Source organism: Mesoplodon bidens (assembly GCF_964165515.1).
Source record: "Mesoplodon bidens genome assembly, chromosome: 19".
NCBI lineage: Eukaryota > Metazoa > Chordata > Mammalia > Artiodactyla > Ziphiidae > Mesoplodon > Mesoplodon bidens.
In genome coordinates this window covers 22,168,068-22,223,385 of record NC_138179.1, presented here as the reverse complement: position 1 = coordinate 22,223,385, position 55,318 = coordinate 22,168,068, and the positions used below count along the sequence as shown (strand labels likewise).

Here is a 55,318-nt window from a genome sequence, read left to right as displayed (position 1 = left end):
GAGGGTTGGCCATGGTCAGGGTGTGCTGAGGAGCGTGGACCCCTCACTTCTGACAGCCAGCATCAGACTTCTCTCGGAGCCTCATTTCCTCAACTCTGAAACATTGTTAGGAGTAAAGGAAGTACGGATGTAGTTGAATTGAATCTGTTTCGGGGCAAAGAGAGTGGACTAAGTTTGATCCATGAGCAATTAGAAAGAAGAGGGGTGTGTTACAGACCCCCAAGGGAGAGAAGGCACCTGGACATGGGGAACCAAGGGAGCCAGGTCACAGGGGTCAACCCCATGCTGCCTCCCTCACGTAGGGGGTGATGTACCTCTCTATCCCTCCCTCCCCATTTCTGCTGGCTTGCCTTCTGCTCCCACCTGGCCCCCATTGGCAATACTGGCTCTGGCTGCTTGGTGAGCGGTCAAGCAGGTAGGGAGCCCCTGGAAAGGGACCTGCAAGGACATAGAAATTAACAGGGCCCTGGCACCAGGCACAAGGGGTGGGGGCCTATTCATGGGCCAGGAGGAGGTCAGACTAGATTCGGGACACTGAGGAGAATCCCCCCAGCTTCCTCACTTTTGGTCTCTGGCACGTTAGGCGTCACGCTCTGCTGTGAGCCTCTTGTGCATCTCGGGATGCCTGGCCCTCCACCATTCTGGAGCCCTTGGGGCACAGGTTAGCTGGGCTCTTCCAGATGGTAGGAAGCAGACCTCCAGGAAGTGACAGAGGTGCAGGGCGGGACCTCCTCTGGGAGAGTAGGGTGGAAGGAAACCTTAACTTGGCAAGTTCCTGCTCTTGACTCCACTTTCCTCTCCCTCACCTTTCACCTTTTCCTCTGTGTCTGTCACTTCTTCTGGCCTTCCCAACCGCTGACTCCTCCTGCGTGTTCAAGTTCAAACTTCCCAAGAGACAGGATCAAATTGGGTCAGTTAGTCACCATCCAATCTGAAAGTACCCATTTGGCCAGCTCTCTTGCCTGGCCACGAGCCAGACACGGATGAGATCCCTTCCTTGTCCAGCTGGCTGTGGCTAGGATGACCAGTATCATGGGAGAGATCTCAGAAGGCTGAGATGGCCCGAAGCTACTTTTCTCAAGAGGGTGTGAGGGTGTGTCCAGCTCTCAGCTCACTGGTGTGAAGTGGAACTGCAACTGATTGATTCTGTACCCCTGGGACTTCCCCTCTTCCAATGCCCTGCATGCAGTTGATGCAGTTTTTTTGCTTTGGGGACAGTTGTCTCAGAGCCCCCCCCCATCACCTTTGAGGGCACCAAGCGGTGGAAGTGATGGACTCGGACCAGAGAGGTAACTCAGTGCACAAAGTCAAGCATCCCTTTGGGAAGAGTAAGGACAATATATATTTCTTCCAAGCAGGGTTTTTAACATTTTTGTTTCCATGCACCCCCTTGGCAGTATGGTGAAGCCCATGGACCCCTCCTACTCAGAATAATGTTCTTAAATTCATAAGATAAAATATATAGGGGACCTCCCTGGCGGTCCAGTAGTTAAGACTACGCGCTTCCACTGCAGGGGGTGTGGGTTCAATTCCTGGTCTTGGAATTAAGATCCCACATGCTGCGTGGCCAAACATAAATAAATTAATTTAATTTAATGGATAAGCAACAAGGATAATATGTACAGGAAAATATAACCATTATAAAAAAATAAAATATATAGGAATACAAAGAAAATTAAACTACTTAAATACAGTTATCAAAATTAAAAAACAAAATTGTAAATGGAGTGTAACCTTTAAAAACTGTGTGTGTGTGTGTGTAAATTGGTATATATATATATATATATATACACATATATTGGACTAAACGTAGATGTCTTCAATATACTTTGTACGTTTTTGATATTTGAAGAGAATTTTTTGAATCTGTGCGTTTTATTTTTTCAATCTTATTTTACAAATTCCTGTTCTATAAATAATAGGGTATTTCAGATAGAGAAACTTAAGGCACTTTGCCATTTGGTGATGAAATGAAGGGCAGAAGATTTAGAAAAGTACATGTGCCCAAACCCACAACAAACCAAAATTATAAACTCATGGCTAATGTGTCCAGTGGTCAAAGACTTTATACTGCTGCCAGAACTGCCAAATAATTTTAATAAAAGTGGATCTGAACATAAAAAATTTGGTATATGTATATACATATATTGGTGTGTATATATATATATATATGTATGTGTGTGTGTTGTGTGTGTATATATATATATATATATATACACACACACACATATACACAGTTGGTAATTGTGTGTGTGTGTGTGTGTGTGTGTATATACCAGAATTGTATTATAGTACATCCAGTTGGTGTTAGACCAGTTAGGGGTGAAATAGAAGAGGTCATTGTAATATCCCAAGTTTGGGGTGATGAGGGTCTGCACTAAGCTGGTAGAGGTGGGAGAGGAGGAGATGAAGCCAGATAAGCAAAAAGCAAGGGCAGTAATGATATGGATGATCCATAAAGTATGGAGCAGAAAGAGCAGGTTCAAAGATGGAGACTTTGCCAAGAAGAATGGAGACACCAGTGACAGAAACAGGGCTTCTGATGAAGGGTTTGATTGTGGATAGGGCAAAGAGGAGAGAGGGCTTCTGTTCTTGCCCCCAGGTCACAATTGGGGCACTTTACCCTTTGTCCCCCACTCGCCAACAGTGGAATTCTGCTATGCATCGCTTTTCACTGTGGGATTCTCATTGGCCAGCAAAGCAGGGATGACTGAGCCGTATGTCAGAGCTCTGTACCATTTCTTCATGAGGCCCCTGTGTCTGGAGCCAGTGAGCTACACACGTCCCCACCACCCTCAGAACGAGTTACGTATTCTTCTGACAAAGTTCTGGCAACTCCCAGTGTTGCCTCCTTAACCTGCCCTCCTGCATCTCACACCTGTTTCTCAGCATTTATTCCAGAAGTGGGAGCAGGACGCAACTTGGACGTGGTCAGATGGGAGAGGAGGTGTGTGGTGGTGGACATCCCCCTGGTGACCTGCTTAGAGTCTGAGGGAGGTGGGGGTGAGGGGCTTGGGGGTTGGTCCCATCACTGCGTTTCATAATCTGATGGGTCCTCATGGAGAGGGGCGTGCCCATCACATCCTCAAGGGTAACGAGAAGTTTCCTCGGGCTGTGACCCAGGCCAGGATCTTTGTGTCCTTAACCCAGTGGGGATGCCCCCTGTTCCTTCCCTTGGAACCTCCTATAAGGAGCCATTGGGAGTCCACGGGGCCGCAGCCTCCAAAGTGCCACATAATTTAGCTCTTTTCACCTGCTTTGTTTAGCCAAGCCATTTCCTTGTAACCTTCTGCAGGTGAGGTGTTTGGGAGTGGGGAGGGCTGTCTGTACTACGTTGGGAAAGGATCTAGGGGAGAGAAGGGTTTGCCTCGCTGTGAAGGTGGGGTCAGCAGAGCTAGGACTCAGTGGTGAGGAGAACAGGCTGACTCCCTAGTCCCTTCTGTTGCCCTGGATACCTTCCCAGGGGCATCCCAGGATGCTCCAGTGACTTGGGCAGTGGGAAGCCACTCAGCTGGTTAGACTGTAAGGTTAGTGGTGCCCTTTCTTCTCAGCCTCCTCTTTTGCTGCCAACCCTTCAATGTTGGGTTACCAGGCTCTACACACTCCTCCCAGATCACCTTCCCCACGCACAGACCAGTGCCTCCCAAACCTTCATCTCCATCCCAGATCTCTTCTGACTACCTGGGGGACACCTCCATTTTTGTGTCCCACCGACATCTCAAACTCAACACGTCCTAAGCAGAGCACATCATCTTCCTCCCATACATGTGCCATCTCCCGTGTTCCTATCACAGTTATGAAATTATCACCTACCCAGTGGTCCAAGCAAAAAGTCTGGGCTTCATCATCAGCTCCTCTCTCTCCTCCTCCCTTCACATCCAATGCCTGGTGATTCTACCTCCTGACATCTTTTTTTTTTAATACATTTATTTATTTTTGGCTGCATTGGGTCTTCGTCGCTGCACGTGGGCTTTCTCTAGTTGCGGCGAGCGGGGGCTACTCTTTGTTGCGGTGCGCAGGCTTCTCATTGCTGTGGCTTCTCTTGTTGTGGAGCATGGGCTCTAGGCGCGTGGGCTTCAGGAGTTGTGGCTCAAGGGCTCTAGAGCACCGGCTCAGCAGTTGCGGCGCACGGGCTCAGTTTCTCTGCGGCATGTGGGATCTTCCTGGACCAGGGCTCGAACCCGTGTCCCCTGCATTGGCAAGCAGATTCTGAACCACTGCGCCACCAGGGAAGTCCCTCCTGACATCTCTTGAGTCCTTTCATCCCTCTCCATCTCCACGGCCGCCACCCTAGTCCTGGCCAGCACTATTTCTGTCTGGAGCGTCCAAAGTCCTCTTATGGGACTCCCCACATCCTCTCCTGTCTTCTTCCTCTGCAGCTGGAGTGATCATGTCTCTCCCTAATATAAACCCATTTGGGTGGTTTCCCATTGCTCCTAGGATAAAATCCGGATTCCTTGACATGCTCTGTTAGGCCCTTAACTGTGCCTGTTCTGTTTCCCATTGTACTTAATGTTCCAGACAGACTCATCTTTGTTCAGTTCCTTAACTCGCTTTATTGCTCGCCTCTGAGGCTTTGCAAATATCTTCGGCTTTCCCTCCCTCCCCTCTCCCGTGACCAGCCGCTAGTCATCCCTCAGGTGTCAGCTAATCCTGGGAACCCTTCCCTGATCCAGAGAGTCTGGGCTGCATCCCCTGCTGTGAGCTCCCACCTGTACCCTGAGCTTCCTCTCAAAGATGTTTCATTGAAATTGTCTGCTTCACGGCCCTCTCCCACTGTGTGTGCCCCTGCCCAGGGAGGAGGCCCTTGACAGTTTTCTTACCTGAGTGACAGATGGGGTGGGGCTCCCTGTTTCACACCCTTTGTCCCATTCTCTAGCCACGGCCTTCTCCTCCAGCCTGAGCAGACAGATGAAGCTGCACAAAGCCACCCGTCCTGGGAGAAAATGGCCCACAGTCGCTGCACTCCTAGTGGACTGCTCACATAGGAAGGTCTTTCCTGAAGCCCAAGACAGGCCTCTAACCCAGGCCCCACCGCAGCAGTGCCCGAGGTTCCACCATCTGGCTGTTTACTGCTCCCAAATGTCTAATGACAGGCTGAGGATTTCTTTGATTGCCGCCCCAGGGTCTTGAATGCAGCAGGTGCTGGGGAAGTAAATACAGCTTGTGGGACCCTGGGGCCTCTGAAGGCTCAGCTGCTTTGGGGGACACCCTCCTCCCACAGGCTCGCAACTGTCTGGCGTCCACCTCCTTTTTTCCTTTCTACCCCTGTTGTCCACACCTGGGTTTGGGCGGGGTGTCCCAGGTGCTATTTGGAGGGCCGCCCAGGGGTGCGCTGGCCTGTTAGAGAGGCTGGGAGCCGCTCTGGAGAAAGTGGCCTTCTCCAGGGGTCCCATCCGGACCCCTGCACACACGTACCCATCTCTGTGCCCGGCCCTCCTGGAGCCCTTCTTCCAGCACATATCAGGCTGAAAGGGATGAACGCATGCTCAGTTCAGTGCCGTGTCTTTTTCTGTGAAATTGAAGGCCCTGTTGGCTGCCAGGCAGGTGTTGAGACAGAGACAAGACTTACTGGTTCTCCCTGTCTCTCCACGCCCCACCCCGCCCCGCTCCAGCACATGCATACACTGTCCTTCATTTGACATGAGGACAGAGCTTGTAACTTTGAATGACTGGAGGAATGAAGTGAAAAAAGGGAAATGCTTGAGGACTTGCAAAGCAAAGCCACCCATAAGCCCAGTTCACTAAGTTCACTCTTCTATTAAGGAAAAAAATGTGTATCAACCTTTACTAACTTTAACATTCACATTTATTCATTTGTTCAACATATATTTATTGAGCACCTTGTAGGTGACAGGCACCATGCTAGGTGGTAGGATACAGTGGAGGGCAGAAATGGAGTTCCTGCCCTCATGGAGTTTACACTCTACTGAGGAGTGGACTCATTGAGCAAAGAAACACATCGTTCAATGTTAAGATTGCAATGGTAAAAAAAAAACACAACACCAAAACAAAACAACAACAAAAGATTGCAATGCTGAAAAAGAAATTACAACAGTGACTTGGGCTAGAAAAGGAGGTGTGTGATGCTACCGTAGGGGCCTCCAGTGTCTAAAAAAGAATTTGGTCAGAGAGCTGTTGACTGATGAGACCCCCAAAAAAGACAAGACTTAGGTTTGGACATTGTTAATGGTCTTGTTTCAGACCTCGGATGTAGTGAGCTGAGGTCACCATACTCCTTCTGTTCATGGTACATTATTATCATTGCTCCACTTGGGTGCCCTCTCTTATTACCTTTGGTCTCTGTTTCTCATTCCGATTCCCCGCTTCCCCCATAGGTGGGTAATGCTGAATTTCTAATGGGACAATCTGCCCTGTTGTCTGGCTTTCTCTGGGAAAGCTGATGGGTTGGGATTTTGTCAAATGGGAATGATGAAAAGATACTGGGTCAAGTTGAAGGGCACTGGAAAAGCTGTTACTGGAAGTTGGATAAGGAGGGAAAAAGAAGAAATGGATTGGGGCAAAGATGTGATTGAGCTGGAGGTCCTGATGACTTTGAGATCCGAGTACTGAAGAGGAAGATGCATGATGGAAGGAAGGGGGGTTATGGTCAGAGGTAGGGTGCTTGAGTGAGTGTGGAAATGAAGCCCATCTGGGTGATGACAAAATTCCATGGCCGAGGTAGAATGGAGGAAGTCATTGGAAAAAGGTTCAGGTTGCACCCCTTCCTTTAAGAACACGTAGAAGTTGTATACATCATTTTCTCTCCTACCAATCAGAATTTAGTCACAGGGAATTCCCTGGTAGTCCAGTGGTTAGGACTCCATGCTTCTACTGCAGGGGTCACAGGTTCAATCCCTGGTCAGGGAACTAAGATCTCACATGCCATGTGGCACGGCCAAAAACAAAACAGAATTTAGTCACAGCTGTAAGGGACACTGAGAGATGTCATCTTTATTTTGAGCAGCCACAACCCCTGCTAAAATACTGGAGGGTCCTATTTCTAGAAAAGGGAATCAGATATCGGGGAACAACTGGCATCCCCTTCCACAGGGAGTGATGGGGAAGTCAGCAGAACACAAAGTAGGGGGTGAAGGTGATATAGAATGGCATGAACTTAAAATGGGCAAGATTTTCTTCGAAGGGGGTGGAGAATAATCTGGGAGTGGTCCAGAGAGGACCCAAACCCCAACTCCCTGGCCGGAGGAAGGTGAGATGAGGTTTGAGAATAAACGCCACCACCTGGAGGGGCTGTGGAGTGGCTTTCAGAGCAGTTGGTTTCCCGGGAAGGCAAAGAGAGGCAGAAAAGAGCTAGCCGGTAGTTTGCTAGACGGCCTTTGGGAGAGGTGGGGAGATAGAAGCTGGGTCGGGACCAGCAAGGACAGGGTTGTGAGGCTTCTGGATAAAAACAGAAGCTGAGCTGACTTGGTTTTGGTAGTGTCCGAGGGTGGGTCTTGCTTAGCCAGGGTAATCTAAACCAGAAACCGCTCCAAATCCAAAATGCATGAATTTACCTATCACAGCCAATCAGCAGGGTACCTCACATACCATCCTTCTAGAAGCTTTTGCGTCAAGCGCTTGTAAACCTGACATCCAAGACTTGGTATCAGCCCTCAGAATTGTGCATTTGAGATTACCTATATTTTACACACACACACACACACACACACACACACACACACACACACACACACACACACACACACACACACACACACACACACACACACACACACACACACACACACACACACACACACACACACACACACACACACACACACACACACACACACACACACACACACACACACACACACACACACACGGCTTCCCAGCATCAGGGAGGAATACTGAAATGCCAAAAATGACCCCTGCTCCCGCAAACAGCTCAGGGGAGGTCCGTTTGCAAAGCAGTGAGAAAAAGACCTGAAACAGTTATTTTCTCCATAACCGTGATTCAACACTGTTTCATCAGTCTCTCCTTAGGCTACTGTACGAGGAGTGCACCACTCAGCCTCCCCATTCCCCCACAGGTTCAACGCCCTCAGGGATCTGAGAGTCCAGTCTCCATTCTCAGAGAAATTTCTTTAACCAAGATGTTGAGCTCTTCAGGGAGCAAACTGACTTGAGCTGTACGACAGGACAGTCACAGAGGTCACGAGGAAGTGGCCTTTACACACACTCCTGTGAGCAAAGGGAGCAAGGACAGCTGTCAGCAAGAAGTCCTGACAATGCTGCCTCCGGAAATGTGATTGCAGAGCAGTAGGAAGCAAATGCTGCAATTTATTTAACCTTAATTCTTCCTTTGTTTTAAAAAGTGAGGGGGGCTATCAAGTACTTTGCTGAACTCTTATGAAAAATAATTTAGTTACATATAAAATGCCTAGCATATGCTTGGTTCATGGTAGGTGCCGTATACAGAAACTATTTTTTTTCAGCTTTATTGAGATATAGTTGACATATAACATGTGAGTTTAAGGTGTACAAAGTGTTGATCTGATACACTAGCAAGTGATTACCACCATACCGTACACCTGCATCACACCTTACACCTGCCTCACATCGCATAATTCCTACTTCTTTTTCCTGGTAAGAACATTGCAGATCTACTCTGGTAGCAACTTTCAAGTATACGATACAGTATCCTTAGCTATAATCACCATGCTGTACCTTAGATCCCCAGAGCTTGTTCATCTAATATCTGGAAGTTTGTACCCTTTGACCAACATCCCCCTTTCCCCCGTCCACCATTCTAGTCTCTGAGTTCAGCTTTTTTTAGATTCGACATATAAGTGAGATCATATAGTACTTGTCTTTCTCTGACTTATTTCACTGAGCATAATGCCTTCAAGGTCCATCCATGTTGTCGCACACAGGATTTCCTTCTTTCTTGTGGCTGAATACTATTCCGTTGTGTATATACATATATACATCGCATACAGATTTTATTTATTTATTTATTTATTTATTTATTTATGGCTGCGTTGGGTCGTCGTTGTTGCGCACGGGTTTTCTCTAGTTGTGGAGAGCAGGGGCTACTCTTCACTGCAGTGTGTGGGCTTCTCATTGTGGTGGCTTCTCTTGTTGCGAAGCACAGGCTCTAGGCACATGGGCTTCAGTAGTTGTGGCTCATGGGCTCTAGAGCGCAGGCTCAGTAGTTATAGCGCATGGTCTTAGTTGCTCCGCGGCATGTGGGATCTTCCTGGACCAGGGCTCGAACCTGTGTCCTCTGCACTGGCAGGCGGATTTTTTTTTTTAATTTATTTATTTTTGGCTGTGTTGGGTCTTCGTTGTGGTGCACGGGCTTCTCACTGCAGTGGCTTCTCTTGTTGCGGAGCACGGGCTCTAGGCGCGTGGGCTTCAGTAGTTGTGGCACGCAGGCTCAGTAATTGTGGCTCATGGGCTCTAGAGCACAGGCTCAGTAGTTGTGGCACACAGGCTTAGTTGTTCCGCGGCATATGGGATCTTCCCAGACTAGGGCTCGAACCCGTGTCCCCTGCATTGGCAGGCGGATTCTTAACCACTGCACCACCAGGAAGTCCCACAGATATTATTTTAAAGCCTATTAGACCATAAACTCCCTGGTGGCAGCGACAGTGTTTGGCACTGTAGCAAACCATCGAAAATTAATGGAATGAATGAGTGAATGAATGAAAGAATAAATGCATACTAAAGGCTCAGTGCTAGGGATAAGGAAGGGAGCTGCTAAACTAGGAGAAGCAAAGATCAGGAATACTGAGTTCAGAGGCCAGCAGCAGGGCAGTCCTATGACTCAGCTGGAGACACTGTCACAGAAGCTGCCAACAACTGCTTACTTAGCACAGCGCTGCATTTAAAAAGAAGAATCGAGGGCTTCCCTGGTGGCTCAGTGGTTGAGAGTCTGCCTGCTGATGCAGGGGACACAGGTTCGTGCCCCAGTCTGGGAGGTCCCACATGCCGTGGAGCGGCTGGGCCCGTGAGCCATGGCCGCTGAGCCTGCGCGTCCGGAGCCTGTTCTCCGCAACGGGAGAGGCCGCAACGGTGAGAGGCCCGCGTACCGCAAAAAAAAAAAAAAAAAAAAAGAATCGAGAGAGCAGGACGTTCGGCTTGTGAGTGGGAACCCCTTAGTCGTGCACGTCGAAAGAATGATTTAAAAATGGATGATGTTGAGAAGGGCAAGATTTTTGTTCAGAAGTGTGCCCAGTGCCATACTGTGGAAAAGGGAGGCAAGCACAAGACTGGGCCAAATCTCCATGGTCTGTTTGGATGAAAGACAGGTCAGCCTGTGGGATTCTCTTACACAGATGCCAACAAGAACAGAGGCATCACCTGGGGAGAGGAGATGCTGATGGTGTATTTGGAGAATCCTAAGAAGTACATCCCTGAAAGAAAAGTGATCTTCACTGGCATTAAGAAGAAGGGAGAAAGGGCAGACTTGACAGCTTATCTCAAAAAAGCTACTAATGAGTAATAGTTGGCCGCTGCCTTATTTATTATGAAACAAATGTCTCATGACTTTTTATGTGTACCATATTTAAATTGATCTCATATACTAGAATTCAGATCATGAATGGATGATGTAGTATTTCTGTCCTGATTTGAATAAGATTGGCTTGTGGCTAAACGAATATGGTCAGCTTTTTGAGTTTTGATAGTAATTCTGGTTCAACAAGTCCTATCACTGTTTTCCCCTTCTAAAGAGATGATTAAACTTGAATAAGGAATGTTAAACTTTTCAGGGATATGGTGAATGCCTTCTCAAACCCTATAGGAGATTGGTTTTATATTTAGATTTCTATAACTGGTTATATTAATATATTTAAATACTGAGAAGCTCCCTTCACTGTCTCATAGACGAGCAAAATTCACCTGTGTTTCAAGTTGTGTTCATTTGCCTGTTAAAGCAAGGGCTGAAGATACACTGATGATGTCCACTTTATCTTTTTGGTCTTAACTATGCCAATTTAATTAAAATTCTCTATCTAAAATTTAAAAAATAAAATAAAAATAGAAAGAATCCAGGAAGCTTCTGCTGTTTTCCAGATGAGCACACTGAAGTCCTGACTTGCTTGCTTTTGTCCGCCCCCATCCCCTTAAACCCCGACGAGGAAGCGGGGCATAGGACATCCCTCCGAGCTCAGATAAGTGACATGAGTGATGTGGTGCAGGGAAGCGGGGCAGTGGAACCCCCTCCCCCCATGCATCCTAACTTCCCACCGCAGGCTCTTTTCTCTGAACCGCATGTTGCTTCCCGGGCCCACAAAGGACAAAACGTGTTAGAACAGAACTGAAAACAGATCCAACAGCGTAAGGCATAGACAGATTCATAAAATTAGCCAAGGTTTTTTTGGGCATTTTGGTCTTTGTCTGTCCAAGACATACAGAAATAATATGAGGTACTTCTAAAGACACCGTGGGTGAAAACCACGGGGCCCAGGGGAGTCTCCCCGGCCTGCTCAGCAGCCTCCTTCCCGGGTCCAGTTTCGGGCATTGATGAAGAGCTGGAGCCAGGGCGAGGTGGTCAGAGTGTCAAATGGAGGGGGTCGCCACGCCCACTGCCAAGGCCTCACAGATCGCTCAGGGTGAGGCATGAGAGCCAGGTGGCGGCCATCGGGGGAGCAGATGCCAGCCACACCCCCTGGGGACCCGTTGGGATTCAGGGGGTACTGTTCCGTGGGGTTGCCGTCATCGTCTGCCCAGTGCAGCGGAGCCAAGCCCCTGGCCTCAATCTGGGCTTGGAGTTCCGGGGAAGAAAATGCCATGTAACCTGGGGCAGAAGAGGGACATGAGAGCAGAGCTCCCTGGCGTCCTCCCCCACCCTTGCCCTCAGGCCCTCCCCGCCTCCCCGGAGCCTGACCTTCCCCGTGGGCGCTCCACACGGGCAGCACCGCACCCTCCATCCCTCGCAGCATCAGGGCCGGCCCGGGCCCCACTCGCACGCTGGCCCAGCGCGACTCGAAGCGCCCTGACCGGTTGTGGCGCAGCAGGAGACCGGGCCGGGCCGGCCAGGACCCGTGGCCCATCTCCGCCGCCTCGTCACCAGGACTGCCTCCCACCCAGCCCAGCAGGGCCAGCAGCTGGCAGCCGTTACACACGCCCAGGCTGAAGGTGTCTGGCCGCTGCCGGAAGCGCCTCAGCTCAGCCCCGGCCTGGGGGTTAAAGGTCACCGCGGCTGCCCACCCTAGGAGGGAACAGGAGGCTGGGGTGAGCGCCGGAATGAGGGGGGACCATCGCCTTTCCATCCCAGCATGCCCCATTACACTCGCCCAGGACCTCCCCCCTTTGCAGAGCTCAGGGCAAACGCCAGGGAAAAAAAGCAGGTTTAACTGATTGAAACATGTTGCCAACTCCTGGGCCTGAGACGGCCCATGACGAGTTTTCTGCTTAGGCAGCAGAGCATTTTCAAAAATTTTTATTCAGTTGCCTAACATTTAATCAGGATTTCTGGCTTGTCTTGAAAAACAGAAAGATCTGGCTGTGCCGAGCCTGCTTTCGGACAGGATAGCCTGCTGGAGCTGAGTAGCAGCTGCCGCTTCTGACAGGGCACATGCCCCCGGGGCTGGCACGGCGCCACCCAGCCCACCTGCCTCACAAGCTACCTGCAGGGGGCTTCCCTGGTGGCGCAGTGGTTAAGAATCCGCCTGCCAACGCAGGGGACACGGGTTTGAGCCCTGGTCCGGGAAGATCCCACATGCCACGGAGCAACTAAGCCCGTGCGCCACAACTACTGACCCTGTGCTCTAGAGCCCGCGAGCCACAATTACTGAGCCCGTGTGCCTAGAGCCCGTGCTCCACATCAAGAGAAGCCACCACAACGAGAAGCCTGCGCAATGCAATGAAGAGTAGCCCCCGTTCGCTTCAACTAGAGAAAGCCCGCGCGCAGCAACAAAAACTCAATGCAGTCAATGAATGAATGAATGAATGAATGAATGAAAAAAAAAAGCTACCTGCAGGCCTGCTGGCAGCTGGCCCAGAATGAACGCGCTCACTCCCCTGGCCAGCCTCGTGGAGGCGAGAGGCCAGTTCTCAGTCAAGGGAGAAGGGGGCTAAGGCAGGTCTTTAGGAACGTGCGGGGAGCGAGCGGGCAGGGCCGCACACCCACCTTTGGCAGAGCCCAGGACATCGGCGTAGCTGAAGCCGCCCACGAAGGCCATGCCTTGGAACGTGTCCAGCCTGACTGCTCCAGAGCAGAGGTCCTGCATGGTCACGTCCCACACCTGGCAGGAGGGGGAGGGCAAGTGTCAGAGGGCCCATGGCCCAAAGCCCAGCCCCGGCTCTGCCAGGCAACCTGCTCACCTCAAACCCAGCCAAGTGGAAGGCATCGGCCATCTCCCGGTCTCCGTTACTGCCTTCTTCTCGAAAGATGGCAACACGGGGGGTGGGACCACCTGGGGGGAGAAGGAGTGTCCATGTGCCAGAGGGTTACTCCCCCACCCCAGCCCCCCAGACGCCTTGTCCAGGGCAGGCCCCCGCGTCCAAGCCTTGGGCTCCTCCCCGAAGTGCCCGGGCAGTCAAGCCCGGAAACACATTCCCTCACCAGGCTCATGAGGCACAGAAGCTTTGGGAAAGGTGGGGGGCAGGCAGTAGGTGGGCCCCGTCCGCTCCCTCAGCCCCCCTTCTTCCTGGGCCACACAGTTGGGCTCTGCCTGCAGCCGATCCAGCTGGAAACTGGTCTCCTCCCAGAGGGCTCGTAGCTGTCCAACGGGCTCTTCCAGAACGACAGCCCCGTTCACTGATACCCGGACCTAGAGAGGGGGGCAGATCTTTCAGGGGCTGAGAGCAAAGATGTCCACGTTGGGCCCCCTCCAAGGCTGGCAGAGGCAAACCACGACCTTCCCTCTGCAGGCCTGCCATTCCTCACTTCCTCACCATGGCGTGGGGCCCGGCGTTGCCCGTGCGGCCCAGCTCCAGGCAGTGGAGGCCAGCCTCCCGGTAACGTGTCAGCACTTGGGCCAGGTCTGGCTCTTGCACCTCCAGCACCAAGCCTGGCTCCTCAGCGAACAGTACAGGCAGCTCTGGGAGAGTAACAGAGGGGTCAAGGTGACTAGGGTATTGCCAGGGACTCAGAGGTGGAGTCAGGTGGCTATGGCTAAAGGAACGAAGGCAGGGGTCAGGGATGGGGTGAGGCCTGGGAAAGCAGGACCAAGGATGTGGCCGCAGGGTCTGCAGGAGGTTTCAGAGGTGCCACCTGGCTCAGTGGTCAGAAAAGACAGCCAGGGACTCAGGGGAAAAGGAGTTGGGGACACTCTACTCTTTAATAGGACGTGGGGTCCGCAGGATGGGGCAGGCAGCCCAGGCTGGAATCTAGACCTCAGGCTCCTCACCATTGACCCCAGGGGCAGGGACGGCCACCTCTATCCCACAATTCCCAGCAAAGGCCATCTCCAGCAGGCAGGTGATGAGACCTCCGTCACTGACATCGTGGCCTGAGCAGAGGAGGCGGTCTGGAGGAAGGAATAAAATGCTCGGCAGCCTTGGGACCCAGACCTGGCGGCCCCGCCCCCCTTCTGGGCAGTCGGGAGAGGGCGGGGGCAAGAGTGTGGGCTCACTCAGAGAACCAGAGAGAAGGGCGTCAGATCCCTCTTGGCCCACCCTCACACGCTCAGCTGGTCAGTGCCTGCCCCATGTCAGCCACAGGCACCGTCTCCTCCAGGGCCTCACTCACCTTTCAGCAGCCCCTGGGTGATGCCGAAGGCTCGCACCAAGTTCTCGGGAAGGTCCAGATCGGGAGGCTGCTCGCCGAGCTGGGAGAAACACTGGGCCAGAGCTGTGCCCCCGAGCCGATGGTGCCCAGGACTCAGAGGCACGTAGAGCAGGTGGCCTGGGGAGACAGGGGCGGGGTGAGGGGAGATGGGTGGCTCAGGAAAACCCCTCCCGCCATGCTCGCTGAAGTTCCCAGGATGTGGTGAGGCACCCAGACCACCAGCCCCAGAAGGCACCACGGCCCCAGTGCTGAACGAGGGGGCCCAGCACTCACGAAGCAGACCCCAAAAAAAGGACCAGGCTGTGAATCCACAGTGCACCGAGGAGAGGGAAGAACGCATACCTCTCCCTCCGGGACACTTGAGGTCTGGGGTCACAGTGGCTGTAATGTCTGGACAGACAGCATAGGCTGAGATGACCAGCGACCCTGCAGAGCAAGGAGTGGAGAGTGAAGCGCAGCCCGGCCCACAGACCCGCCCCTCGCCCTTGGGCGCCCAGAGCTCACCAGGAGCCCGCACGGTCTCAGCGCCAACCCGGGCGGCCATGCTGAGGGAGTCCTTGCCACCGTCCACTGCCACACCCAGGGCCGCCATCACAGCCGCCACAGCCCCACAGGCGTCGGCCAGAGCCGCGCCCTCCCCCTGGAGCTTGGCCGCCCACATCCAGTTCCCGCTGCATTTCACGTCCTGGGAAGCGGCAGATACTTGCGTTAGGGAGGGAGGGCGGTGTGGAGAGGCTGCGGGCGGAGGGGTGAGCAGGCGGTGGTTGTGTCTGCGTCCCAGAGGCCTGGGGCTCGAGGGCAGAAGCTGCAGGGGACTCACCCGGAGGTCGGTGACCAGAGCAAACACCAGGTTGGTGAGGGCTTCGGCCACGGCCAGCCGGGCAGCAACCTTGGGGTCCAGCAGACTCTTGACTGGCTGCTCTCCCAGGGCTGTGGCAGCCCCTACAAGCTCCTGGTGACTCAGTGCCACCACTGCCACGTCTGCCAGAGGGGCCTGCAGGGGTCCCACACACTGCTGCTGTGCCACCAGGCCGCCCACGGAGCGGTCCACCTGCGGAACCAGGTAGAGTTGGCAAGAGGCCAAGGGACAGGGACAAGGGGGTGGACGGAGGCCTGGCTCACCCTGGACACAACAAGACTCGGGGTGGACAGCAGGGGCTCAGGCCATCGGGGTAGCTGCCCTGCCCCTGCCACGTCCCCCTCGGGCCGGGTGGGCTCCCACAGCCATCCCCTGGGCTGGGCGAGCAGAGGGAAGGGCGCAGAGGGCTGAGGGGGCGGAGCAAGGGGCGGGGCGGACCTTGCTGGTGAGGTAGCGCTTGCTGGCCACCGCAGGCAGCCTGAGGACCCGTGCCAGGGCCTGGCGCACGCTCAGCCCTGGGGGCAAGGCCAGGGGCCGAAGCACGGGGAGACTCCTCTGGAGGAAGAACTCCTGCAACACAGGTGGCAACAGTGGTGTGAGCACCTGGGGAGGCGCTGGGCACACAGGTGACAAAGCACGTGTAGGGCAGACGATGGTCTGAAGGGCCGGGCCAGAGAAGGAGAAACCTCCCGCTCCCCATATACCTTCTGGGGCATCTTGCCCAGCACCCAGTCCAGATCCAGGTCCACAGGGGTTGGGGGAGGTGTTGGGGGGGCATCCCCCTGGCCATCTCTTCCCACAGGACACTCCCGATCATCCACCAGCACTATCTGTAGACCACAGGGACACCGCCCAGAGAGAACGAGACTGTGACCACCAGCGGGGAACAAACACCTTCTGGAAAGCCGGGCAGAGGTGCTCTATCCACCCGACTTGGCTTCTCCTGTTGAGCCCCCTGGCCCCACGCTGGTCCCCACGGCGCCCATGCTCTCATCTCTTTCCTGAGACACGCTCCCTCCTGGGCAGCTCAAGCCCACGCACAGCATCTGTTACCGACTCCCTGAGCCAACTCACCCTCCTGTCTCCCGTGATGGTGCCCACAAAGCAAACTGGGCAGCGTTCCCGGGCGCTGACACGACTCAGGAAGTCCCGGTCGGGGGGCCTCAGCAGAAGTGCATTTGACTCCTGGTACTCGGCCCCCCAGATTTCCAGGGCGTTCAGGGTCGGGTCCCCGAGCTGCACATCCATGGGGGAGGACGAAAGGGAAGAGTCAGCGGGCGCTCCCAAGTCTCATGTTTTTGCTGGGAGTGGGGGACAGATGGGTGGGGCCGGCTGGGACCGGCAGGGGCAGGGAGACAATCAGACTTCAGGGAGGAGACCCACCTGGAAGCGGCTGGTATAAATGACAGCTCCGGCTGGGTCACTCAGCTCCTTCAGGACGTTGCCTGGTGAGAGGGTTTCCGGGAGAGGCTCTCATCTGGCCCTGGTCAGTACCGGGCAAACAAAAGGCCGTTCCCAGCCTCCAAAGGAGCCCCTAATTCTGTGCAACCCTGTTTGAACCGCTACTGCACCCTCTCCAGCAACTAACCCTGAGCCTGTCCAGAACGTGTAGTGGGTGCAGAGTGGGGCCCAGAGCTAGCTGGTTGGTTGCAGATCCGCGATACCTCTCCCCAAACTGAACCTGGCAGGAGACCAGGTAGGCCTGGTCCTCCGTCCCAACCCCTCCTCTCACCATTGCCACCGGCGCCCTGGTCATGAAGGCTGCAGATGGGGTTTCCTCTGGGGGCCTCCACACAAGCCCGGATCACACGGTTCATCTTCTGTTCCATCTCCGGGTCTCCCCGCTGCACAGCCCCAAAGTCCAGGTCGCTGGCGTTGTCTCCCTGCACCTGGGAGGACAGATGGCACATCTCAGCTCAGGGGGGCTGGGAGCTCACACCCCACCCATGCATGGGGCCCAGAGATGTCATGGAGTTGGCACCTGAGCTATTTGCACTTGCCTGCACGGACGAAGCAGCTCCGCCCCCAACTCCAATCCTGTAGACAGGACCCCCAACCTTCACAACGTCCATGCCTGCGAGGAAGGAGGGCAGAATCGGAACACCCGGGAAGTGACCAGACGTGTGAGAACGAAGCAGTGTGAGGATAAAGGGAAGCCGGTATTAGAGGAGAGCAATCAAAATTCTTTGATTGGGTAAATACACTTTGAGGAATTTACCCTCCAGATTTATTCACACAGGTAGAAAGCACCTACGTACAAAATTAAATACGACAGCATTATTTGTATTACCAAAGACAAGAAATAAGCTAAATGCTAGCAACAGAGAACTGGTTAAATAAATTATGGTATAAGCCATATAATGAAAAACTAAGCCACCGAAACAGAGAATTTTTTTTTTTGGCTATGCCGTGCAGCTTGTAGGATCTTAGTTCCCCAGCCAGAGATTGAATCCAAGCCCTCAGCAGTGAAAGCATGGAGCCCTAACCGCTGGACCACCAGGGACTGCCCCCGAAAAAGAGAGTTACATATGAATATAATGAAGTAATCTGATCTCATCAATATGAAATGATCTCCAAGTATATTGCTAAGCTGAAAAAAAGCAAGGTGCAGAAGTATGCCTACCCACTTAGAACAGCATCAACAAGAATAAAATACTTAAGACTTACACACTGAAAATTATGAAATATCTTAGGAGGCCTAAATAAATTGAAAGAGATCTCATGCTTATAGATTGGAAGACTTAATATTGTTACAATGGCAATACTCCCCAAAGCGAACTGCAGAGTCAACACAATCAGCCACCTTTTTCAAAGAAACTGACCAGCTGATCCTAAAATTTATATAGAAATTCGAGGGACCTAGAACAAAGCCAAAACAATCTTGAAAAAGAAGAACAAAATTGAAGGACTCATACTTTCTGCTTTTAAACTTACTGCGAAGCTATAGTAATCAAGACAGTGTGTTACTAGCAGGAGACAGGTAGATAGATAGGTCATTGGAATAGAACTGTGCGTCCATAAATGAGCCCAAACATTTATAGCCAACTGATTTTTGGCAAGAGTCCCAAGACAATTCAATGGGGGTAAGAACAGTTTTTTTCAAAAAGGATTGTTAGAACAACTGGATATCCACATGTGAAAGAAGGAAGTTGGATCCCTGCTTCATACCATATACAAAAATTCAAAATGTATCAGAGACCTAAATGTAAAAGCTAAAAGCTATAAAAGTATTACAAGAGAATATATGAGTCAATCTTGGTGACCCTGGCTTAGGCAGTGGTTTCTTAGTCATGACAATATAAGCCAGAAGCCACAAAGAAAAAATATACAGATAAATTATACTTTACCAAAATTAAAAACATTTGTGCTTCAGGGGACACCATGAAGAAAGTAAAAAGACAACCCACAGGATGGAAGAAAATATTTGCAAATCATTTACCTATCAGATAAGGGGCTAGTATCCAGAATATGCAAAGAACTCTAACTTAAACTCCAAAAAAAAAAAAGACAACCCAATTTAAAAATGGGCAAAGGACATGAATAGATATTTCTCCAAGGAAGGTATACAGATAGCCAAGAAACATAGGAAAAGATGCTTAACATCCTGAGTCATTAGGGAAATGCAAATCCAAACCACCATAAGATACTACTTCACATCCACTATGATGGCTATAATCAAAGAGACAGATGTGTTGGCAAGGATCCGGAGAAATCAGAACCTTCACACACTGCTGAGGGGAATGTAAAATGGTGCAGCTGCTTTGGAAAACAGTCTGGTAGTTTTTTCAAAGACTGAGTACAGTTATCATGTGACCTAGCAAGTCCACTCCTAGTTACCTACCCAAGAGAATTCAGAACGTAAGTACATAGGAAAACTTGTACACAAATGTTTATAGCAGGATTTCCCTGGTGGCGCAGTGGTTAAGAATCTGCCTGCCAATGCAGGAGCCCTGGTCCGGGAAGATCCCACATGCCTCGGAGCAACCAAGCCCGTGCATCGCAACTACTGAGCCTGGGCTCTAGAGCCAGTGAGCCACAACTACTGAAGTCCATGTGCTTAGAGCCCGTGCTCCGCAACAAGAGAAGCCACTGCGATGAGAAGCCCGCGCACCGCAACGAAGAGTAGCCCCCGCTCACCACAACTAAAGAAAAGCCCGCACGCAGCAATGAAGACCCAATGCAGCCAAAAATAAATAAATAAATAAAATGTTTATAGCAGCATGATTCATAATAGCCGAAAAGCAGAAACAACCCAAATGTCTACCAACTGATGGAGAGACAAAATGATATAGCAACATGACGGAATATTATTCAGCCATAAAAAGGAATGAAGTACTGATACATACTATAATATGAATGAACCTTTAAGACATCATGCAAAGTGAAAGAAGCCAGACACAACATTTATAACAGGGAAATTCATCGAGACAGAAAGTAGATTATTGGCTTCCAGAGGCCGAGGAAAGGGGCATGGGGAGTGACTGCTCATGCGTGCAGGGTTTCTTTCTGGGATGATGAAAATGTTCTGGAATTAGTGGTGATTGATGCACAACTTTGTGAATAGACTAAAACCACTGACCTGTACACTTTACAAGGGTAAACTTTATGTTACATGAATTACATCTTAATAAAATGGTTATTAAAAAAATAGGTGGGGAATTCCCTGGCGGTCCAGTGGTTAGGACTCGGTGCTCTCACTGCTGGGGCCCTGGGTTCGATCCCTGGTCGGGGAACTAAAATCCCATAAGCTGCGCAGCGAGGCCAAAAAGAAAAAAAAGGTGTGCACACATGCTATTTGTTTAAAAAAGGGGGGCAAATATACACATGGGTCTGTTTATGTATGCAGGAAAAACCTCTGGTAGGGTACAAAAGTAACCAATTAACATTGGTTATCTCTAGGGAGGGAAACTGGGTGGCTGAAGGTCAGGGGAAGGAGAGTTTCCACTGTATAACCTTTCTTTGCTTTTTAAATTCTGAGCCATGTGACGGGTCACCCATTCAATAAATGGTACCTGGCCTTTATCTAATAGATTCCACCACAGGTCCTAGCATGGTGCCCAGCACCCGATGGGCACTCAGTAAATGTCGACCGATTGAAATGAGCTTGCAGATAAAAACAGGCCCTGGATAAACACTGGCTGCCTTGACTTAGCAGGGTGGGCCCCTGCCATGCAGAAGTCAACCCGGGAAGAAACAGAGGCCACACAGACTGAGCCTGCCCCACTGGCATAAAGCCCTGCCCTGCCTTAAAAGCCTGTACTGGGGAGAGGAAACATGAGCTGGGAGGTAAAAAACAAACCACTGAAGTTCCTCTAAATTCCACTCCTGCGGCTGCCACGTGCTGGGGAGAAAGCTGGTTGGACCTGGTAGCGAGGTGGCGGGCTCTTACCTGGCTCTGGGGGCTCCTTGCTCACATGCTCAGCTTCCATGGACCCAATGCCTCCACTAAACATGATGGGCTTGATCCACTCACGCCGCTGGCCATCTGGGAGCTGGAGGCCGAAGGAACGGGCAAAGCCTGGAGCGTAGACGGCACAGGGACAGGGGACAGGGTCTAGTCAGCCAGGCTCCTCAGCGCTCACTGGGTCACACACCTCACCCCACCCCGCCTCTGGGACTGTCATCCCCCATGCCCCTGCAAGCCTCACCAGCCAGAACTGGTTCCCCAAACTTGTTGCCGTAGTCAGAAGCCCCATTACTGGCCTCGATGGCAATCTCCAGGGGTCGGGCAAAGTTCCCAGGATACTGGAAGCTTGGATCCTCCCAGGGCATACTGTAACCTGGGCAGGAAGGAGAAAGATGGGTGGACTGTAAAGATGGAAGATGGAGGAGTCAGGGCCCTTCAGGAAGAGTCTGACTCTTGGGATCAGAGTTCTTAACACTTTCCAAGAAATTGGATTTGGGGACTTCCCTGGCTGTCCAGTGGTTAAGACTTCCCCTTCCAGTTCGGGGGTTGGGGGGAGGGTGTGGGTTCGATCCCTGATTGGGGAGCTAGGATCCCACGTGCCTCGCAGTCAGAAAACCAAAGAATAAAAGAAGAAGCAATAAACAAATTCAATAGAGACTTTAAAAATAGTCCACATCAAAACAAAACAAAAAAATTGGATTTTGGGGGCAGTTGATGGCCGTAAGTCCAATCCAGTACCTCAATTCTTTTTGGCTAAGTAGATACTAGTTTATAAAGAAAATTGTGGTTCTGCAAAGCCAGATCTGGGTCTTCCTTGGCCTACTGTCCTCACAACCATGGTTGGCGAAAGGCCAGCTACTCTAGAGCCCTCCCTCCCAAGAAAAGGTAACCATGATGACCCTTTGACCTAAGAGACAACAGTGTCCGGTGCCTGCCAGGACAAGGGATCTGGAAGGGGAGATGGGTAGAGAGGAAAAAGACGGGACCTGGGATGTGCAGGTTTCCAAAGCAATAGCCAGCAGTGCCAGCCACCACGTGGGCCCCGCGGCCTGTGCACTGGACATCTCGGATCCGGCCCCCTGTGCCAGTGGTCGCACCGCTGAAGGGGGCTACTCCTGTGAAGAGAGAGGGAGGGTATGGGTACTGAAAAGGCAAACTCCACCTCTGACCACCCCACTGAAAATAAGGACATGCAGCCAACCTGCTGGTCCCCAGGTGGGCCTGGGGCCTTTGCCCTACCCTATACTCTGACCCTGCCTATCCCTCCTGGGGACTCATCTCACCCGTGGGGAAGTTGTGGGTCTCTGCCGTGAAGACGACGTGTCTCAGCCCCTGACGTTGCCGGAAGCAGCTTGGCCGTGAGGGGTCCTCGGGACGCAGGAATTGGACTTCCTTCCCCTGGATTGCACTGTGGACACATCCGTTCTGAGTCTCACTTCCTTCCTGGCATCTGCACTTACCCCACCAGAGCCTGGGGCCTCCCATTCCCTGGGTCTGAGGTCACCCCAGCTAAGGGCACAGCCCACCTGCTGTTGTCACAGAACTTGAGGACGTTGTTGGGGTGCGAGGATGCCTGGGTGCTCATGATGGACTCAAACAGCGAGTGTGCCAGCTCCTGCCCATCCATGTGGAGTCGGCCCTTGAAGAACCAGTGTCGGCTGTGCTCACTGCAGGGGGTGACGTGGGGAGGGAAAGGCAGGGTGGAAACATGGGTCATTTCTCAGGCCTTGCCATGTCTTCTCATCAGCATAAACGGCAGAGTTATGGCCACAGGTCAAAATAGATTCCAGATGTCATAAGCTTCCAACAGTCTGTCATTGTGGATGGTCCAGATCCAGCGTGAAGATAAAACCAAGATGTGAATGCAGACTACTGGATCGATGGGGAACCCAGGTACTCAAACAGACTCAGGGAGGCCCCTAGGCCAAGAGAGAGCCATGGAGAGTCCCTGTGGTCTTTCCTTCCAACCTCCACGGGCTCAGACATCAGAATGTCCCCATTCCTCCCCACCTATTGGACTGAGCCAAGTCGAAGGCCTCCACAGTGCTGGGGTTCCGCTGCAGCTCCTGGAAGCGCTTGGTGTAGAAATCCAGGTCCCAGGAGTCTAGGGCCAGACCTAGGAGACAACCACCAGAAGAGCTGACTGTGGGACTCAGCACCCCTACTAGCCTGGCCTGGGCCTTCCTCCAGGGACCCCTGCTCACCTAGCTCCTGGTTGGCTTTCTCCAGGGCAGCCCGGCCCTCGGCCAGTATGTCAATTGGGCCGCCGAGGGGTGCTGGGATGCACCCCAGGGAGAAGCTCTGGATGGGACAGGGGAAGTGCTGCTCCGTCATCCGGTCATGCAGGGTAGCCAGGGCGATGGCCTCCAGCTCAGCCGAAGGCGGGTGGGCAAACTAGGGGTGGAGACACACACAGAAGGCGAGGGGTGCAGGGTTGAAGAATGGACAAAATGGTCCACCCTCATCCTCCAAGCCACACAGGACCAGCCCACTGCTAGCCTCTCTGGCACCTTTGTTCAGATTAGAAAAAGATGCTCCTTCCAGGCATGAGTCCCTGTCAGCATGCACAGATTAGTAAGGGGAGCACAGGCTGGGTTTCTGTCCTATTCACTCCTTGACCAGGTGGCCTCAGGCAGTGAACAACCTGCAAACAGGGCAGGCGTCAAAGCAGGAACTCCTCCCCCTGCTTCTCATCGTTTCCTTAGAGTTTAGGACCCAAAATCTCTCCCGCTTCCTCCTCCTGATCCCCACCTGGCTGCCTACGAGCTCACCGAGAGCAGGTAGCGTCGGGTCGGCTCCACGCGGTCCACGGCCCCCAGCCCCGCAGCCTGGCACACTGACACGATGTTGCTGGATGTTGGCGTGGAGAAGTTCAGCCTGTGGATTGGTTAGGACCAGGTGGTTAGAGCCCCAGCTGAGAAGGTGGATCCTGCTCACTGCTATCCAGACAATCTCCCACCTCTACTTACCACCCCTCCGCACCTGCCCACACCACTGGCCTCCAGCCTCAGACCTGGGCACCAAGAAACCTGCTTTCAAAGGTCATTCAAATCAAACCGTAACGGTTCTTGTAGCAACAAAATACTTCAATTTCAACTTCCCAGAATACAACGTGTTATATTTCCAGAACATGCCTGGCAGCTGGCTCAGTCTTCAAACATACCTTCCCACATGGGGAAAGCATTTGCACAGCTTTCTAGGCGGGGAGTAGGATGAAGGGAAAACAAGTCTCCCAAGGACCACAAGAGGAGGAAGAGGAATGAAAGTGGAAGGGGTGGCAGTGTGTTTGGAAAGGCTGACGGGCTCTGGACCACGGGATGGGCTACCCGAGGCTGAGACACTTGCCTGGGCCCGACCTCCAGCAGCAGGTCAGTGGAGCCGGGAAGGAGCCAGGACTCCTGAGCGACATCGTCCAATAACAAGGGGCAGCCAAACAGCCATGTCAGCTTCTTCATCTCCTCGGCGCTCGGGGAGGACTCAGCTGCAGGGAGACAGGGCAAGGACACCTTGAGAGACTGCCCCTGGCACTTGGTACCTCTCCCAAAGAATCCAGTAAGTGGCCCAACCTGTCCAGTTCACGTTGTAGCACAGCTCGGTCTGGACACCCTGCAGCTCTGGCAGTTCCCCTTGCAGTTTCCTTTGAGTATATTCAGAGGCTGCCCTCTCGTGGCCAGAGGGACGGACATAGAAGTGAAGGACTGAGGACATCTCTGTAGGTGTCCTTTGCTGGCGAGATGAGTTAGAAAAAATAACATTCACTAGAGCCTATCTGTTGAACTGATTTCAAGTTTCAAGGACAGCTGAGGCTGCGGAAGCATAGGGATGTGGTGGGGGAAAGCAGTGGGGGCACTGAGGCATAAATGTATCCTGATATTTCCCGTCCAGTGTGGTCAAGGCCACGGGACTGTGGGTACCAACCTAGCACTTTAGGAGTGGGAAAGACTTCCTAAGGGAAATAGCATCTAAGTGTAAACCTGAAGGATGACCTGGACGGGGCTGGCCAGTGAAGTCAAATGATAGTGCCTCTACTTCACTGTTTCAAAATATTATCTCCCTGTTCAAGGAAAATCCAAAGCCTTTAGCCTAACAGTCATAGGCTCTCCACATCTATTCCCCAACTACTTTTCAACTTCTGATCCCAGTGCTTCTCAATAGGACCCTAGCTTTACTCACTAAACCCTGCCTAGCCTCCTCGCCATTCCTTTGCCCCATCCTAGAATGCCTATGCCTATCCCTATCCTGTCCAAAGCTTTCCCATTTGTCAAGGTGAGTACAGGTCTCACCAACTCTGGGAGGCCTTCTTCACTGCTCCAGTGCTCAGGGACACCTCCCTCCTAGCAGAGCTGAGGGCTTCTGATCTGCACCATTCATTCAGCTCTGATCTCTCTCTCTCTCTCTCCCTCTCCCTCTCCCTCTCTCTCTCTCTCCCCCTCTCCCGCTCTCTCTCTCTCTCACACACACACACACACACACACACAGGTCTCCCAGGTGTACACGGCCTCTTCCCAAGGAAGTGGGAGGAAAGGAAGCTCACTGCCCCGCTTCTTCACTTGGACGACTCATAGGCATCTCAAATCTAACTTACTCAAGGCTGACTTTGACTATTCTGTCAAGGTCACCAAAAACTGCAACATTGCCAATCTAGAGGTCACTTAACTTCTTACCTTATTCGACCTCTCAGCAGCATTTGACTTATTCATTCTCTACCTCTTGAAACACCCTCCTCTCTTGGCTTCTTGACGCCGCTCTCCCGATACTCCTCTCCCTTCTGGTTGCTCCTTCTCGGTCACCTGTGCTGGCTCCTACTCTTCTGCTCCACCTCTCAATGGTGGGTGCCCAAGACTGTGCCCTTTGTTCTCTTCCCTCTAAATGTTCTTCCTAAGAGACTTCATCCAGACCTGTGGCTTTAAATACAATCTATTAGACTGAACCAATGAAACTGCCAGCATTCAACCATGTTTGACTCAAAATGGCAATTTCACATGATTCGAGTTACTATCTGCCAACAGATTCCATAACTTTATCCAACTCTGACTCTCCCTGAAACTCCAAACTAGTACATTCAAATGTTTAGGTGACATTGCCATATAGATGTCTCATAAACACAGATAGCCTGTTTTGGCCAAAACAGAAATTTTGACTTATCGTTTCTCCAGACCTGTGGTTCCCCCCATTTTCCCCATCTCGGTTAACACCACCATCATCCAATCTGTTGCTCAAGTCAAAAACACAGGAGTCGATCTTAATTTTTCCTTCCCTGAGCCCTCTCAATACCCAATCTGCCAGCGAATCCATTTCCAAACATATCCCAAATCTGTCCACGTCCTTTCCTCTCTCACTCCAGTTCAAGTCAGTACCAGGACTCACTTGGACTAATGCACCAGTAGCCCTCCTGACCAGGACCCCTGATCCTACCACTGCCCCAACCACAATCCACTTGCCACAAGTTAGCATAAATGAAATCATGGCTTCTCATCACACACGGTATAACATTCCAACTCAGTGCCCTGCTTTATGTTGTCTGGCCATTGCCTACCTCTCTAACCCTATCTCATACCACTCTCCTTCTCGCCTACAGTGCACCAATCACACTGGCTTCTTTTCTATTACTGTTTTCTAACTTGCCAAGCTCAGTTCCGAAAGGCATTTTTCTCACCCTGCTATTTGCATGGCTAGCTTTCTTGTTATTTAGATTTCATCCTATATAGTATTTATCACTATCTGACATTTTATTTTTAGCTCTGCCTTCCCCACTAGAACAAAATCTCGATGAGGGCATGAACTGTAGCTATTTTACCTCCATCGGATTACCAAGGCTTAGAACAATACCTCGGGCTTAAAAACCAAAAAATCTCAAACTTGTAGACTGACAAGTTCCAGGCCAGGTCTCATTTCAGCAACCAGTGTTCCTGCCAGATCTTGATTCCTCCCTTTCTCATTGGCCCCCACCCAATGCTTATGACCCCCTTTATTTTTTTTTTTAATTTATTTTTTCCTTTGGCCGCACTTCGTGGCTTGTGGGATCCTAGTTCCCGGACCAGGGATTGAACCCGGCTCTCGGTAGTGAGAGCGCTGAGTCCTAACCACTAGACTGCCAGGGAATTCCCCTTATGACCCTTTTTAAAATTAGGCGCCTCAGTTGTTCTCCATACCATAATTCCTTCACAGGAATTATCACAACCCGAAATCATTTTGTTTATTATACCAGTTGATTTTCGTCTATCATTCCCAGTGAAACAGAAGCTCCAAGAGCACAAAGACAGGATTGTCTACATCAGGGCTGTCTCCCCAAAGACCAGCATGGTACTTGACATAAAACAGGCTGTCAACGGATTTTTTCTTGGTTGAATGAATGGTCATAGCGGGGATGAGTTTACGTGGGGTCTCCCCTGCCAGGCGTCCCACAAACGCGAATGGACACCTGCACTAACGCGGGCACGCAGGCGCCCGCTAGGCGCAGCTCGGCCTGGTGGGGATCCTGCAGCGGCTTGGATCAGGCTTTGGGTGGGTGGCTAAGGGGTGAAGCATACAGGGGCATCCGGGTTTGCGCGCGGTAACCATACGCACGTGGCAGCCGTTCTCGCAGTCCCTGAGCTCCTGGAATCCTGGCGCGCCCATCTACGTCATCCGCGTGCGCCGCAGGAAGAGGCGAAGCATGAGAACGCCCCCGCCCCCTCCTGCACGCCGGGGTGTTTTAACTTTTGTGAAAATACAGTCAGATCCGTGCATCCAGCTTGAGCTCTGACGGAGACCTTGCATGCGGGGAAACGGACTGAGAAGCACCTTACCTGTCCAGGACTCGGTTTCCCTCCCCCTACTCCCTTGGCTTTCTTTCTTTCACTTTTATCTTTTCTGAATGAATTCATTTATTTAATTCTTAGCAGGTGGGAGGCATATATATATACACATATTTTTTGTGGGGGGGGCAGGGCGCACCCCGATCGCCATGTGGAACCTCCCCGACCAGGGATCGAACCCATGACCCTTGCATTGGAAGCACTAAGGCTTAACCACTGGACCACCAGGGAAGTCGAGGAGGCATGTTTTTAACTTCTGTATTCTGGCTAGTTACGGTGACAATAATAATGATCGGAAGAATTTACTGAGCACCCATTAAGGTACTTTACATGGTCTCGTCCATCCTCACAAAAACCCTGTTTTACAGATGTGCAAGCTGAGGCTCATTGCCATGCTCTCGTTCCTTAGTTTTGTAACTCAAACACTTAGCAGCTTTGTACTGTTTTTTGGCACATTCTTTAAACTCTCATACTATATACATATACGACTGTGATAGGGACAGAGTAAAGGGACAAATTAGGTAATTAAATAGTTAATCCCACTAGGGGATTGCAAGTAAAGAAAAAAGTATGGGAGACCCCTGTAAGTTAATGATCACTCAAGAAAACAGGTTTGCTTAACCACAAAACCAAGCAGGCCTGCTTAGCAACAAACCATGCAACAGAAGCATGAGACATGCCCCAAAACAATAAAACCCTGGTGGCATGAGACCCACATCCTGCCCAGTGAGCTCAGTAAGTTAATGACCCCTAGGACATGCTCTCTGCACACATAAAAAACAATAATTTATGGAAAGATGACATATCAAAGTAAAAGACCCTCATTGTACTGAGACCTGAAATAATTTTTCCATAGTGCCATGACAGTCCTGGCTTGACCATGTAGGGACAAGAAAAGTGACTTCCAGATTCATCAGTTTGTCCCTGATCCTTCTCCTGACTTGGGTCCTATGTCTCCCACTGCCCCCTGAACAAGTGTAGCTTATTCAAAATCACTGGATCTGAGACAGCTCCCAATCCTCCATACTTACCCCACTCTTTGACAGACCCTGTGGCCCTCTCATTTGATCCTGCATGCTGCCACCAGATTAAGCTGCTAACTTGACATTTAAATCACACCAATGAGGGTGTTGGTGGATCCAGTTCAATTTACAATCTGATCACTGTAGCCTAAACTCAACTCTCCCTCCTATGAACTAGCAGAGGTAAATCCCAGGATATAGGGCACACCTTCATGGACTTGGTAAACTAGAGCTAATCAATGAATTTGGTAAAGTAGCAGGATACAAAATAAATGCACAGAAATCTCTTGCATTCGTATACACTAATGATGAAAAATCTGAAAGAGAAATTAAGGAAACACTCTCATTTACCACTGCAACAAAAAGAATAAAATACCTAGGAATAAACCTACCTAGGGGGCTTCCCTGGTGGCGCAGTGGTTAAGAATCCGCCGGCCAGGGCCTCCCTGGTGGCGCAGTGGTTGAGAGTCCGCCTGCCGATGCAGGGGATACGGGTTCGTGCCCCGGTCTGGGAGGATCCCATATGCCGCGGAGCGGCTGGGCCCGTGAGCCATGGCCGCTGGGCCTGCGCATCCGGAGCCTGTGCTCCGCAACGGGAGAGGCCACAACAGTGAGAGGCCCGCATACCGCAAAAAGAAAAAAAAAAAAGAATCCGCCGGCTAGGCTCCCCTGGTGGCGCAGTGGTTGAGAGTCCGCCTGCCGATTCAGGGAACACGGGTTCGCGCCCCAGTCCGGGAAGATCCCACATGCCGAGCGGCTAGGCCCATGAGCCATGGCCACTGAGCCTGTGCGTCTGGAGCCTGTGCTCCGCAACGGGAGAGGCCACAACAGTGAGAGGCCCGCCCTCGTACCGCAAAAAAAAACAAAAACAAAAACAAAAAAAACCTACCTAGGGAGACAAAAGACCTGTATGCAGAAAACTATAAGACACTGCTGAAAGAAATTAAATATGATACAAACAGATGGAGAGATACACCATGTTCTTGGATTGGAAGAATCAATATTGTGAAAATGACTATACTACTCAAAGCAATCTACAGATTCAATGCAATCCCCATCAAATTACCAATGGCATTTTTTACAGAACTAGAACAAAAAATCTTAAAATTTGTATGGAGACACAAAAGACCCTGAATAGCCAAAGCAGCCTTGAGGGAAAAAAATGGAGCTGGAGGAATCAGACTCCCTGACTTCAGACTACACTACAAAGCTACAGTAATCAAGAAAATATGGTAGTGGCGTAAAAGCAGAAATATAGATCAATGGAACAGGATAGAAAGCCCAGAGATAAACGCACGCACCTTTGGTCAACTAATCTATGACAAAGGAGGCAAGGATATACAATGGAGAAAAGACAGTCTCTTCAATAAGTGGTGCTGGGAAAACTGGACAGCTACATGTAAAAGAATGAAATTAGAACACTCCCTAACACCATACACAAAAATAAACTCAAAATGGTAAATGTAAGATCGGACACTATAAAACTCTTAGAGGAAAACATAGGAAGGACATTCTTTGACATAAATCACAGCAAGATCTTTTTTGATCCACCTCCTAGAGTAATGGAAATAAAAACAAAAGTAAACAAATGGGACCTAATGAAACTTAAAGGCCTTTACAAAGCAAAGGAAACTACAAACAAGACGAAAAGACAACCCTCAGAATGGGAGAAAATATTTGCAAACGAATCAACAGACAAAGGATTAATCTCCAAAATATATAAACAGCTCATGTAGCTCAATATTAAAAAAACAAACAACCCCATCCAAAAATGGGCAGAAGACCTAAATAGACATTTCTCCAAAGAAGACATACAGATGGCCAAGAAGCACATGAAAAGCTGCTCAACATCACTAATTATTAGAGAAATGCAAATCAAAACTACAATGAGGTATCACTTCACACCAGTTAGAATGGGCATCATCAGAAAATCTACAAACAACAAATGCTGGAGAGGGTGTGGAGAAAAGGGAACCCTCTTGCACTCTTGGTGGGAATGTTAATTGATACAGCCACTATGGAGAACAGTATGGAGGTTCCTTAAAAAACTAAAAATAGAATTACCATATGACCCAACAATCCCACTACTGGGCATATACCCAGAGAAAACCATAATTCAAAAAGACATGTGCACCCCAATGTTCACTGCAGCACTGTTTACTATAGTCAGGACATGGAAGCAACCTAAGTGCCCATCGACAGACAAATGGATAAAGAAGATGTGGTACATATATACAATGGAATACTACTCAGCCGTAAAAAGGAACGAAATTGAGTCATTTGTAGAGACGTGGATGGATCCAGAGACTGTCATACAGAGTGAAGTAAGTCAGAAAGAGAAAAACAAATATCGTATATTAAAGCATATATATGGAACCTAGAAAAATGGTACAGATGAACTGGTTTGCAGGGCAGAAATTGAGACACAATGTGGAGAACAAACGTATGGACACCAAGGGGGGAAAGTGGCGGGGGCGGGTGGTGGTGGTGGTGTGATGAATTGGGAGATTGGGATTGACATATATACACTAATATGTATAAAATGGATAACGAATAAGAACCTGCTGTTTAAAAAAATAAATAACATTAAATTAAAAACAAAAACAAAAACCAAAACGGTGGCGGGGGGTCTTCCAAAGTTGAGAAATATTGAATGCAAAAGGAATGATTAGGTTTGGGATTTTGACTAGGCTCTGACTGGTGTTCTAATTAGGGAGCCAGTGTGGCTGGAGGGGAGTAGGAGAGAGGTTTCAGCTTCTCTGCGGTAATCTCTCATTGCTGTTGTTTTGGTGAAAAGGGAAGGAACACATCTCTGATGTAATAATGGGAAATAACTGCAAACAAAGATTTGCCTTATAAATAACTTAGCGCCACAGTGCAAAACTAGTTCATGCAATAAGGAATAGAGAGCTTGCATTGAATGAAGTTGAATTAGGGGATACCATAACTTGTAGAGTTAAAGTCTTTATTCTCCTGTTATGACTAGAGCATTCTTATTGTCTAAAGTGTTTATACTTACTATATTATAGTCAATGTTTATCCTATCTTGCTCCAAAAACAATTTGAAGCTCCTATAAGTGTACAATGGCGTTAAATGCCTCTCTTTTACTTTATGTCTTTAATTTCCTCTCCTTCCCTCCAGCCTCACTGACTTCTTGCATTTCTTTCCACCGCTGGGCCTTTGTGTTTGTTGTTTCACCTGTCCATTCTTTCTCTTTGATCCCCATCATATGAATCCTTCATCTCTTTCAATCCTTTAATATAAAGTCACCTTTTCAGTAAAGCCTTCTTTTATATAAAAGGGACACACCACACTGCCCCCTGCATTCCATAGCACCTATTACTAACATTCTACACATTTTACCTTTTTTTTTTTTTTTTACTATCAGTCTCCATGTTCTAGAATGTAACCTCCATGGGAGCAGGGATTTTTATCTGCTTTGTTCACTGTTGTATCCCCAAAGCCTAGAACAGTGCCTGACACATAGTTGCATGAATTCTGTGCACTCCACTGCCTATTAAGCCATAGATTGATTGGTTGGTTGACTAAATTAGGGAGAGCAGAGGCTTTTATTAGTAGATCCACAAAAATTTATCAAGTTCTTATTTAACAACAAGCACTGTTCTAGGCACCAAATACAAAGAAGAATAGAATAAAGCTTTTAGGTACTCACAGCCAAGTGGGGAAAATAGTTAAACAATTACAGCAATAAGTTAAGGCCATAAAGCAAGTATGAATGATGTGCTGCATTAAGGAGGAAACACTTCTCTCTGCCTGGCAGAATCAGGGAGATGGAAAGATGCATAGGAATTACCAGCTAGAATGGCTGTGTTTGAGCTCCTGAGCTCCCTCACCCCACGGATACCAGACAGGATATCACTGGGGAAGAGGGTGGGGGTGCCAGAGTCGGGTGCCAGAGTCGGAGTGCCAGAGTCGGAGTGCCAGAGTCGGAGACAGAAGTGGCAGTGGAGCAGAGAGGTCCTGACGCTGAATGGGGAGAAGTCGGAGGTGGAGCCAGGGGGGCGCCCGCCGATGACGTCACGGACCAGCCCGCCTTCGAGCCTCGGCGCGCTTTCCAGGGGGTGGAGTCGCCGGAGCATCATGGCGGCCTGCCGGGCTGAGTCTTCTGCCTCCGTGAGTGCTGTTCTCTGTCCCTCGTCCCTTTTTTCTTGCCTGTCCCATATTTTCTTTCTGCTCCTGTAAGCTCCACCTTGCCTCTTTGCCTCCCTGACTTAGCTGGCCGCCCCCAGGCGAGGGGGGACGGTGAGACTCTTCGTCCCGCCCCTCTCACTGGTTCTGCGATTATATTTATTCCATCATGGCTGTGGCTCCGGCAGTGAACCATAAAGACACCTCTGTCCACTCTTTAGGCTTCAAGCCCAGTGGGAAGCCAGGAGCAGACGAACGGCTAACTGTGGGGCTGTGACTTCCTGGGGGAGACCCCTGACGCAGCTGTATGGGAAAGGGGTAACCGATAATCTGGAAAAGCTTCTGAGACCCGAAGTACGTGCAGGAGTTAGCAAGGGAAAAAAAAAAAAAAGCGCTAAAAGAGGTTTCAAGGCGGAGGCAAAAAACATGTTCAAAGGCAAGAGACAGAGCAGGTGTCTTTGAAAAACTCAAAAAGTTCAGCTGGGTGGTGGTGGAGGGGTCAAAGGTGACAGTCTCGTAAGTCTTGGTAGGCAGTGATTTCAACCGGAGGATAATTGGGAGTTATTGAAGGGTTTTAAGCAAAAGAGTGGATAAGTTTTGTTTTCGTTTCCTGAGGTAGCAGAGTAGAGAGTGGACTGCGGTGGTCCCCAACCTTTTTGGCACCTGGGACCGGTTTCGTGGAAGACAGTTTCTTTTTTTGGGGGGATGGTTTCGGGATGATTCAAGCACATTGATTTATTCTGGTCTCTATGCAGTCAAACCTCTCTGCTAATGATAATTTGTTTTTGCAGCTACTCCCCAGCGCTAGCGTCACTGCCTTAGCTCCACCTCAGATCATCAGGCGTTAGATTCTCATAAGGAGCGCACAGCCTAGATCCCTCACATGCGCAGGTCACAGTAGGGTTCTCGCTTCTATGAGAATCTAATGCCATCGCTGTTCTGAAAGGAGGCGGAGCTCAGCCTTTATTGCGAGCGTTGCGGAGCGGCTGTAAATACAGATGAAGCTTCGCTTGCTCACCGCCTGCTGCTCACCTCCTCCTGTGCTGCCTGGTTCCTAACAGGCCACCGACCGGTACCGGTCCATGGCCCGGGAGTTGGGGACCCCTGGACTAGAGAGTATCAGTTAGAACGCTGTGGTTTAAGTGTAGTAAGAGATGGTAGTGACCCCGACCATGGCAGCAATGTTGAGGTTCCAGAGGTGAAAACAGAGTAAAAAGATACTGAGGAGATAGAATCTAAATTAGGTAAGCTCCCCAGTTTAATACTGATATACGCCGAAGTTTGAGAACACTGTACACTTTCTTCTCGACCTCATCCACTGACTGCATGGCTTTAATAGCCAGTGATAGATGCTGGTTTTTCCTAAATCTCTACTTCGGCTGTGATCTCTCTCCTGAGCTTTAGTTATATCCATCTGCCTGCCAGATTCTCCATCTGGCCAACCTACAGGCGCCACATATGCCCAACAACACTGAGCTTTTCAGAAAATCCACCTCTCTTCCAATATTCACTAACTTGGCAAATAGCACCCTCAACCGAATAGTTCCGCCATTAAATGTGGATGTCTTCTTTCACTTCTTCCTTTCCCTACACAAGACCCAAGTTCAAAACACACTCTGGAGCTAACTCCCCCCACCCCACCCACTCCTGGGTTCTGAGTCAATAGACGGGATCGCCTAAATATCATTTGCATTTTAAACAGAACTTTGGTGATTCTGAGGCATCAGTACCACTTTGAGAAACAGTAGTATTCAGTGTGCCAATGGACAGGTCCTCAGGAATAGGAGCTAAAAGAGAAGATCAAGAGAGGAAGGCAAAAAGTGTGGGAGTCTGATGTTGGTGGGCAGTTCTGAGTGATAACCTGGTCCAATTTTGACAACATTGACCATGAACAAGAGTGTTTGACTGAGATGGGGTGAAGGTGAAGGTCAATGATAGGGCCATCCACAAGGACACTGAAGTCATCTAGAACTTGAACACTGGTTTTTCAAGCTGTTTTCAAGCTGCTAAAGGTTAACTGGATGTGGAGGAGTGACTGGAGGAGCACTGGAGGAACAGGGATAGAGCTATAATGGTTTTGAATTATCACTGGGGATCAAGAAGGGTAAAGGTCATTAAGTATTGTTGAACTCTGTCGGAATTTTAAAATCTGCTTAGCACTAGGAGTAGGCTGAACTGGCCCCCTCCCCTAGAGTTATCTATATATAAAGGCTACTATGTCCCCAGAATGTGGTACACATACAAAGATGGTTCCTGTCCTCCTTAGGAAAGCCCACATCTTAGCTACAAAGACAGAACAGGAAACAATTCCAGTGGGATTGTATCTCATATATATTTAGCTTATAGGCATTCAAATGTATACACTTCACTAAAAAAAGAGGGGGATGATTAAAAATTATACTCTGCTTATGTCCTTTTATGTAATGTCTATCATTAGGCACATTTCCATTTCCATATACATATTACTGTACAGTGTTATGTACTATTCCTTATGAGCAATTTAAAGGATTTTTTTTGAGAGTGACCTTAGACCAGTCTTGTTTTTCAACTTGCTGGCTTTAGAATCAGACCCCATAGAAGGTGGGCCGCCACTGTATCTGGTGGTCATTGCTCCATGTGCAAGGTACTGTGGGAGCTCCAAGGAGGGAGCAGCATTCTGCCAGGGATGCTCAAAGAAGAATTCACAAGGAATATTTATTCTAATTGAGCACTTTAAGGATTGGTACAGGTTTGTTAAAGAAAGAGGCAAAACCAAAGCTGGATGGCCAGTTGTCTAAGTTGATTGGCTAAATTAAGACTTCTAAGGTTTCTTCAAGCTCTAAACTGCTTTACTTTACATCTTCATTTTTTTCCCGCTTGATTTGTTTCTTTTTTGGCTGCGTTGGGTCTTTGTTGTTGCACGCAGGCTTTCTCTAGTTGCGGCGAGCGGGGGCTACTCTTCGTTGCAGTGCGGGGGCTTCTCTTATTGCAGAGCATAGGCTCTAGGCACCCAGGCTTCAGTAGTTGTGGTGTGTGGGCTCAGTAGTTGTGGTTCACAGGCTCTAGAGCGCAGACTCAGTAGTTGTAGCACACAGGCTTAGTTGCTCCGCGGCGTGTGGGATCTTCCAGGACCAGGGATCGAACCCATGTCCCCTGCATCTGTAGGTGGATTCTTAACCATTGTGCCACCAGGGAAGTCCTCCCTCCTGATTTAAAAAAAAAAAAAATCTATTCCTTTATTATTCCTCAGTTTCCTTGGTGGGCAAGATGGTCAGGAAGGTGTTTGAACTCGCTTCACTTTCCTCAGGAGCAAGCCTGGCTTGAGGCTGCCCAGGCCTTCATCGAAGAGACCCTGTGTCCACCTGGCAAGGAGCCTGATGTCCAGTTGACTCAGTTGGTAATTGACTGTGTGAAGACTATCTGGTTGTCCCAGGGAAGGAACCAGGGTTTAACACTGCCCCTCAGCTACAGGTAAGGAGAAGTGGGGTTCCCAGGAAAGTTAAATTTGGGATTGAAAAGGAAGGACTTATTTGAGTTGAGTAAGGGGAAACTTAAGGGGAGGAAAAGGTGGTCTAAAGAAAACCCCTTCTGCCAGTCTTTCTCATTCTCCATCAAGCTGCTTTCCTTTTCTTGTAGTTCTCCTTAATTGGCTCAAGTCAAGTTTAGAGACAAGGAAAGGGGCGTGAGAAGATAGAAAGAAAATATGGAAAAAGAACCCTCAAAGTGGGGAGAGGGGCTGATACTATTTCATTTTGTGCATTAGGAAACTAAGATACAGACTGTGACTTCAGCAAGTGTAGATCGTTGATTTTGAAAGACCTGAGTTTGAGGTCTTCTGAAGGTGTTTTTTTGTTTTGTTTTGTTTTTGTCCTTTTTTAAAAAATTAATTAATTTATTTATTTGGAGCTGTGTTGGGTCTTCATTTCTGTGCAAGGGCTTTCTCTAGTTGTGGCAAGTGGGGGGCCACTCTTCATCGCAGTGCGCGGGCCTCTCACTATCGCGGCCTCTCTTGTTGCGGAGCACAGGCTCCAGACGCGCAGGCTTAGTAGTTGTGGCTTACGGGCTTAGTTGCTTCGTGGCATGTGGGATCTTCCCAGACTAGGGCTCGAACCCATGTCCCCTACATTAGCAGGCAGATTCTCAACCACTGCACCACTAGGGAAGCCCTGTTTTTGTTCTTTGTAATACTATACTACCATTCCTAAACCGTTCTAGGCAATGTTAATAAAGTACTACAGGAAAAGGGTTCCATGGCCAAGTAAGTTTGAGAGACATTGCATAAGATAAACTTCTCTAGGAGAATCATGAGGCTCATTGACATGTTAAAGGCTCCGAAAAGTTCTGCAAAAAGAAACCTGCTTACCTCCTCATAGAAGTAACTAGTATCTGGAGTATGAGGGTATATCATTCTTGTGAATACCTTTATATTTTTTTCTATCCATGCATCTATCCCTAAGCAATATACAGTAGTTTTACATACCTTTAGACTTTGTATAAACGGTACCATACCTTGTATATCCTCTGCAGTTTGCTTTTTTGTGCTTAACATTATGCTTCTGAGATTTATTCACATTGATAGCTCTAGGTCTTTCTCCCGTTGCGGAGCACAGGCTCTGGACGCGCAGGCCCAGCAGCCACGTCTCACGGGCCCAGCTGCTCCGCGGCATGTGGGATCTTCCCAGACCGGGGCACGAACCCGCGTCCCCTGCATCGGCAGGCGGACTCTCAACCACTGCGCCACCAGGAAAGCCCTAGGTCATTTATTTTAACTGCTGTACGGTATTGTTACGTGAATAAACATATCACTGTTTGTTCTTTTTAAAAAAAAGGTAGAAATCTGTTTCGCTTTGTTTATTTTGTTATTTCCCAATAATAACTGAAAATCCAAAAAGAATAATTGAAAAGTGGTAAGTCAGCAATTTTTAGAAAACTTGCAACCTGTTTAAGTTTCTTGTTATTCTTCAGGATAAATGTAGACTAGATAGCACAATATGTAGAAGATGGTGGATGAGGATACAGTAAAAATTACTTGACAGGTATAGATATTCATTCATTTTTCCGTTTCCCTTCACTGAGTGCCTGCTGTGTGCCAGGTACTGTGGTGGCCTTGAAAGTTAGCGGGCAGTGGCCCATGCAGAAGGTCTGCAGTTATCACCTTCAGTTTCCTGACCCAAACCCTGAAGAATCTGAGAAAAGTGACCCCTATCCTTACTGTTTTCTGTCCTGAAGGTGCCTAGGGTAAAGGCATGGTTCCCTCCAGTTGTTTTTTCCTAGGCTTTTATAGAAGTAGGGAAAGACAAAAAGACTTTTGAGTGAGACGTACCTGGCTTTGCCACCTACACCACTGTGTACCTGAACCTCTGTAAATTTCCTCATTGGTGTGTTTCCAGGGGTTTTTGGTGAAGATTCAATGCAGTATTGAGCGTAAATGGGCCCAGTACGGTATGTGTATAGCAGGGGTGCAACGACGTTCGTTTCTGTCTTTGCCTTTTATCTGCTCTGAAGTCACTGGGGAAGAATGAGGCAGATGTGGAAGGGGAGTGGGCCATCTAGAACAGCATTTCTAATCTTTAGCACTCACATGTGGCTTATGTTCGTGAGTGCAACAAGGAGGATAAATTGTCATGTTTTGTAACCTTATCCTGTTTCTTTTCCGCTGAAAAAACCATGGGAGTAGAAGTGAGTGAAAAAACCGTGGGAATGTAATAATGGTATTACAAAAATGTGACTCTATCACAACTTTGATAATTTAACTTGTATCACATTCTCTGCGATATACCTCACAATTGGTAGTGACTCAGCAGTGTTGCGGCACTTTGCTTAAGAATGGTTGATCTCAAACATCTCTTGAGATTTGGGAGCTTGTGATATCAACTCCCACCTCAGCCTCGGCTTCCCAGCCAGTCTCTAGTACTGTGATACTCCAGACTAGGAAGGAAACCTGGCTGGGGCCAATGAGGTTGAGCCATTAGGCAGATGCCTCAGTGCCCCCACTGACGTTCTCTGTGGAGCTGAGAGCTGAGATGCCGTCAGGGGAGCAGTTTGTGTTGTCTCTAAAATGTTCTCCCCACATGCTCATCTCCTCAGGCTGCTCTTACATTCCCACTCCATTTCTCTGGGTCCTCTCTGTGGCACTGTCTTGTTCAAGATATGACTCAGCACAGACTTTCTTCCTGCCTTCCCTAGGTACTACCCAGTGTTTGGACCCAGACCCCATCCTCATTTTCTTAGGCCCTCACTCCCAGTTTTTTCAATCCATCAAACTTTCTTAGTCCAGGTTCCCCATTGATCTTTCCTTGGGATCTTGGGGGATTTGTTGGGGTTGAGGATAAAATTCCTAGGCTTGAACATAGCTTTACAAAACCTCTGTTCCCTTCACTCTGCAGCTTTGTCTCAGTAAAGGACCTCAGGACCCACCAACGTCTCCCATGCTGCAGCCACTTGTCCTGGAGCAGTACTGCATACCAGGCTTGGGCCAAAGAGGCTGGACCACATGGCGTCCCCCTGCCCCGGGAACGGCTGATACTTTTAGGGACACTAACAGACCTATCAGGGGACTTGGAACAAGAGTGCAGGAATGGAAGCCTCTATATAAGAGATAACACTGGTACCCTGGGCTGTGAGGTGAGTAGGAAGGGGGCAGTCAGATCCCTCAGATGCTAATAAGAATGGTGTCTAGGGAGCAAGACAATTAAGTCTCTGAGGGAACAAAGATGGAGGCGGGGTGGACTGGATGCTAGGGTCCTGATTAATCCTTGCCCTTGGTCTTTTCTAGCTCATAGATCTGGACCTTTCTTGGTTGGGCCATCTCTTTCTGTTCCCCAGCTGGAGTTACCTCCCTCCTGCAATGAAGTCCTCAGGAGAAGGGCACTTGGAGCTCTGGGGTGCCGCTGTGCCAGTGTTTCCCTTGACCGTCAGTCCTGGCCCCCTCACCCCCATCCCTGTTCTCTACCCAGAGATGGCTTCCCACCTGCTCAGGCACAGGTAATTCTTCCGTGTAGGGGAGGAGGCAGCACTGTAAAACTGGGATGATGATGGTGGGTCAGTGGGAGGAGGGAAAGAAAGGCATTGAGAGTAATATAGATGGAATGTTCCAAATCAGGGGAACAATGGGGCCTCTCAGAAAGTTAAGAGTCAGATTCTTCAAGGGAAGTTTGCCTTATCTAAGGGCAGGTAGAGTTTGAAGGAGGTTTTTGTTTTTGTTTTTTTTGCGGTTCGTGGGCCTCTCACTGCTGAGTGTAGGATCTTCCCAGACCGGGGCACGAACCCGTGTCCCCTGCATTGGCAGGTGGACTCTCACCCACTGCGCCACCAGGGAAGCCCTGAAGGAGGTTTTTAGAACAATGGCTTTGGGCTATGGAAATTTTACATCACTACTAGATTATAGTGGAAAGGAAGGCATTTGTAGGGGGAAAAAAAAGAGAGAAATAAAAATGACTTCTCTCTCTACTTTTTTTAGAAGCAAGCACAGAAATGTGCAGCCAAACCTTGCTGGGGAGCTGGTTCGATTGAGCGCTCTGGTGAAAAGTCGAAAGAAAGCCTACTTCATTCTGTTTCTTGGTGGATCATCCCCAGTTGGCAGCCACGTGTCTGTCATCGTGCAGGTGAGGATTAGGGTCAATTCAGGGGTGTGGAGGTGTGGAAGGGGGGTACAAACTCCTAATAGGAAAGATAACATCATAGGAGGAACCAGGTAGGAAAGGAGGACAGCTGGGGAGAGTTGTTTCTGGAACAGTGCTGTTGAGGGAGCAGTGTGAGTGACGCCTTCCCTACATACAGGACGTGGGGACTAGACTTCCCTGCTGTGCAGCTCATTCGAGGAGACAACTTTTGTATCATGTGTCCCATTTTGAAAACCTGCCAGAATCACTTGTTTTTCCCCTGCATTAGAAGAATGAGCAAGGAAAGTATTTATCTTAACACCATTGAAACATGAAATACATGTACTTTTAGTAAAACTTGGTACTTATTGTTGAGTCTTTTTACATCAACTGGTACGATTTTATTTTTTATTATTATTATTTTTAAAGTATGTATTTGTTTGGTTGTGCCGGGTCTTAGTTGCAGCAGGGTGGGCTCTTTAGTTGCGGCTTGCCAGCTCCTTAGTTGTAGCACATGGGCTCCTTAGCTGTGGCATGCAAACTCTTAGTTGCGGCATGCACGTGGGATCTACTTCCCTGACCAGGGATCGAACCTGGGCTCCCTACATTGGGAGTGCGGAGTCTTATCCACTGTGCGACCAGGGATCGAACCTGGGCTCCCTACATTGGGAGTGCAGAGTCTTATCCACTGCACCACCAGGGAAGTCCTTGGTATGATTTTTCTTCCCCCCCCGGGTATGATTTTAAAGTCATTCATTTTTATACTGATTATTGTTATATGATTTATACAATTATCTGAATAAAGTTTCAGAAGCATTCAAACCAATTAAAGGATGAATGGGCTCTTTAACATGCATATCGAAAAAGGAAACTATGAAATTTACTAGCACTATAAGAATTCTTACCTGTATCTGTGTGTGTCATGAGCTGGAGTAACAGTAATTAGAGTATAAAGAAACTAAAAAAGCTTACAAACCACCCAAATTTCTAATCTTGTTTTTTCCTTTTGGGTTAAAGAGGAGCTTATGTATATTGTTTACATTAGAATGTTTTAAGTCTCCTAGAGCATTCAAAAATTCTGGGCATGGTAGGATTGGCTCATTTGAGGGAGAAAGCTCTGAAATGCACTTGAATTTCTGCAGGGCAACTAAAGTAGGCCAAGGCCTTTGGGTAGTTTATAATCTTATTGTAGATTTTATATCATACTGATTTGTAAAACAAGCAGAGAATAATACAGAACAGTGTGTAAGTTCCAAGGTGTGTGGTATAGTTGTAACTGCTATAGCAGGTTAGCTAGAGTTTATTATGTGGAGAGAAGCCTAAGGAGGGAGAGTTTAGACTCGATCTGGTTCTTGAAGGTGGCTATGATTTGAATCCCTAGAAGAGAGGGAGGGCTGTCTGGGACTGGAGTATCACCTGTACCAAGATTGGCCCTTTATTGAGTATGTGCTGTATGCTAGGGGCTTTGGTCATTTCAGAGGCACAAAATTGAGTAAGTTGATGGCTCTTGTCCTCTGGAAGCTCTCAGCCGGATAAGTGAGTCAGTGATTACTGTTCAGGGTCATAAGTGCCGGGATAGAGACATGCACATGCACAAGGCACTGTGAGGGTGCAGAGATGGGCTTTGGAATAAGTCTGGGAGGTCAGGGGAGGAGTGATCTTGGTTTGTTTACAGGCTGCTGAAGAGACACATTGGCGAAATACTGTCACTCTAGATGATCCCAGTGAATCTCCTCCATGATAGAGGAGTGAGGTCATGTCTAGAAAGACTGAACTCTGAAGAGAGGAGTAAAGGTTCAGGGTAAACTGCTGTGCCAGGCAGTTGAGGATAAGAGGTCGCTAAGCAGTGATGGAGGCGCAGCTGGAGAGGGTTAGCGTCAGTGTTTTGCCCTGGGGTGGTGTGGGTCTGTCTTCCTCAGTAGGGTTTTTGCCTTAGAAGAAGAGTTGAGGAAAGAGGGCTGTGATGCTGTAAACTCAAGGGTGGAGTGTGGGTAAAAAGGGCAGGATTCAGGGGATAGGTATTCAGATCCTGGCATTTGGACAGAGGAAGGGAAGGACCTCAACGTCTGAATAAAGGAGAAGTGGCTGCAATATTGGGAGGTCCTAGTAAGAGCCCAGGGGGAGCAGGGGAGAGCAGAAGCAATAGTATTCAGTCATTCATTCGTGTGTTCAGTCAAACCATCATTAGCTACTTGTTTTGCATAAGCAGTAAGCTTAAGTGAAATCTTAGCAATACCTTATGATGAGTTGTGACGTCCAAGGTCCGACTGGTGGTACTCAGCTGGTTTTAGAGAGAAATGGGGGGTCTGTGAAGCCGAGCATAGGGGACTGTGAAGTTCAAGTATCCAGAGTCATCAGTGTGTTTTGAAGCCCCTGAGAATGGCAGCCGTGCTCTGGGAGGGACATGCCCTAGAAGATTGTTATACTTATTAACGGTCTCATCTATGTAACTTTTTTCCTTTTGCTTAAATTTCTTCAACAACCACCTCTCTCCATTCCATATGAGACCCTCTGCCGTTCATTTTTATTTTCCTAGTTGGATGTCTCTCCCTTTCCGAAAGATTGAAAGTCTTCACCATGTTACTTCTGGGGTTTTTCTTCATCTCGGCCCTTCCATCTTGTCTCTGGCAACTGCCAAGGACATTCCTCCTCCATCCTGGCCAGGGTTTTCACTGCCTTGCTCATTCTGGGTTCTGAACATTTCTGTGTTGTTGCCTGTTGCTTGAATCACGCTTCTCTCTCGTCTCTACTTCAGCAAAGCAGAGATGGCCTTCAGGACCCTGGCAAGTCCAGCTTCTTTCACTTGGCCTTCCTGATCATTCCAGCCCATCCTGACCTCTTTCTTTCTCTGAAACCTTACCGGATGTGTATTGTTTTTGCCACTTGATCATACACGGCTCCATGTTATTACTTGGGTTTGTGTCTGTGTTTCCCTGTGGTTTGAAATATGTTGGAGATGAGCGAAGTCTATGATATTTCCCTTAACATCTGTCCCAATACTGGATGCTTATGTACCGTGTGCATACTGATTAAATAAGTGAACGTTGTTTGTATGGCTGGTTTGTATGTTGGAGGGGGATGGGGAAAGGGCAGAATTTTCTGAAAGGAATATTTATATATTTTGGAGAAAGTTGTAGGGATGGTTTGTGCCTTGGGGGATGGATTAGGAAATATTTGCCATTTCCTGTGAGAGGGGAGAGATCCTGAGAGTTCTGTCGCTTAAATTTAATTGGTGAACAGGGAAGGTGAAGAGGCAAGGAAAGGCTCTCGAGGAGTAGGTCTTTGAGGGTCACATTGTGATGGGAAGGGACCCTGGCAGAGGGGCAGCATCATGGGAAGCCTCTCACGTACCGTGTTGCCTGCTTCCACACAAGCCAGGTCCCTGCCCAGCTGGTGTGGCACCGAGCCCTTCGGCCTCACAAGGCCTATGTGCTGACGGAGCTGCGAGCGTCCAAGCTCCCTGGTCACCGTTACCGGATTTGGATGACCAGTCCCTCCTCCCAGCTTTTGCCACTGAAACCAGAATATGTGCGAGAGCTGGAACTGGAGCTGGAAGGAGCCCCCTTGGAGACCAGCCCCCAGCCACTCCCCACACTCAGCAATCCGCAAGACAAGAAGGGTCCAGGTCCAGATGGTCTCGTCCGGGACTCCAGGCTCTTATCATACACGGTGAGCATAACGGAGAGATCCTTGAGCCCGAAGGGCGGGAAACATGGCGGTCTCCAAAGAGGAAGGGAACAGGGATCACCTGGCCCTCTGGCTTCTTTGCAGGGAACGGTCACTGGCACGCTGAATCAGCCTGCGGGCCTCTACGAGCTGGACGGGCAGCTGGGGCTCTGCCTCGCCTACCAGCAGTTCCATGGCCTCAGGCGGGTAGTGCGACCAGGAGTCCGTCTGGAGGTATGTGAGGGGCCAGGGCTGGTGACAGAAGGAGACCCTTTCAGTAGCTTGTCTTACCTTTACGGGCTGGTCCTTCTTTGCAGCAGGTCGACGCCTCTACAGCAAGATTATAAAAATAATAAATGTGTGTTGGGGTGTGGGGGTGCTTTTGTTAAGAATGATTTGGACGAGAGCTCAGATCGGAAGGGAGTAGAGAGTGGGGCTCTGGGAGGAGCGGTTAGGTCCAGAGCCTCTCCTTTCCAGAAGGGCCTTCCAACTGGAGTTGAAGTGCAGGTGAGCAGCCAGGGCCCCGCTGGCCAGGAGCCCCCAGGCCCACAGGAAGGCTGAGTGAGGCTCCTGGGAGATGAAGCCTTACCGCAGGGGAGCGGCTTGTGATGGAAGGCGAGGCATAAGGGGCTGGAGGGAAACAACCTGTAAAGGAGAAATTGTATTTCTCCTGGGACCCAGGCAGTGGAAAACTGCATTTAACTCTGCCTGGGATCACTGAGTTGCTTTTTCCCTTCTGCCTCCCCAGCTCCAGGATGTTCACCTCCTGCAGTCAATGGGTGGGGGGACGAGAAGGCCCATGTTAGCCCCCTGCCTCCGTGGTGCCGTTCTACTTCAGGGCTTCTCTCGTCTGATGCCTGAGACTCAGTCTTCCCACCGGGCCCCTGGGGCCTCCCTGTACGAGCAGCTGGTGTGGGAACATCATTTAGGACTTCCCCTCTACCTGTGGGCCTCCAAGGCCCTGGAGGAGCTGGCCTGCAAGTGAGGAGGACAAGGGTCTGGGCTGGGGAGGCGGTGGGCGTGGGACACTTCCTCTGTCAGCGAAGCCAGATTCTAGGAGAGACAGGGTCTTTGGGGGAAGTGACTCCGCTTCTTTCCGTGGCCAAGGCTGTGTCCCCATGTGCTGAGACACCACCAGTTCCTGCAGCGTTCCTCGCCTGGGAACCCCAGCCTGGGACTACAAATCCTGGCCCCTACCTTGGAGGTTCTTGTTCCACCTGGCTGCCCCGGTCGGAATACACACAACGAGATCCTTGAAGAGCCGCATCACTGTCCACTGAAGAAGGTCTGAGGATGTGGGGGAATGGAGTTGGCAGAGCTAACGCCCTGGGGGACACCCCGGGCACAGGGGACACATAATCTGATGTCTCTTCTCTCTGACAGTACACTCGACTGCAGACCCCCTGCTCTTTCCCTACACTGGCCGCCCTGAAAGAGGAAGGGAAGTCCAGGGCCTGGGCCTCCTTTGACCCTAAGACCCTTCTGCCCCTCCCAGAGGCTTCTCACCTGCCCAGTTGCCAACTCAATCAGCGCCTGGCCTGGTCCTGGCTCTGTCTGCTGCCCTCTGCCTTCCACCCGGCCCCAGTAAGTGCGTTTCCAGCGGGGCTCAGGGGACTTCCTCTTTTTGCCATTTTCACTACCACTACCGTAGTCCTTTCTTGTCATTTTGACTACACTAGCCTTCTCACTAGAATACTCCACCCCTTCTTGGCCCCCTCTAATCCGTTCTCTTGCAGCACCTAGAAAGGGATGGGGTACAATTGAACATCGATTATAAAACTCTCTTAATTTAACTGCTTCTCTTGTTTCTACCAGTGTGTATAAAATCAAACCCAAACTCCTTGTTATGTCTTGGGAGGTCCTCCATGGTCTCCTAGCTCTAACCTCGATTTGTATACTTTCTCTCTGGCTACTAAATGTGTGAATGCAGGTGCATTTTTTCCACATCTGTCTACCTCACTTCAGTATAAACTCTTTGAGGTCACAGACCATGTTTTTGTGGTTCACTTTGTAGCTCTAACAGTTAACACAGTGCCTGGCACGTAGCAGATGCTCAGTATATTTGTTTAATAAAACTTGATGCCTCGGCCAGTATATCTGTTTAATAAGACTTGATGCCTCGGCCTTCATCTCCATGTAGGTTCTGCTTGGGATTCTGGTGCCTTCATCTCGTAAAGGTTGTCTGCGACTTCAGGACCAAAGCGGTTCCCTCCCCTGCCTACTCCTGGCCAAGCCCTCGCAGCCCCTCACTGACCCCGGGCTCATAGGTTTGGAGTTCAGAGGTGGAGAGAGATGGTGGTGGGGTAGAGGTTCTCTGAACTGGGGGCTTGGCAGAAAGCACTGCTGGGATTTACTAGAGATGCTGGAGTGGCTTCTGTTGATCAACCAGTCTGGCGGGAGGTGTAGGAAGCCTATTGGCAGGTGGTGTAAAGGAGCAAGGGGTTCCCGGCCAGAACTACAACTCCCAATATTCACTTCTCCCTCCCTAGGCAAACCAGGATGACAACTTCCATTTCTTTCCTTCTTAGTGTGGAAGAGTAATGGGGCTTATTTGGGCTTATTGAGGTTTGTAGGCAGGGAAACCCCAGAGAGGAAAGCTTTCCAGATCTCGGAACAAGTGTTTTAGGGATTTATGAGAAAGTAGAATCAAGGCCTCTCAGCCTAGGTGGCCAGGGTTGGGATTGGCCATGCAGATGGAATGGTTTCTTCCTTGGAGGTATGACTCCTCCAAGATGAGGCTCAGGCCTAGGCCTTCACGTTGTGTTAGGGGAGCAGCTCTGGCCTGAGTCAGGCCGTGAGACCTGCAGGGCGGTCGGCTTTACTGCCCATCCCACAATCCTCTCCTCTTGCCAAAATAGAAAACTTTCTTCTCCAGGCTGCCTGGTGCGGGCGGAGAGGTTCCAGTTGGTCGTAGAAAGGAATGTCAGAAGCACCTTCCCTTCCTGGAAGGAGCTGAGCATGACAGTCTTCATGCAGAAGAAGCAGGCCAGGTTGGTCCTTAGGCTGGTGACTGTCCTCTGAGTCCCTGAGGGGACGGGGAAGGGGAAGGTCCCGGTGCAGGTGGTAGAACTCTGGGGCCCACAACATCCAGTGCCTGCATCGCTAAGAAACCTATTCCTTGTCTCTCCCGACAGAGTCTATGTCCAGATTCTTCTGGCTGATGCCCTGATCTTGTCTGTGCCCAGACCCGTCCCTCACTCGGCCACCTCCTCAAGGCCTCCTCAGACAGAGCCCTCCCTGCCAGAGGGTCCCCACATAGGACAGAGCCGGCTGTTCTTGCTGTCCCACAAGGAGGCACTGATGAAGAGGAACTTCTGTGTCCCCCCAGGAGCCAGTTCGGAGGTGCCCAAGCCCACCCTCAGCTTCCTTGTGTTAGGGAGCTGGCTTGGGGGCACCCAGAAGAAGGAGGGAACTGGATGGGGCCCACCTGAGCCCAGGGAAGGTGAAAACTCAGATCAGAAGGTAAACTGAGGCCTGGGGCCTGGGACCTGACCTCCTGTGCCCCAGCCCCTGTCTGAGGGGCCCTGCTCTCCCCTCAGGTTCTCCTCATCTTCCTGAGCTCCTCAGTCCGCTGGTTTGAGTTCCTGCACCCAGGGCAGGTGTACCGACTCGTGGTCCCTGGCCCTCCCGTGAGTGCCCTAGTTCACCATGCCCTTCCCCGGAGAGCTTGTTTTGGCTTGGGGTCTGGAGAGGAACTTGTAGGTCTCCTAGAAGAAGGGTGGATTTAGATCAAATAGAAGGCCTGTCTGTGTCTGGATCACTTTCCTTCACTAGGCTCCAGAGAGGAAACAAAACTGGGTCGTAGTATGTTAGGAACCTCTCTCCGGACCAGGACACACTCAGAGACAATCATCTCCCCATTTCCTGGCAGACACCAATGTTGTTCAAGGAGGATGGTTCATCCTGCATATCACAGCGTCCTCCGGAGCTGGCCGGCTGTGCGTCCTGCCTCACTGTCCAGGATGAGTGGACCCTGGAACTTGCGAGCTCCCAGGACATCCCAGAGGTGCTGGGTATCAGCAGGGCACTGCCTGAATCCTCGCTGACTGACCTGCTCAGTGGCAAGTAAATGTCCACCAGCTTCTCCAGCTAGCTGCTCTCTCTTCCTCTGCCGTAGTTGGGTCGGATGAACAGCCCATTCTCTGCTACAGTGTGTGTTTCTTGCATGTGATTTAGCTCCTAGAGGAATGATGTCAGTGTAAGATGCAAGTTGTGTTTCACACTTGATTTTCCCCCAGTATGTTACTGTTCTGAAATGACTGAGTAGGCTTTCTCACAGTTCAGGAAAAGCTTCAGCAATAAAAGGAAATATAAGAAACAAAAAAACAAGGACAAAGCTGAAAAGCTTTAGGGAAGAACCTTCCTTCAGTGCAAGAAGTGGCTGGCTTATGGCTTCAGGAACAGCTGTACTTTCCTCGTGTAGGCTTTTTTGGGGTAGCTGCAGTGCCGTTGAAGAAGCTGCAGAGATACTCCCCCCCTGTGTAAACAAACAAACACCCTACTGGATTACATGTGTAATTTTTACAAAACTGATGCCTATCAGAAGTGAAAGTTTTCAAGGACCTGTGATTTGAAGGGAGTGGGCATGGGCCCCAGCATACAAAGCTGTGAACGATGGACTGACCGAGATTCTAGGTGTAAAGGCAAGTGGAGATTCACCTTTGCTGGGGCGTTTCTTGGTGAGGCCTCTGGGTGCAAGACTGTGCGGGTTTTGAGTGATCTGCACAACCCTGCTTTTCCCATGAACCCTGTTACTTGTAGCATGCGGTTTGAGACAGTGCAAGGCTTTCCAGGGCCTCATAGATAATGTTCTGGCAGACACTGTAACTCCTTTCTGTCCTTGGATCTGACTCCATTCTCTGCTTTCTTATGCCTCCATTCTCATTGTATTTCTCTGACCTTCCAGTTTCACAGATTCCTTGGTGTCTTTCTCAGCTGAGATTTTGTCACATCTCTGGATAAAGCCTGGTAATGACACCTCTTTTGGGGAAAGGTATGAAATTGAGTGATGGGACCTTGTGATCCTGAGAGAGACCACTGACCCCTCGCCTATCCTTCTGTAGGGAGCTCTGGGGCCACGAGACGGTGTGTGAAGCTCACCGTAGCTCTGGAGACGGCCGACTGCGAATTCCCCCCTCACTTGGACATATATATTGAAGACCCACACTTGCCTCCCCCACGGGGACTTCTTCCAGGAGCCCGAGTCTACTTTAACCAGCTAGAGAAAAAGGTTTCCAGGTGAAGATCTGTGTTGATGTCCTTGCCTCCCCTTCCCACTGATGTGGTTCTCTTGAACGCTCGCCCCTACGTGTGTGGCATGGACACCTTCTCTTTGGTATTACGTTTGCTGTGTTTCTCTGGTGTTTATGCCCTCTGCCCCACGAGATGTTCCAGACCAGTCCTTCCCTTATTCTTCCCTCTGCTCCAGTAGAGCCCGGGTTAGGGCATGTCCCTCTGGGGAGTGGCCTGGCCTGTACTGCAGTCCCAGCTCCTACCTCACATTGACTTCTTTCTCCTCATCACTCTTCCTCCTCCCCCTGCAGATCCCACAATGTTTACTGTTGTTTCCGGTCGTCTTCCTGTGTGCAGGTCCTGAGTTTTCCCCCAGATACCACAATCAGGTCAGTGGCCCAGGCCCCGGTCCCTAAACTTCACAGCTTCACATCTGCATACCATACTTGTTCCAGGATCTGGAATTTTTGCCATAACTACAGTCTTCTCCACTCCTAGCAAAATATGTTGAGTTGCAAGGATTTCCTCTGCTTCAAATAAAAGATGTCCAGTACCTATCATTTTACGCAGAAAGATTTAGCGTTCTAGGCTTTTCAAGTCTTTTCAGTCCAAAATACAAATCTTTCTTGGCTAACATCTTGGTTTTTCAAGACTGAGAAATAACTGAGGACAATCAGAGATCAAGAATCAAAATGGGGGGACTTCCCTGGTGGCGCAGTGGTTGAGAGTCCGCCTGCCGATGCAGGGGACACGGGTTCGTGCCCCGGTCTGGGAAGATCCCACATGCCGCAGAGCGGCTAGGCCCGTGAGCCATGGCCGCTGAGCCTGTGCGTCCGGAGCCTGTGCTCTGCAAGGGGAGAGGCCACAACAGTGAGAGGCCCGCCTACCGCCAAAAAAAAAAAAAAAAAAAAAAAGAATCAAAATGGGGGGACTTCCCTGGTGGTCCAGTGGGTAAGACCCTGCGTTCCCAATGCAGGGGGCTCAGGTTGGATCCCTGGTCCGGTCCCTGGTCAGGGAACTAGATCCCGTATGCTTCAACTAAAGATCCCACGTGCCGCAACTATGAGCCCGCATGCCGTGACTAAAGATCCCGTGTGCCGTAATGAAGACCCGGCGCAGCAAAAACTAAAAAAAAAAAAAAAAAAAGTCAAAATGGGGGCCATGGGGCTTCCAGGAGAGCACGGAAGCCACTACTGTCCCCATCCATACGCCTGCTGAGTCCTTCCAGACGCACCCTGCTTTTAGAACCCTGTTGGCTGTTTCTTGACCCCTTTCTCTCTTCAGTGCCCCCCTGCCCCACATCTACCTAGCCGAACTTCTGCAAGGTGAGAAGGCCCCATTCCGGGCCACTGCCTCTTGCCATGTCGTTTCGGTCTGCAGCCTTCAGCTCCTCTGGGTGTGTGCTCATTGTACCAGCATCTGCCCGCAGGTATGAGAGGGAACACGCCGAGCTGGGTGCAGGGTGCCAGAGGGATGTGATGGGATCCGGGGGATTTTCCCAACCACTTTCTTCATCCCAGGGAAGGTGTACTCGTCAGAGCCCTGCCTGCCCCACTCAGACATCTATAAGCCAGGCCAGCATCAGGTGAGGGCAGAGCACGAGGTGGGTGCCCGTCCCACCACTTACATGACTTTGTGTCTGCTGTCCCAGTGTTAGCACAATTTCTGGCTTGTGGGAGTTGCTTAATATTTTCAAATCAACGAATGAGAGTAAAGTGAGCTAACGACTGGAAAATGTGGAGAGGGAGTCATGTTGGGTCCAGGTGACTGGCCACCTGGGTTCGCTGTGAGAGTTGCTATTTCCTCCCCATCCCCCACCCCCGCCCCCAGGCTCCTGGTGGAGGATGGGACTGCGGAGGCTGTGGTGACCTGTAGAAATCATCAAGTGGCAGCAGCCCTAGGACTGTGTCCTAGTGAGTGGACCTCCCTCCTCGAGCTTGTTCGAGGGCCGGGGACAGTGGCCTTGCAATTCACAGGCCCTGGAGCCCAACCTGAGGTGGGTGAGATGTGGCTGGGAGGCAGGGGCTCAGATACCCAAATCCCTGGGGGCTTGGTAGAGAGCGTTTAGAAACTTGAGTTCTGTTCAAACTCGAGTTTCCCTTTCTAGTCCTCAGCCAAGACTGATGAGCCCTTGACCCTCTTCCTCTGGACACTGTGTACCAGTTTCTCTGTCCTCCGCCCTATTGTGCTTTCTTTTGAGCTTGAGAAGAAACCCTCCAAGATCATCCCATTAGGTAAGGGTGGAAGGGCAGGGGTGTAGATAGATGGGTCCCAAGAGGAAGAGGGAGGAGGGATTGATAGGGGATTTCAGGAGTCGGGGAGGAGAATGGTGGGCGAGGACTAAAAACCACATTCATAGGACACGTGTTTTCCTCTCTTCCCATCTCAGAACCTCCTCGACCACAGCGATTCCAGTGTGGGGAGTTGCCTTTCCTGACTCGTGTGAATCCCCGGATCCGACTGTCATGCCTCTCTATCCAGGAGCCTGAGCACCCCAGTGCCCTGGGGGCCTTAGTTTCCTCCTGCTAACCCGAACTGCAGTGGCCTGAAAGTTCTTCCTGCCCTGCTGGAGACCTTGAGGACTGGGCTTCAGCTCTTCCCCCTTGTCATGGCTCTTACCTTCTCTGTGATTGAACCAGGACCCCGGATCCCTGGATTCACAAAATGCTACCCTACTGTTATTTCTCCTATATTCTAATGCCAGCCTGCCTTGAGGAAATTGTGGAAACAGGCAGATCATGGTGCTGTTGCTATTTCCTGTCTAGTTGGTGTCAAGGCACCTGTGCTCACAGGTGGCCCTGAGCACCTGGGTTCTGTCTTTGTGGCAGGGACTTGCCCCTCGCGGGGGTGCTCCTGACAGGCCCCTTGGTCTACAATAAAGCTCTGGGGATGTTTCTCACTTGTGCTCACATGGGTCTCAGGCCTCATGACCTCCTGGCAGCTGGCCCATCGTTTACCATCATTTCAGCCCTTGTTTGCCACCAGTGCCAAAACTGATTTGGAGAAGAGCCTCTGGTCCAGTCAAGTCAGGCCCTAAAGGGAGCAAATTGGGGTGTGGGGTGCAGGGTGGACAGCATTGCCATGATGGCCTCAGTCAGCAAGGTTGGGCCCAGGAAGAAGTCAAGCCTGGAGCTGTTGCTAAGTATTGATGTAAGGTGGTTATGGAGAGAGGGAAGCACCAAGCGTTAGGAGGGGCGTGGGAGGAACTCGTAATGTGGAACCCCAGTCAAGGGGTCAGTGCTGTGGGTGTCCTGTGGGCCAGGCCTAAGGCAGATACTTGATCAACACCATGAGACCGGCAGGAGTCGCTAGTCAGAACTTACAGAGTTACGGGTTGCAGAAGCAATTATTTGGAGATGCTCATGCGTTTGTCTGGTGTTCTGGCGTTTCTTTCCTGGGAGCTGCTTGCTAGATAGAGGGGTAGAGCGTGGCCGCACCTCCAAGCGCTGTACAGAGCGCGCTCCTTCCTTTGCGTTCGGGATCTCTTTTAGTTTGTATTTGAGAGGCCTTTGGATCATGGCTGCTGCCACACACCAAGGTTTCTCAGGACTTGGAAATGGATTTGTCTCTACTGCAGCGATATATGTGAAGACTCGAAGGTTCCTACTTAAGCACGTGGCCGGTTAGCTCAGTTGGTTAGAGCGTGGTGCTAATAACGCCAAGGTCGCGGGTTCGATCCCCGTACGGGCCACAGAGGTTGCTTTTATTCTCTCCCATAGCCGCTGGTAGCCGGAAGTTTCCGACCGGAGCTAGTTACTTTCCCAATCACAAGCGACAGCGAACCCACTACTTTTCAAAACCTGAGTTGTTCGCTCACTGCAACGCTCGGAAGGGCGCTCCCGGGGCTGGGAGCGGCTGCCACGTCTACTCTTCCCTGAGAGCGCACTGTTGGAGGCGGGCGAGAGAATGGGGTAGATCACAGAAAGGTGGGGCGGGGCCGCGAGGGGAAGGTCGATTACAATTCTGTCCATTGGTGTTCTCGCTGAACGGTCTCGTAACCCTGGAAGCGCGAAACTGTGAGAGGGATGGTGTTTGCGGAGCACGAAGACTAAGAAAGGCTTAGAGCGAGGTACTCTATTACCAGTACGTAGTCGTGGCCGAGTGGTTAAGGCGATGGACTAGAAATCCATTGGGGTCTCCCCGCGCAGGTTCGAATCCTGCCGACTACGCGTTCCTTTTGCCTCTTCCGACGCGCACTAACTGAATTCCTTCTGTCCTAGGTGTCACGGAGGATTGACCCGATCGGCGCCGCAGACATCCTCCAACCACGCACATCTAGCTAGTGTTGAGGTCTTTCATTTACACCTTTCAATATCCGGGGCAGCTCTTGAATGGACGTTTGACACCAAACATAATGATTTGTCAAAATTGACTTTAGAAAAATCTAAGTTGTGACCAGCCTCCCGGCGGTATACTTGTGTATATCCCTGCAGAAAAGGCTCCAGCGCCTTCGGCGCCGTGGCTTAGTTGGTTAAAGCGCCTGTCTAGTAAACAGGAGATCCTGGGTTCGAATCCCAGCGGTGCCTTTAGTCAGCGGACTCCAAGGGAAAGGTCGTGTATCTGTTTTGTCTTTGAATCCTTACACTCTAATGAATTTATCAATTGCTTTTAGACTAGAGGACGCAAGGGTTCCAGTGCCGCACTCATTTCCTGCTGAGAACTGCCTTTTCCGGTAGACTGCTCCAAAAGCTTGCGCCGTGACCGGGGCGGGAACCCAGCGCCGGCCTACTCCTTTCTTTGCAAAGCAGGTGATACCCCGCTGGTGCTGGTGGGCCAGCCCTAGCCGCCGTCCCACTGCCTTGGTCCTACCCAAAGAACCTAAGTCGGTTTGTTTTGTTTGGTTCTTCATTATAGTTCTTTTGGTTTGGGGCCTCAGGATTTTATATATATATATATTTACAAATAATTCTTAATTTAAAAAATCGAGGGAGGGGGGCGTCTTCTATGCGCAGTTCCTGTACCAGGCCCTTCACATATAGCTGTATTCACAAGCTGGTAGTCAGGGTTAGGAATTAGCAGGAGGTACTGGCTGGCATTGTGCCATCTGGTTTCCTGCAAGAGGGTGCGTAAGGGCTTGGACCCTGCGGACTGAGTGGGAGTAGAAGAGAGCATAGTCCCGGTGGGGCCTCCAGAGAGCCTGGTGTGTAAGGGCAGAACACATTTCTGGAGCAATGAAGCCGGGCGTGTGAGAGTAGAAGTAAATGCTACGGAGAAGGAGGCAAGAGTTAGGATCTGTGGGCCGCTGACAAGGCCTAAACCTCCTTGGAAGGTAGGCAGAAAGGTCTAGACACTATCCTTTGCCCAGGAACCACTGCAAGATGTCTGAGCACAAGTTTGGCTCGAAGGAATTGGTATATCGAGGTGACAAGTAAGTGACGCAGCACCACCGGGACGAGATTTGTGCCAAGCACTGGGCTGCACGCTGTGCATAACCAAATGAATAAGGCAAACCCCTTTTCTCATAGGAAGGCACAGTCAGACACAGTGCACCAAGGGCAGGGACAGGGCACTGTGAGAACACAGACGAGAAGTGGCATCTCATCGGACCTGAGAGTGGAGAGTGATCAGGGGAGGCTTTCTGGAGGAGGTGAGCTACGTCTTAATGACCACATGGAAATTTGCCTATGTTCCATTCAACAACTCCATACTCTGTAACAACCATTATTCTAGGCCCTGGGAATACAGCAGGGAACGATAAGCACAACAAAAAGCGTTTTTAAAAGTAAATATGCTAGATAAATGCTACACAGAAGAATAACATAAGGGATCAGTATAGGAGGGGAGAGGACTTTGGGTGGTTGGTTATAGAAATGTCAAAGACTTGCACCTGCGCAGCTACAGAGGTGGAGAGGAGGGGATGAATTCGAGACATGTTTAGTATAAAAAACACTACAGGATTCAGTAACTGATAGGATGTGG

General features: G+C 50.1%; 2 protein-coding genes and 1 pseudogene across 6 annotated transcripts; 2 read left to right on the top strand and 1 right to left on the bottom strand.

Moving 5' to 3' along the window:
- The first annotated feature begins 8,526 nt into the window (after positions 1-8,526).
- LOC308607882 (cytochrome c-like) lies at positions 8,527-11,186 on the top strand (annotated as a pseudogene). The gene has a single exon. The product of its transcript is annotated as a cytochrome c-like (transcript).
- Positions 11,187-11,290: 104 nt separating this feature from the next.
- On the bottom strand, positions 11,291-27,557 carry PFAS (phosphoribosylformylglycinamidine synthase). The gene is made up of 28 exons (XM_081220260.1): positions 27,520-27,557; positions 24,519-24,678; positions 24,298-24,433; positions 23,724-23,829; positions 23,157-23,346; positions 22,963-23,068; positions 22,479-22,619; positions 22,236-22,360; positions 21,939-22,067; positions 21,194-21,325; positions 20,935-21,063; positions 17,546-17,619; positions 17,278-17,434; positions 16,929-16,990; positions 16,620-16,781; positions 16,250-16,375; positions 15,984-16,115; positions 15,507-15,737; positions 15,191-15,371; positions 15,029-15,112; positions 14,648-14,803; positions 14,307-14,426; positions 13,852-13,997; positions 13,520-13,727; positions 13,279-13,370; positions 13,085-13,199; positions 11,840-12,163; positions 11,291-11,749 (listed from the first exon to the last, which is right to left on the bottom strand). The coding sequence occupies exons 2-28, from the start codon at positions 24,658-24,660 to the stop codon at positions 11,439-11,441; spliced, it is 4,017 nt and encodes a 1,338-aa protein (XP_081076386.1). The 5' UTR covers positions 24,661-24,678; positions 27,520-27,557; the 3' UTR covers positions 11,291-11,438.
- A 5,299-nt stretch (positions 27,558-32,856) lies between these two features.
- CTC1 (CST telomere replication complex component 1) lies at positions 32,857-52,305 on the top strand. 4 transcript variants are annotated; one of them, XM_081220455.1, is made up of 23 exons: positions 32,857-32,906; positions 36,208-36,371; positions 39,287-39,524; positions 39,676-39,884; positions 40,360-40,504; positions 43,880-44,170; positions 44,273-44,401; positions 44,916-45,148; positions 45,275-45,452; positions 45,551-45,751; positions 46,308-46,434; positions 47,043-47,157; positions 47,302-47,629; positions 47,707-47,796; positions 48,039-48,232; positions 49,074-49,135; positions 49,231-49,405; positions 49,711-49,788; positions 50,684-50,828; positions 50,920-50,984; positions 51,275-51,395; positions 51,507-51,633; positions 51,789-52,305. In XM_081220455.1, the coding sequence occupies exons 1-23, from the start codon at positions 32,874-32,876 to the stop codon at positions 51,926-51,928; spliced, it is 3,588 nt and encodes a 1,195-aa protein (XP_081076581.1). In that variant the 5' UTR covers positions 32,857-32,873; the 3' UTR covers positions 51,929-52,305. The 4 variants fall into 4 exon arrangements, with proteins under 4 accessions (XP_081076581.1, XP_081076580.1, XP_081076582.1 ...); XM_081220454.1 differs by having other exon boundaries at positions 51,230-51,395; XM_081220456.1 differs by lacking the exons at positions 32,857-32,906; positions 36,208-36,371 and adding an exon at positions 38,291-38,342 and having other exon boundaries at positions 51,230-51,395.
- Positions 52,306-55,318: the final 3,013 nt, after the last annotated feature.

Coding starts and splice junctions, on each gene's coding strand:
- CTC1 (XM_081220454.1), top strand. CDS start 32,874: ATGGCGGCCTGCCGGGCTGAGTCTTCTGCCTCC. Junction 47,797..48,038: donor TCGTGGTCCCTGGCCCTCCC/GTGAGTGCCCTA, acceptor ATTTCCTGGCAG/ACACCAATGTTGTTCAAGGA. Junction 51,396..51,506: donor GCCCTGGAGCCCAACCTGAG/GTGGGTGAGATG, acceptor TTCCCTTTCTAG/TCCTCAGCCAAGACTGATGA.
- PFAS (XM_081220260.1), bottom strand. CDS start 24,660: ATGTCCTCAGTCCTTCACTTCTATGTCCGTCCCTCTGGCCACGAGAGG. Junction 14,804..15,028: donor CAAGTGTCCCGGAGGGAGAG/GTATGCGTTCTT, acceptor CTGTCTCCCCAG/GCCACCTGCTCTACGTGCCT. Junction 13,998..14,306: donor CCCTGCCCCTGGGGTCAATG/GTGAGGAGCCTG, acceptor TTACTCTCCCAG/AGCTGCCTGTACTGTTCGCT.